Source organism: Lathyrus oleraceus, chromosome 6 (genome assembly GCF_024323335.1).
Source record: "Lathyrus oleraceus cultivar Zhongwan6 chromosome 6, CAAS_Psat_ZW6_1.0, whole genome shotgun sequence".
Lineage (NCBI taxonomy): Eukaryota > Viridiplantae > Streptophyta > Magnoliopsida > Fabales > Fabaceae > Lathyrus > Lathyrus oleraceus.
The window spans coordinates 278,312,603-278,384,691 of record NC_066584.1 but is presented as its reverse complement, the minus strand read 5'-3'; the positions used below and the strand labels follow the sequence as shown (position 1 = coordinate 278,384,691).

General features: G+C 37.3%; 1 protein-coding gene and 1 pseudogene across 3 annotated transcripts; both read left to right on the top strand.

Moving 5' to 3' along the window:
- Positions 1–39,593: 39,593 nt before the first annotated feature.
- Positions 39,594–39,693, top strand: LOC127099144 (uncharacterized; annotated as a pseudogene).
- A 21,887-nt stretch (positions 39,694–61,580) lies between these two features.
- Positions 61,581–67,165, top strand: LOC127091869 (uncharacterized). Of its 3 annotated transcripts, none has more exons than XM_051030587.1 (14): positions 61,581–61,778; positions 62,235–62,568; positions 62,810–62,984; positions 63,183–63,266; positions 63,343–63,584; positions 63,873–64,092; positions 65,004–65,083; positions 65,181–65,265; positions 65,443–65,574; positions 65,671–65,784; positions 65,879–65,926; positions 66,293–66,377; positions 66,474–66,527; positions 66,792–67,165. In XM_051030587.1, the coding sequence occupies exons 2-14, from the start codon at positions 62,369–62,371 to the stop codon at positions 66,887–66,889; spliced, it is 1,617 nt and encodes a 538-aa protein (XP_050886544.1). In that variant the 5' UTR covers positions 61,581–61,778; positions 62,235–62,368; the 3' UTR covers positions 66,890–67,165. The 3 variants fall into 3 exon arrangements, with proteins under 3 accessions (XP_050886544.1, XP_050886546.1, XP_050886545.1); XM_051030589.1 differs by lacking the exon at positions 61,581–61,778 and adding an exon at positions 61,942–62,090; XM_051030588.1 differs by lacking the exon at positions 61,581–61,778 and adding an exon at positions 61,967–62,118.
- The last annotated feature ends 4,924 nt before the right edge of the window (positions 67,166–72,089 follow it).

Here is a 72,089-nt window from a genome sequence, read left to right as displayed (position 1 = left end):
GATACTCAGAACGCTCTAAAGGCTATAGAGTATACAACACAGAAACCAAAATTGTGGAGGAATCAATTCATGTTAGATTTGATGATAAGCTTGACCCTGAAAAGTCAAAGCTAGTTGAAAAGTTTGCAGATTTAGAGATCACTCTGGTAGAATCTGAGAAAACTCCAGAAGCAACTGTCACTCCAGACTCTGAAGAAATTAAATCTCCAGAAATTCCAAGGAAAGTTAAAAGTCGTATTAACGTATCTGAAGATTTGATTTTGGGAAACAAAGATGAACCTGTTAGAACCAGATCTACCTTCAGAACTTCTGAAGATATTCCTCTGGGACTAGTGTCTCTGATTGAGCCTATGTCCTGTGATGAAGCTCTTCAAGATAACGATTGGGTGGCAGCTATGCAAGAAGAGTTAGATCAATTCTCCAAGAATGATGTCTGGGATCTCGTTCCTAAACCCAGAGGCACTCATGTCATTGGAACCAGATGGGTTTTCAGAAACAAGCTGAACGAGAAAGGAGAAGTTGTCAGAAACAAAGCTCGACTGGTAGCTCAAGGTTATAGTCAACAAGAAGGTATTGATTATAATGAAACTTTTGCTCCAGTCGCGAGGTTAGAATCTATTCGTCTTCTTGTATCTTTTGCTATTAATCATTCTATCAAATTATACCAAATGGATGTCAAGAGTGCATTTCTTAATGGTTATATTTCAGAAGAAGTGTATGTCAATCAACCTCCAGGTTTTGAAAATTCAAACTTTCCAGAACATGTTTTCAAACTTAAGAAATCCTTATATGGACTTAAACAAGCTCCCAGAGCTTGGTATGAACGCTTAAGCAATTTTCTTCTGGAACAAAATTTTATCAGAGGGAAAGTTGATTCTACACTCTTCTGTAAAAACCTTAATAATGATCTCATGATATGCCAAATTTATGTTGATGATATTATTTTTGGTTCTGCTAATATCTCTGTTTGCCAAGAATTTTCTAAGTTAATGCAGGCAGAATTTGAAATGAGTCTAATGCAAGAACTAAAGTTCTTTCTGGGAATTCAAATCAATCAAACTCCAGAAGTCACGTACATTCATCAAAGCAAGTACATTAAAGACGTTCTGAAGAAGTTTGACATGACTGAATGCAACTCTGCAAAGACTCCCATGCATCCAACTTACATTCTGGAAAAGGAAGAGGTAAGCAACAAGGTTTGTCAGAAGCTCTATCGAGGTATGATAGGCTCTCTTCTCTATCTGACTGCTACTCGTCCTGATATTCTCTTTAGTGTCTGTCTTTGTGCCAGATTTCAATCAGATCCTAGAGAATCTCATTTAACAGCTGTTAAGAGAATTCTTAAGTATCTGAAAGGAACTCCTAACCTGGGCCTGATGTATGAGAAAACATCAGAGTATAGGCTTTCTGGTTATTGTGATGCAGATTATGCAGGAGATAGAATAGAACGAAAAAGTACTTCTGGAAATTGCCAGCTTCTGGGAAACAATCTAATCTCCTGGGCTAGCAAAAGACAGTCAACTATCGCTCTATCAACTGCAGAAGCAGAATATATCTCAGCATCACTGTGCACAACTCAGATGCTCTGGATGAAGCATCAGCTAGAAGATCTTCAGATATTTGAGAGTAACATTCCTATCTTTTGTGATAATACTGCTGCTATTTGTTTGAGTAAGAATCCTATTTTACATTCCAGAGCCAAACACATAGAAATTAAACATCATTTTATTAGAGACTATGTTCAGAAAGGGATAGTAACGCTGAAGTTCATTGATACAGAACATCAATGGGCAGATATCTTTACTAAGCCTCTAGCTGAAGATAGATTTCTTTTCATCTTAGAAAATCTGAACATTAAAAATTGTCCTGAATGAAGTATGGCTCTGAAAAGTATAAAATAAGATTCTGATAAAAACAAATACACTTCTGCCTCTGACTCTGATACTTCTACAAGTTAAGAAGATATCTGAGTTAGAAATCTTCAGAAACCAATCTCTTGGTATTCCTGAAGATCAGATACATTAAACACGTGGAGCTCTGAGCGTCAAACCTTAGAACTTCTAGACAGCTGTCAAGAAATTCAAAAAGGCAGACGTTTGAGTTTTCCTCGAGCAGTGTGCAAACTGTGGGATTAGACATTCATTTATTAGCTGTAATCATTTTTCCCCCAAACGTGCTATTTTGGTTTTTGTGCTACGCTGGTATGTGTGTCGTTTTGCATGCGTTTTTACTTAGGTATATAAACACTTTTCTCACATTTCACACACTTATCACTCTCACTCACTCTAAAACCCTAAACCCTTCTCTGCAAGTTCTCTGCAAGTTCTTCACCTTCTTCTTCAATCTTCTTCATGGATGCTCAACAGCAAGAAGTTTTTAACTTCTCCCAACAGATGGAATCCGCTTCTAATCCCCAAACCTCAAACACTCAAACTCCTACTGTTACAGGCGTCACCATAACCCCTGTTTATCAAGAACCCCACATTCTTGACCGAGAAAGCCACATAAACCTTTCAACTCCCTTTGAAGGTTTGGATGTTTTGTGTGAATCCTTGGTTGATTTTGACAACCTAAGAAGAAATGGCGTTGATCTCACTAGGGAACTTCGTCAACAAGGATGGGAAACCTACTTCGACAGGCTTTATGGTCCAATCTACCCTCTTCTGGTCAAGGAATTCTGGAGACATGCTGATGCAGATGACCAATTCATTGTCTCTTTTGTTCTAGGGGTAAAAATTGTCATCACTGAAGCATCAATTGCCTCCTTGCTGAATATGGAGGAAAGTGGAGGAAAAAGGATTTACAACATTCCTCCAAGGTCAAAGCGCATCACTGAAGTCATCAACCCAACAATCTTCAAACCTAATGTTGAAGGAAACCCCTCTAAGAACAAGGAGCTTCACCAGAACCTCCGAGTTTGGCTGAAGATAATTCTGGGAACAATCCATCACCGTCCAGCCTCTAACTCTTCAGATTATATCAATGCAGACCAGAAATGCATTCTGTACTGCATTCAGAAGGGTATCAAGATCAACCTCCCTACTCTCCTGTTCAGATATCTGAGGGATTCAGTCAGAGAAACCAGGAATAACATGAAGCCCAGATCCTACATTCCTCTGGGTAGATTGCTCTCTGACATCTTCATTGAGCATGGACTGGTAGACGCTCTGGAAAAGACCAGATGTATGGATGATCTGGCAATTGATGTAGGGAAGCCTCTGAATGCCAAAAACCTCAAAAGCATGGGAATCATCAAAGACATTAGAGTCAAGCCCACTCTGGATGTATCCTGGGAATCTCTAAAAGATCAGAGGAAGATGCCTCATGGCCTGGCCAGATTCTTCAAGAATGAGCCCAGAGACGCTGTTGCCCTCTACCTTCATCGTCTGCTGGAAGAAGGTGTTGATGTCTCTGATTTCAGCATCGATGACTGTCTAGATTCAGAAGAAGATCTAGTCAGATACAAGAGAGGTGTCTCTGAGAAACAGATAGCTGCTGAGGCAAGGAGAGCAAAGAAAGCCAGACTTGGAGAAACTTCTGGAAGCAAAACTTCAGCACCTCTGAATGTCTCTTCTGGTAAGTCTATTTCTCCTGTCTCCTCTGAATTTAAAATGGCTTCCTCTAACCCTCTCTCTTCACAACCAATATATACCACCTCTGAAATACCACCCTCAATCACCAGAACCTCCCAACCTACACCAGTTCTAAACATAGCTAGAACCTTCATTCCTCCCTCTCAACCTATACAAACCCACCAAAGCACTTCTTCTTCTTCATCCTCTGAATATGAATCACCTCCTTACCTTTCCCCTTCTTCTGACTAAGAGTCCTCTGACCAAGAACACTCTGACCCAAACTCCCCAACCATAGCAACACTCTATGCCCATAGACTTGCTTCACAACGAACACAAACCACAGAACCTGAAATAACTTCACCACTACAACAAACAACCACCATACCCTCTGTAATTCAACCATCTGCTCCTTTCACCTCTAATATCATTCCACCAATCCTTCCCGCTGTCCCAGAACCAGAATCCGAACCTTTAGATTTAAACCACTTTATGCTTCATCCCCCAGTCTTCAACCAGAAGCAGATTCTGAACCCCAACCTGAGTCAGAATCTGAACCTCAAACTCTAAATCTCAGCCCTCAAAACTCTCCACCTCATACCTCTGAATCAGAACCTGAACCTGAGCTTTCTAAACCTACCCTTAAGGAAGCCATCTTTATGATTGCAGAGGCTTCAGCTCAAAAGATAGATTCTCTAGTCACAAACTCTGAAATCAGTGATGATCCTGCATCTGTAAGGACACACTGGAACAGAGTCATTGGCTGGATGACATCTGAGTCTTTTAGGCTGAAGAGTGTCTCTGAACAAGTCAGAAATGGCTACATCAGAGATGCTGAGGAAAGACTCCAGGAGAGATTAGCCAGAGAAGCTGAATCCAGAAGGCTAGAAGAGGAGAGGTTGGCTAAGGAAGCTAAAGAAGAAGCAAAAAGACTAGAGGAAGAAAGACTGGCAAAAGAAGCAGAAATCCTAAGGCAACAAGAAGCTGAAGCTAAGGCTCTGGCAGATGCAGAAGCTCAAGCTGCTGCAGAAGCTGAAGCCCAGCAGGCTCTGACTCAGGGGGAGTCTTCAACTGCTGTTCCCATGATTCTTCAGACTTTGAAGGATCTTAAGGAAGATCAGAATATCCTCCGAGACAGAATGGACAAGCAAGATACGGTCAATGAGAATATCCAGAAGATGCTTGCCATGATCTTGCAGAAATTGCCTCAGAACCCTTAGGCACTTAGGATTTTATGTTTTGTTTGCCTTTTGTTGTTTTTGCTTCTGTCTTCTTTTTGGATCTAATGTTTTGCTCTTGATTTTAATGAATCTGATGTTTCTCTTTTAATGAAGTGTTTTTCTCTTTAAGTTATTTTTTTTACTATGTCTTTTTGATTCTGACAAAAAGGGGGAGAAATCATTAAATAGCTCTGATGAAAATTGTCTAAAAACCTTAAGCACTCTGCAACAATTGTAGAAATAGCTCTGATAAAAACAGCTCTGATTAAATAGCTCTAACATTAAATTTAAGAAATTGCAGAAAGTTTTCAGAAATCTCATTACTTGGAAAGCTCTGGTAAGAACTTCTGAACTCCCTAGCACTAACTCAGGGGGAGCTTCTGTCTATCTGATCTTATTTTATTCATGTTTCATCTGCTATTTTAAGTTGTTTTGTCATCATCAAAAAGGGGGAGATTGTAAGAACAAAAATTGTTCTACAACAGATTCCTTGATTTTGATGATAACAAAGGATGAAACCAAAAATGGCACCCTAACGAAAAGTTTCTAAGTGTGCAGGGTTCTAAAGATAGAAGAAATAAATCTGATGATGTCATCAGATGCACAACAAGATCAGATACAAATTATCAAGCATCAGAAGCATCTAAAGTGGAATCTCGTTTCAAGAAGCTCTGACTCTGGACAAAACTGCAAAGTATCAGAAGCATCTGAACATGAAGTAAAGTCTAGAAGCTCTGATTCTGGAGAAACGTTATCAGCGCCATCTGAACTCTCAAGAGATCAACATCAGAAGCAAGATTCCAAGATTCTCCAGAAACACAAATACTCTGATTATGGATTTGCTAATCATGAAAGAGTAACGTTGAAGACAAGTAAAGATTTTCAAATTGGATTTCCTGATTAAGAAAGAGACGTTAATCTCCGCTTCCAAGAGAAAAGATACTACTTGTGGTAAGTAGTCACTTCAAAGATGAAAAGTTAAACTGCAGAAGCTATTTAAGTGATGGAGTAAACTCAGTTTAATATCCACCAGATTCAACTCTACTCCAACTCATATATAAATAGAGATGCAATCAACATTCAGTAGCAAGAAATCAACTAGCCAAAACTATACTGAATTATTTCACGCTCAAGAAAATCATCTTTGCTCTCAAAGAATTTCACTAAGCTTTTGCTTATTAAGTGAAAAATCTGTTCTTAAGTTTGTAATACTTGCTTTCTTAGAAGCACTCTAGATTACATATCTTGTATCTAATTTTTATTTGATTTCCTCAAGTGACTCTTTGTAGTCAATAGACTTGAGAAGACTAAGAGATTTTCTTCTCTCTTAGGTGTGGTTTGTAATCTTTCAAGATTAGTGGATTAAGTCCTTGTTGAAGGCGAAATCACCTTGGCCGGGTGGACTGGAGTAGCTTTGTGTTATAAGCGAACCAGTATAAAATCATTGTGTGATTTTTATTTTGAAAAGCGCTTATTTTTCAAACAATTCAAACCCCCCCTTTCTTGTTTTTCTCACCTTCACATAACTCCTTCAGATTTTATCCAATTGCCAAGATTCTTTAAGCCAAATATGCCTTTTGGGATTCTCTACAACTTTGATTCAAGGTTCAAACATTAATTCATGCATTACAAACCTCATTTGTGCAAAAGACCAAGTTGCCAAAATGGGCCAAAACCTTGCCATGACCCCCTACTTTTCACCCTTGTCATTTTCAGCTCAAGCACTCTTTTGATCTCATTCCTTTTGCATTTTGTTGAGCTAATGGCAAAGATCATTTGGCCCAACTTGGGATTAAAATGCATGAGGGAATCAAAATTTATGGTGTCATAAACATTTGACCTTAAAATGACCAAACATGCTGCAAAGTGCTTGACCAATTGCCCAACCTAAAAACCAGGCCACGACCCCAACTTCACAAGCATGTAACCTTCACCTCAAAGCTTCTTTTGACTTGATTATTTTTGCATCTTGTTCTACTCCATGAAGTGATCATTTGGTTCAAAGAAAATCAGAAAATGCACGAGTGGATTGGATTTGGCCTAATCTTGAACTTGGTGACCTAAACTTTGTTTTATATTGTGACCTATAATGTGGAATCATGGACAAATCAACTTGGGACCACTTCTCACGCATGCAAACTTGTTTTCCATGACCAAGCGCATTTGAGGATAACATGAAACGACTTGCAAAGCTGCAAAATCACGAGTTTAAAACCAAATTTTCACACGGTTTGAATTTGAAATTTTCTAAGTTGATTCACACGAATTCAGATCCAATTCACACGTATTTGAATCCCATCACATCCCCTATAAATAGAGGAAGGTTTTGCCTTTATTTGAAAGCTTTGGAAGGCAAAGAAACTCTAAAACCATTGAAGTCTGATACCTCAAATAACCAGTCACTGTCTTTTTCGATTCAAGTCTTTTTCCTTGCATTTCTTTGCGCATAATCCTTTATCGACATCATCTGAAGCTGTCTGAAGCATTGTCATGGTCTGAATCCTCTTCTAACCTTGCTTTCGGATCCAACATTGTTGACTTCTGAAGCTCCAAACGAGAAGGTAGATACGAGTTACCATTTCAAGTAAATAAGTTACCACTCTCTTCGCCTTGTTCCACTGATCAAAAACCCTCTCTTAACTAGGATTTATCTGTTGTTTTAGTCATTTAATTTTACTTTGAAGAACTAGGATCCTTCGAATTCTTGAGCAAATTCTCCCTGCTCATAGCAAATCAATTGCTCTAATGTAGGGAGACATGAACGATTAAGTGTTTAATAACTGAATTCATGATTGATTCATGTTAAAAACACAAGTTCATGAAGTTGCAAAATCGGAAATTCGGAGGTTGAAGACAAAGTTCTTTACGCGCTTCAGAGGGAAATTCAAACGTCCCGGTCAATCTTAGCGCGCCACCTTGCTAGCCGTTGGATTCAAATTATTTTCTTTTTTCTTTTTATTTCATTTAATTCCTTTTTCTTCAAAAAAATAATTTTAAATAGCTCCTTTATTATTTTTTTGTCCAATTTTTTCTTCATATTTTCATAAAAATATTCTCCATCACATATAATTTTTCTTTATTTTCTATCTTATAAAAATATTATCTATCTTTTTTTTTTTTTAAATTAAGATTTTGCAATTATATATAAATTAAATATTGTTAATTTTTTAAAATATTTTTAAAATTAAAAGTTTTTATAATTGTCATAAACTGATTTCTTGTTATATACTCAAATAAATAAATAAAAATCTAGTTTTTTGAGTATATTAAAAATCTTATTATTTTATGAACTTTATTCTGGAAATTAAGTATTCACAATTAATTTGTGATTATACATTAACTGTGATTACTTAATTTCTGAAATAAAATTCATAAAATAATAATATTTTTAATATATTCATAAAATTAGATTTTTATTTACTTATTTGAGTATATAACGAGAAATCAGTTTATGACAATTATAAAGACTTTTAATTTTAAAAATATTTGAAAAATTAACAACATTTAATTTATATATAATTGCATATTCTTAATTTTAAAAAAAAAATGGAGTAAATAATATTAGAAAAAATCCCCCCTATATCTTATCATATAATAGTCATAAGAGACTCCAAAATAATAATCAAATTACAACTAATCTTGAAGAATTTGACTTGCATCCTTTTGTAGAGTCTTTGAATCTTTAATAACTTGTAAAATATTGCAATATCATCTCAAAAAACGATTCATGATAAAAGAGTAAATTATTATATCATACTTGTAGACTCTAATTATAAATCACCATAATTCAAAAAAAATACAATTTAATTTTTCTAAAGAATGACTCAAAATAATTAAAATATTTATGAATGAAGGCGTGGAGAATTAAATAATATATAACTTAATAGTATATATTAATTACTTTAAATTTAAAAATATAATATTCAATGTTAAAATCAACTAACTTAAATAAAAAAACTAATACTTAATAACTCATCTTTGTCAATTTATGTTCTCACGGGTTGTAAAATAGTATATTTTATTTTATTTATTTTAATTTAATTGATGACAATTGGAATAGTAATTAGTTATAAGTTATAACTCCAAACCTTTTAAATAGGCTATACAGTAGGATTTATATATCTTGACTTTAGATATAAAATTTACAATAACGAAGAAAATTCAATAAATTTCTAAAATCATTAGAAATATTAATATTAATTCTATTGAAATATTATTCTAAAATTTCTCTTTTAAAAGAACTCACAACAATAAAAGAAAAACGTTGTTAGTCAAAAATAATGTTTGTCAATATAAATATGACGCAAATTTTATACTTCACAATTGACAAATAAAATACGAAATTAAATCATTAAATTTTTTGAGAAACAGCCGATCATTAAGCAACACGGTGATTATTTGGATATTGCTTTTAGTTTTTAAACAACAAGATTATCAATATATAATTGTATATAAATCAGATCAGTAATTATACAAATGCATATAAAAAAATTCAAACCTCTGTTAATATATTTTGTAATAGTTATAATATATATTTAACCCAACTGTGATACCAATTGATAGATTTAAAAATATTGAATAGACATAAATTATACCATATTATTATATCAAAAAATAATCAAATATTATAGGAAGGATGTACCTTGTAGAATTGAAGAAGTTGTCGTTGGGAAGAGTGATTATGAGATAATTACTATCCTTATTGTTGTTTAGGATTTTCAGAGTAGATTAATTGTCTAATAGGACAACACTTAAATAACTAAACGGCTCAGAGGAGAGACCTTTCATTGGACTTAACTGAATGATCCAATCCATCATGGTTCATTCAGACACAAAAATCAATCAAGTAATTCATCAAATAATTAATGTTTTATAAGACTCAACCAAATATAATTTATTAATAATTAATTATGTCAATCCACATTTGATTAATAAAATAATTAATTTAACACTTTATATATACAAAAATGATATTCTTACACCACAAACATACACCTACATTGTATTTCACTGTTCACTAGTATAATGAACAATAAAATATTATAATAGTTTTTTCTAATATAAAAAAATTAGATTAAATAATATTGATATAAAATGATGTGATTAACCGACTTCATAACATCATTAACCGACATTTTACATTTTATTAACCAACTTTGTTTACTGCTAAAAAGTTATTTTTAATATATGGACGTTTATTAAACAAATTCATAACTTTATTAACCAACTTTTTATTTTTCATTAATCAACTTTGTTTTACTACAAAAAAAAATATTTTTAATATCTCAACATTTATTAACTAATTTCATCACGTCATTAACCAAGTTTTTTACCTTTCATTAACCAATTTTATTTCACTATTTATAATCACGGTTCACAAGTACTATTTATGACAATGTTCACGCATTATTCATAAATATATATTTTTTATTTAAAAAATACAATGTTCACTGTATAAATACGATGAACAATGTATACGATGTAAGTATTTGGTGTCAAAAATTGATGTAGGAATAACATTTAATATGTGAGTGTTTATTAACCAACTTCATCACTTAATTAACCAACTTTTTACATTTTATTATCCAACTTTGTTTCACAAGTCATTGTTCATGTACTGTTTGTGACGATTTTTAAAAAAAAACAACCACTATCTTCAAATTAAATACCAAAATAACCACATTTTCAAATTATTTACCAAAATAACTACTTTTCAAGAGGAGTAGCCAGGACAAATGACGCATGTATTTTAGGTTTGCACTAAAGCGCCAATGGTGGCGGCGACTGTATTCACCATATGCCACTGCAAAGGGCGCATGCATACATCCATTAGGAGCATGCGCCACTGCATATGGCTACTCCTTTATTTTTATTATTTCTTTAAGTTATAATTTTAAAAAATTGAAATAAAAAAGAAAATTAAAAATAATTCATAATATTATCTTATAAAATTAAAATACACAATAATCAACAAGAAAATTAATGACCCGCCCGATCGACAACATGTGCCTAAAATGATGTTGTATGGGGTATTTGACAAATTTTATATCATTTCTCCCCAATAGTTGGGGGTTTCCGCCAGCGGCGTTGCCATAATTGAGTTTGATGTCCATGTTATCATAGTTTGGTCCTTGTGGTTGGGTTATAAGTGGACGATATGGTTGGTTGAATTGGGACATTAAATCATTTTGGAAATGAAGCAATGGTTCTTGTGCTGTAAGAATGTCATATTGTGGTTGTGTGCTTTGGTGGTGAGATGTTTGAGTGTTCATTGGTGGGGGCTATGATGGAATGATGTGGAATTATATGAATCATCGGGGCTATAGTAAGATGTGGTGGAGGCATGTGGTTGTTAGTGGTATGTGTCATACTTTTGGTGTTGTGTTTGAGTGTGTGGTATGTATTGGTTGCGAGATTGGGTGTATATGTTTGTGTAAGCCCTAGAGGCCAATACTTTTGGTACTTGTATCAAATTATTTACTAATAATAAAAGGCTTTTTCTTTATTATGTTTGTTTAATAAAGTCCCTAGAATAGCTAGTCCGTTTAATGTATCAAGTGTGACTTAATCATGAGATCATGTTAAACATAAGGACACTATTCTTAAAGTATCCGTAGTCGAGCTTTATTGTGAAATGGGATAATATTAAAGCATACAAACTATTATGTATATAGACCGATGATCACATCTCATGGATCATGGATAAGGAGTTATCAAGTCTTAAACATAGGTATGAATATTAAGAGTAATATTTATACTGGATTGACCCGCTATGAGAATACTATATAGAATGTTATGCAAAGTGTCATAAGTTATTCTCATGGTGATAATGGTGTATATCACCCTTCGACCTGAAACCACTATGGACCCTAGATGTAGAGTCGAGTATCTTGTTGCTGATCAAACATTGTCCGTAACTGGATGACCATAAAGACAGTTGATGGGTACTCCACGAAGCATGCTAAGGGACATGAGTGACCTAGATGGAATTTTCCCATCCTGCGTAATAGGATAAATGTCTATGGGCCTAATATTGAACTGGACAAGGATGACACGGTCTATGCCTTGTGTTCAATATATACATAAGGGTAAAAGGGTAATTATACACATAAGTATTATCACAGAAGGATTTGTCAGATCACATGACATTTTCGTGTCTTGGGTAGCAGTGGTGTGTTGCTAGATAACGCTCACTATTTATTATGTTAAATGCGTGATTTAATATAATTGTCAATGTCGCAAAAACCTACAGGGTCACACACAAAATGACGGATTGATGAGAGATAGAGTAACTAAGGAACACCGTAAGGTACGGTGCACTTAAGTGAATTGTAGAACATCGTAAGGCACAATGTACTTAAGTAGAATGCGAAATATGGTAAGGTACCACGCGCTTAAGTGATTTTGGCATATTATAAGATATGGGTCACATACACTCAAGTGTGTAAAGGCAAAAGTGTCATAAAACATACAATCACAGGTTTTGATGATGACAAATGACCACCATGGATGAATCGGCATTGTCGATTCCTCTTCTACAAAACAAATGCAACATATCCTTTTCTATACTCATCTAATACTGCCATACTTCGTACAACATATGTGGAAAAGATGTGATCATGACAAAATGCATTAAAATCACAAAAATATGAAATTGTGCAGATGTGCAGGTTTTGAGTCGACCATACGGGTCAGCACATGAACCACGGGTCGGCGCATAACACAGACCAGTTGGTGACTGGTCAGTGTAACACCCCAAAATTTGTCATCCTCATGCATGCATTCATTTAGCATTTCATATTGCATTTCATCATGTCAATCAGAATTAGATCCAAGAAACTTTAAAAAAAATAAAAAAAATAATAATAATAATTTTTTACAAAAAAATAAATAAATAAATAAATAAAAATAATAATAAATAATAAATAAAATATAATAGAAAAAACTTGGACTTGGACCTCTCTCATTTGAGCCCACAAAGCCATGAAAATCAGGTTATAAAAGAGGGAGATCAGACAGAAAAAGGAAGAGAAGCAAAAATACTCGGAGGTTTCCTTGAAACAAAACCCTTGACAAAACCTGGAGAGAAACCTGACAGAGAACTCAGAGCAACCCCCAGGCAGCTCTGAAAAATTCAATCTGACTCACACACTTTCATCTCACGCAAACCCTAACATTGCCTTGCAAACCCAGCCGTGCCATTTGATTTCAACCGATCTCTCCAATCAGGTTTGCCCTTATTCCCATTACCTTTATGCTCTTAATTTGGATCATATGAATGTATGAGGTATGATGGATGAATTTCATTAGGTTTTTCGCCCATGGGTTTAATATGTATATGAATGTATAAACAATGCCTTGAATGTTTAACCGTTTAATTTTTGAGTGTATGCCACAGGGTTTGAGGTTTCTGAAACCATACTATTATCCATGAAAAAAATGCTTATCGTGTTTCACTAACCCTTTTGTTGAGTTTTTGTGAGGGCTCACAGACTCTTGCAGAGATGGTTTGCGTGGTTTTCCCACTTTATTTGTGGGATACCCCCTGGAGGTTCATTCCGATTACCTGTACTGACTCACCTTTCTTTGATGGCATTAGCTTGGGAGATCCCTGGGTTTCTTACTCCTTTAATTGTTGTTACTTCGGATCTTTATCCGTGTGGTACTTTTACCTCTTTTCCGCATTTTATCGCTTTCTTAGCTGGAAGACCTCGATAGGAGGCATTTGTTTTCTTTTGTTTATTTACTTTTGAGTCCCTTGTTGGCACATTTACTTTATACATGTTTGTTTTGTATGTGTTCGTATCCCTGCAGGTAGCGCGGTTCCTTCGTCAAGGACTGCCTTTTTTCCCTTGAGCATCCCAAACCCTAAAACCCAAAGCAACACGTTAACTCCTTCTACTACAGGCGGGTAAGTCTCCAAAGGTCGAGCATCCGATAGATTGCGTAGTGACGTCGTTCGTCCAAAACCCAATCCATAACCCCATAGTTAGCCGAACTACGTTTTGCTCTGATTCTCAGGCCAGATGAGATATGTAGGCATAAGACGCGATATCTTAGCGAGCACAATTACCCTTAACCCCTAGGTAGCCGAGCTACGAAGACTCTAATTCTCATATTCAGATGAGATACGTATGCAGTGGATGCGACATCCACGCGAGTCATTTTCATTTAACCCCCTTTTTTTAGTAAATAACACATTAGATAAACCCACACCCTTTAGACAAGAACTACAAAAGTGGATCCCGTAGAGTACTACGGATGCGTAGGGGTGCTAATACCTTCCCTTCGCATAACCGACTCCCGAACCCGAGATTTGGTTGCGAGACCCCGTCTTGTCCTTTCCTTTTTCAGGTTTACTTCGAGCGTTTCCTTTCCGTCCTTTGGGATGAATAACGCACGGTGGCGACTCTTCTGTCATTTTCTTTCGCCGATTGTTTTTTCGCGCACTGTATTTTTCAGGTTGCGACAGTCAGCTCATGATTGCTTGAGTCGACCACAGGTCGGCGCATGGCACAGTTCAGTTGGCCACGGGTCAGCTCATGGAATGCCTGAGTCGACCATAGGGGTCGGCGCATTTCCCACGGGTCAGCGCACGCCGACCTATGGTCGACCGCTCGTGCGTGAACACAGTTTTCTGAGTATTTTTCCACTGTTTGAAAAGCTGTTATTTTGGTTGGAAAGCTAGTTACTATAAATAGAAGTCAAATCACTTTTATCAACCAACATTTGTCAAATTGATTTCAAGTGTTCAAGGAAACAAGAAAGAGTGAAATAGGTGTCCAAGATTCATCATCTTCATCTTCAACATCTCACAACACATCAACTACACACAACCATTTTTTATGTGCTTCGTGTTCGGTTAAAGGTGATAAGGTTCGAAGCTGAGATTGGAGAATCCGGTTCGGGTTGAAGCTTGTGGCAGGTTCTTTCTTGAATAAAACCGTTAGGGTTTTGTCCTCCAAGACCGGTTTGTGTTTGGGGGTTTTTTGGACGAATTGCTTCATCAATATTCAGCTGAGTGAAGGTGATTGAGAAGAGGAAGTCTTCATCAGTCTAGTAGCGGATTTGGTGATATTGAAAGGAAGGATTCAGGTTCGATTCGTTGTGGTTGAGATCAGCCGGGCCGAGGGTTTGAAGAACGGAAGGTTCTTCAACAAAGAGGCTGGAATCGGAGGTCTATCAACAACAATCGAAGGTCTTGATTCATCTTGAATCAAGGAACAAGGATAGGAAGTAGCATTCAACACCTTGAGAGTTCTGTTGTTTACTTGCTTTGCAATCCTTGTATAAACCGTTAAATTCTACAGGTGATATCTAATTAAATCATCTCAATTCTAATTTTAGAATTGAGGGCAGACGTACCCCGAAGCGAGGACGGCGGGGGAACTGCCTCATCAAATCTCTGTCTTCTTTAATTTTCTGCATAATTGTTTTTCAGCTTAAAAATTAAGTGATTTTAGTTTAAGCAATTTTACCAAACATTGATATAAATTGAGTAAGAGATTAAAACTTTGTTTTTTGAATCCAAAGTACAATAGTATATTGTACTAGATCAATTTGAATTACTTACTCAACACAAATATCACTTGGAGTGTTTGTGCACACCAAGTGTTTGATAATTTGCCTAAACCAAAGTTGTCTTAAGTTTGTATCTAGTTTGATTTGGTATTTGGATCATTGGAACTAGGAATCCTAGTAAGTGAAACATATCATTGATTGTGCAATTAGTGTAGTGATTTGTATTTCACTTTATCTCTAATCCATTAGCTTAACGCATATCCGGTTTTCCAATAACGGTTCGTTTTAGACTAAAATTTTCCTCGGCCGCTTCCGCACTTAACACAATTTTTCAAAAACCAATTTTAATTGGTAGCGCCGACTTAAGTTTTTAATTGGGATCTATTCAACCCCCCCCTTCTAGATCCGTGCCATAGTCTAACAAGTGGTATCAGAGCCTGGTTCACTCCGTGCTTCAAAATATAACTTTGATAGAAAATGGCTAACGAACCTAAAGGGGCTTATAATAGAGCTCCCGTTTTCAATGGTGAAAATTATAGTTATTGGAAAGACTGTATGCGGGTGCACATAAATTCCATAGATAGAAAAATATGGAATGTTATTCTCAATGGTCCAATTGAAATAACCATGACCAATGAGAACAATGAATTGGTGCCTAAGCCCGAAGCACAATGGACCGATGATGATGAAAAGAAATACAATTATGATTGGAAAGCCAAAAATATCCTAATCTCCTCATTAGGTGTAGATGAATACTATCGTGTATCCCATTGTCCTACTGCTAAGGCCATGTGGGATTCACTACAAATTGCCCATGAGGGGACGAACGATGTTAAGTTGGCTAGAATCAACACACTAACACAAGAGTTTGATCTCTTTTTCATGGAGCAAGGGGAAACCATTGTTGACATGCAAAAGAGATTTACTCATCTTATCAATCGATTACATTCACTTGGTAGGCCTGTTTCCAATGATATTGCTACTAATAAGATCTTGAGATGTCTTAACAGGGAATGGCAGCCGAAAGTGACCGCCATCAAAGAAGCAAATGATCTTACCATATTGGACTTGACAACATTATTTGGTAAACTACAAGAGCACGAACAAGTTCTCTTGAGCCTGGAACAACACGAAAAGAAAGATAAGAAGGACAAAGCAAAGGTGAGTGAAAAGAAATCCATAGCTCTAAAGACTTCCTCCTCGAAGTTTCAAGCAAAAGAGCAAAGTGATTATTCATCGAGCGACGAAGAAGAAGAGGACAAGAGTGAAGATATGGGGTTGTTCGTTAAACGCTATAATCGTTACGTGAGAAAGAACGGTATCCAACACTCCGAGAAGAACTTGGTAAACTTCCGGAAACAATCTAGGTACTCTAAAAATGATGATTCAAAAGGTAAAATAACTAGAGGGTCGTGCTATACGTGTGGAAAGCCGGGTCATTACAAACCGGACTGTCCGATGAACAAGAAGACAAAAGAAAAAGAATCATACAAATCACACAAGAAACCATCAAAGCCAAGGAGAGCATACATAGCTTGGGAAAGCGATAGCGACTCCTCCGATGATGAAAGTTCTAGTGATGAAGATGAAAATGCAAACCTATGTCTCTCTGCTCATCAAAAGAACAAAAAGAAACAGGTACGACATGCTAAATATGAAAAATCCTCTAGTATGTCTCATCATGAATTGCAAACTGCTTTTGATACTTTACACTGTGAAGCGAAAGAGGCCTTTAAAAGGCTTGCCTCAAATAAGAAATTTTTTTCTCATTTGGAACATAAAATTCAACAATCCGAAAGGAAACTTAAGGCACTTAAAGCTTCTATAGTGGAAAGCACAAAAACAAGTTATGAGGACCTTAGAAGTAGAATGATGAACTTTGGGTGTGATACTTGTTACATTTGGCAAGGTGAAGTAAGAAACCTAAAGGCCAAACTTGACAAGGCTCTTGAGCCCAAGACTACCTTTGCTATCGACAAATCAAACTTTCGAAAAAGTATGGTTAATCCATATCAAAAATATAAATATGTTATAAAGGATGAAGATAGCAAAAGCAATCAAAATGTAAATTTCTCTTGTCTTTATTGTTGCAAGAAAGGTCACTCCATTGCTAAATGTAGGTTTAGGAGATTTTTAGTTCCTAAAGGCATTTATCAATGGATGCCCAAATGCAACCATTTCGTTCCTCACCATTCAGGGCCCAATAAGCCATTGGGTACCTTCTCTTGTTAATTATATTGCCATAGGTACAATGCCTCGAGACTACCGAGAGAAGATGTGTTCTCGACAGTGGATGCTCAAGGCACATGTCAGGAGACATATCACTCTTCTTTGACTTCGTGGCTAAGAAGAAGGGATATGTAACTTATGGTGACAACAACCGTGGAGCAATACTTGGTAAAGGTAGTGTAGGTAACCCCTCTTCTACTACTATTTCTGACGTATAGCTTGTCGAAGGTCTTAAACACAATCGACTTAGCATCAGTCAATTATGTGACAAAGGATACAATGTATCGTTTTCAAAAGACTGTTGCAAAATTGTACATAATGATGATAAGAAGAGTATGTTTAATGGCCTGCGTGTGAACAATGTCTATATGCTTGACTTAAATGAAGTATCGTTAACAAGTGACAAATGCCTTGTAACAATGAGTGAAGATTCATGGTTATGGCATAGGCGTTTAGCACATGTTAACTTTGACTTACTAAACAAAGTAGTCTCAAAAGATCTAGTCCTAGGTCTCCCCAAAATTAAGTTCACCAAGGATCACCTTTGTGATGCTTGTCAAAAGGGGAAGCAAACGAGGATCTCATTTAAATCCAAAAATATCGTTTCAACAACGAGACCTCTCGAGCTTCTTCATATGGATTTATTTGGGCCATCTAGGATTAAAAGTCTAGGAGGAAACTATTACAGTTTCGTAATAGTGGACGACTTTTCTCGATTTTTTTGGACTATTTTTTTAGTAAGCAAGAGCGATACGTTCACCGCTTTTGAAAGATTTGCTAAGCTTTCCCAAAATAAACTAAATACAAACATTGTTGCAATTAGAAGCGATCATGGGGGTGAGTTCGAAAATCACTTATTTGAAGAATATTGCGGTAACCATGGTATTGATCATAACTTTTCCGCTCCACGTACTCCTCAACAAAATGGGGTTGTGGAGCGTAAAAATCGAATTTTGGAAGAATTGGGAAGAACAATGATCAACGAAAGTGGCTTACCGAAATATTTTTGGGCCGACGCCATAAGTACGACTTGTTATGTTCTGAATAGGGTGCTCATTCGCCCCATTCTAAATAAAACACCGTATGAGCTTTTAAAAGGGCGAAAGCCAAATGTTTCTCACCTTCATGTTTTTGGTTGCAAATGTTTCGTATTGAATAATGGAAAGGAAAACTTGGGAGAATTCGATTCCAAGGCCGATGAAGGTATCTTCCTCGGATACTCTCAATCTAGCGAAGCATATAGAATATACAACAAACGATTACTTGCTGTAGAAGAGTCTGTACATGTCACTTTTGATGAATCCAATCCGAGAAACATCAGAAAGGGTAGTTTTTTTCATGGTGCAGGTACATCTACCGAAGACATACTCAAAGGTGGCGAGTCGGGGATTGATCAACCTGACATAGTCAAAATTGAGGAGGACAAAGATGTACATCATGAGGAAACCGAGGTAGTTCATCCGCCTTCAAACGATGATCTCCCTCAAGCCTGGAAGTCTTCCAAAGACCATCCAATCGACAACATTCTCGGAGATATCTCAAAGGGTGTAACAACTCGATCTAAGCTAAGTAATTTCTGTTATCACTTCGCTTTCGTTTCGCAAATGGAACCTAAAAACCCTAAAGAAGCCCTACTCGATGAACACTGGTTTTTGTCAATGCAGGAGGAACTTAATCAGTTCACCAGAAATGAGGTTTGGGACCTTGTCCCTCCTCCGCGAGATCATCGAGTAATCGGCACCCGATGGGTGTTTAGGAACAAGCTGGACGAAAACGGGGTAATAACCCGTAATAAGGCGCGTTTAGTCGCGCAAGGGTATAACCAAGAGGAAGGCATTGACTATGAGGAAACTTATGCGCCGGTTGCCCGACTCGAGGCTATACGCCTTCTCCTTGCCTTCGCTTGTGCGAAAGACTTTAAGCTATTCCAAATGGATGTTAAGAGTGCGTTCCTTAACGGTCACATAAATGAAGAGGTTTACGTCGCACAACCTCTGGGTTTCGAATCCCATGAGTATCCTGATCATGTTTATAAACTGAAAAGGACTTTGTATGGCCTCAAACAAGCTCCTAGAGCTTGGTATGAGAGACTAAGCAAATTCTTACTCGATCAAGGTTACTCAAGTGGAAAGGTTGACACAACCCTCTTCATTAAACGTCAAGGAAAGCACTTGATATTAGTGCAAATTTATGTAGATGATATCATATTTGGGTCTATTAACATGAATCTTGTGAGAGAATTTTCAGACCTTATGCAGGGCGAATTCGAGATGAGTATGATGGGCGGGCTCACATACTTTCTCGGTTTGCAAATTAAACAGCTCAAAGAAGGAACCTTCGTGAGCCAGACAAAGTACTGTTTGGACCTTATCAAGAGATTTGACATGGCAAAAGCTAAGGCCATAGACACCCCCATGCCTACTTGTACAAACATGAACAAAGATGAAGACGGTAAGGAAGTAGATGTAAAATGGTATAGAGGTATGATTGGATCACTCCTTTATCTTACTGCTTCTCGTCCCGATATTATGTTTAGCGTATGTATGTGCGCAAGATATCAATCATGTCCCAAGGAATCCCATCTAAAAGCTGTCAAACGAATACTTCGATACCTATCCGGTACTCTGAAGTATGGACTATGGTATTCCAAAGGTAATGATTGTTCATTGGTAGGTTTCTCCGATTCCGATTTTGCCGGTTGCAAATCGGATAGGAAAAGCACCAGTGGCACTTGTCACTTATTTTCAAACTCTTTGGTCAGTTGGCATAGCAAGAAACAGGTTTCAGTTGCTTTGTCAACCGCCGAAGCGGAATACGTTGCCGCCGGTAGTTGTTGTGCCCAAATCCTATGGATTAAGCAACAACTATTGGATTTTAACCTCAAACTTGAACGTATTCCCATCTTCTATGACAATACAAGTGCCATTAACCTTACCAAGAATCCTGTGCTGCATTCTCGCACCAAACATATCGAAATTCGACACCACTTTCTTCGGGATCATGTAGAGAAAGGTGACATTATATTTGAACATGTTAATACTGAAAATCAACTAGCGGACATCTTCACAAAGCCGCTAGCCACTGAACCTTTCTTTCATATCCGCCGAGAACTTGGTATTCTCGATATTTCGGAACGGGCACTATAATCTGCTGTTTTACCTTATTCCATTTAAGACTATAATCTTGTACTTCTAATAAGTTGATGTTGTTGCAAGCACAAGTTTATTGTTCACCGAGTCACTCCGGCATCGAGGTGATACTGTTCCCTTCTCTCTCTCTATCTATCTGCAAAGTTTCATGGTTAACATAATGGTATTGTATATATATGCATGATGTATCTCTTTGGATGTTTATTGCTGTATGGCATTTTAATTATGCATCAAACTGGTCAACGCATGTGCAGAATAGTAAAAAACTGAAATTTTGTCTGTATGAGTCAACCGTAGCAGGGCTATGGTCGACGCACACTTAACACTTTTTGTGATTTCTCAAAAATCAAACAGTATGCGTCGATGCATACAGAGGTATGGTCGACGCATCGCTCAAAAATTCTGTTTTTCTGCAAAAAAAATTGAACCGTTTCATGCATCTACATTCAAAAACCATCATTAAGTGTGCATTTACATTCCATTACCTTTCAAACTACCCACTACCTTGTAACCTGCATCTACCTAGTGTCTATTGTCCCTTAATCTTTCATCTTCCCAAAACCCTAACCTTTCCTCTACAAATAGGGAAAAACCTCTGTCTAGCAAAATCACTCTCAAAAACCCTCACAAACCTTCACTCTCTACCCACACACACTAAGTTTCAAACCTGCTCAAATGGCTTCCACATCTCGCAGACCTACCGGCAAGAGATCCCGAGAATCATCCGCCGCATCTCTACCCATCTCCGCTGTGTCGTTAGTTCCACCAGCTCGCGTTGAATTCTTCAACAAAGATATCGGCAAAAGAGGAGTTGTTCGACAACATGCGTTCTACAAGCTTACCGCCGAACGCATGCACCTTGTAGAAATCATGGCTCTGCTACAACATCAAGGCATTGTCAAATTCTTGGAATGCAACGCTAAGTACAGCGAAGACTTAGTTCGGGTGTTCTACGCCGGCATTCATGATAAGTTTCGCGGGCACAAGTTTCACTCCAGAATCAACACGACAAAGGTATCATTTAAGTCAAATGTCTGGAACCAGTATTTTGATATGTCATTGGATGATGCTGAAAATCCTCTAGCTAAGGTGACTGACTCTCACCTAATAGAAGGTTACAAGTTTAAGAGTGCATTGAATGATATGCTGAAACGACTATATCCTGATCATAATGTTAACAGTGACTCGTTCCCACGAACTATCACTGCCGGCAAGCTGAAAACCGGAGAACGGATTCTTCAGTGGATTGTCTCATGCATTCTGCGACCAAAGAAGGGTGGTCTCTCCAGAGTTGAACAGGCTGAGGTTCATCTCATTTACATTCTGAAGAATAAGCAGAAAATCAACTGGCCTTACTACATTGCCAGTAGGATGTTCAGTCTACGTGACTCCGGACGAGGAACGACTCTTGCTTACGGATCTTTCATTCAAGAGGTCCTTAATGCAGCCAACGTTAATCATCCGTCTTTCCCGTACACTTCCATCTCATCTGACAAAGAGTTCAGCCCAAAAACTCTGTCTATGATGGGATATTTTTGGTGTGATGAGAGGAGAATGTACAAGTTTGTTCGAAGAGGATTTGTCCCTGCGCCTGTTGCAGCAGATGATGACAGTGATGAAAGTGAAGAAGAAGAAGATGAAGAGGAAAATGAAGAAGAGGAAGTCGGGTACGCTTTTGATCACCATGGTGAAGATAATAGTCCTCCACGTGTTGACACTCACGACTACTCCGACTCCGCTTGGGTTCAGCAGTCACATACAACTGAAGAAGATGTCCCCATCTGGGGTGGCTGGGGTGACTGGCAACATACGGGCTGGTCAACTCAACGTCAATTCTACAAGCCGTATCACCAGGACGATGAAGAATCTCCTCCGTCTCCTCCACAGCACGCAAACTCTTCAGAACTGTTGGATATGATGCGCAATATGCAGCTCGCTCAACAATCCTTCATGCAAACTCAGGATGACCGCTATGCTCATATTAGCAGTCAAATTCAAGCCCAAAATGAGCGTCTCGACACCCTCTCTACAAGCTTGAATGACCGGTATGCAGCCTTTTCGGAATCATTTGAACGCCAGGAACGGTCGGTCGACGGGAGTCTCAAGCATCTGAGCGGAGTTGCCGATTACCTATCAACTCTGGCTGACCCCTACAGAAACCCGGGCATCTGTTACCATCCAGGACACCGAAAATAGGACATAGACCTTCATATGAACTTTGCATTTTGCTTGTTATTTTGAATGTATTCATTTTTTCTGTTTTGCTTGTTTGTGCAACATTAATTTTAATATGTTTCTTCCTTTAATTAATGATTATCGCTCAGAAATGATATTGGTGTGATATTATTATCTGTTTGTGTTATTTCCTGTGGAATCTTTTGTTACGTTGATTAATCATTCCTTTTCTCTTTTTGATGTTGTCAAAGGGGGAAAAGAGGTACAAGCAGCCAAAATATCCACAACAATTAACAGATGGTTTTGCAGATAGCCTTAGAGTACAAAAGAAAGGGGGAGTGTGCATAATATGTGTAAATAGTGCATGTTGTTTTTATCCTTGGCTGTACACAGGTTGTCATTGATCGCTCGACTTTATGAGTCGAGTTGGGGTACAAACTGCAAGTGCACAGTTCTATCGCGTAGTTTTAAAAGATATCGATCCCACAGGGACTTATGAATCGATATAACGTTATCTAGGGTTACTACGTAAAGCTAAGGTGAATAATGGTTGATTGTTTGGGGGGCGAAGCTAAAAACTAAACTAAGATCTAGATTAAATATTAATAAAACGGATATCGGTATGCAGTTCGTCGTAATTAGGGACTCAATTCTTTGTCGGTTTCTTGGTTTTTAAAATAAATCGTTTCAGTTAACTTTATTGATTAAAGGTTTTATCTCAAACTCTCGCTCTGTTGAATAAACCATGATTTTGTGTTAATGTAGCTGTCACTTATAATTAAGTCAAAAACCACTTTTTGAAAGTAATAAAGTTGCAGAAACTCTTTTTAAGAAAACACTGACCGTTTTAAACACCCTTATCTCAAACTCTCGCTCTGTTGACTTAGGTTATACAATTAAACCCGAATGCTTAACTCTCGTCCTCACATTCAATCTTTAAAAACACTTTTTAGAAAAGGTCAGAATTTAATTAACTCTAAAACTTGCTCTCGCCCTGATCTAGAATTAATGCCTAATTTACATTGTCCAGTTAAAACCTCAAACTCTCGCTCTATTGATTTTAACTTCTTTATGTCTTTTACTTTTGTAAAAAATCTTGTTATTAAACCTGTAAATTGAGACCGTAAAAAGATTGATTTTAATTTTAAGTTTAATTAGACCGACTTAGTCTTGATCCCTTATTTCGCTTACTTTACATACCGATATCTAGGCGAATTAGCCAGACATGCTAAACAAACAGAAATACATATCATGCATAAACAGACTCATCACAGGCAGATAATATAAATAAATAATAAAACAAAGCATTAAATAATGATTAAAGAACCTGAATGCGTTAAACAATAGTCTTGAACACTCCACCACAAGCCGGTAGGATTTGTTCTTGGATTCTTCAATTAAACAATAAATTAAACCAAGGAAATAAAACTAGAATCTAACGTAAGGTTAGATCCGATAAAAAGTTACACAATAGTTTCCGGTGTAGAAACTATTATGCGAAAAATATCTAAATGCTAAAAAGGGAAAGGTAAATTGCAAGGGAAAAGGAATGTAGAACTTGCAAAAGAAATAAACAAATAAACAATGTTAAGTTGCTGGAAAAGAAAATTGCAGAAGCGTAAAAAGAAAGAAAATTGGAAAAGCTTCGGCAGCGTGAGCGTGGAAAAACCGAGGAACCCTTTTAGGTTTTTGAAGTAGCTATTTATATTGGTGTTGGTAACTGCTTTTCGTTTCCCCAGGGTCTTCAACGTGGCTAAATGCATGGCGTGGATATAGGACACAAACTCCTCAACGTCTCTTCAAGTCTTCTGAGGGCGTTACTTGCGCCAAAAAGATAGTGGAATGGTGTGACGCTCGTTACACCATGTGTGACGTCCGTCACAAGGCTGTTTTGTGTGACGCTCGTCACGCCCCCTGTGACGTCCGTCACAGGCACAACATTGGTTTCTTGTGCGCTTTGGGCTGGGCTTTGGCCTTTGGTTCTTTTTCTCTCCTTTTTGCACCTCCTCTTCTTCCATTTTTACTTGTGCTTCAAAATAGGCTACCTGAGACAAATAGGAAGAAAATACCACGTAATATCTTATAAAATGCAGTAAACCGAAATAAATAGTCATAGAATTTAATGGAATTAAGTCCTAAAATATGGTATAATTTCGTGTTATCAAAGTCCCCCATACTTAGATCTTTGCTTGTCCTCAAGCAAAATTCAGTATAGAACTCGTTTTTTAAAAAATTTTAGCCAGATGAAGTTTTCAAAACACACATCAATTCGTAATAGGTTGCAAATGGATTTTGTTTAGGAGCAACTTGAGTTTAACCTTGACATCAACAACTACCGTTACAACCTCAGATAACCCTGCCTTGTGCAAATCAGTTCAAGTACCCTATTATAGCTATCCTAGTTCCCTTACTCTTATTTCACCCGTTTTCATTCTAGCGAAATCACATTAAGCCCTTTATCTTTTCGCGCACATAGTGGAGTAACCGGTTAGTGATTATGATCCGCTTTTAGCTAGAAGTTCTGGTACATAAGTCGGATAACTTCGTTATTCAGTCCATTGCAAATTGCGGGGGATCGAACCGTAGTCCGCCCTACCAAGTTCAGTACCAGATACCTCCTGAACCAACTCATAATGGATCTTTCATATTATGCTTTTTGTATGATCTGCAACCTTTAGATTAAATGATCTGGTAAGGATCACCTAATTTAATCAGTGCATTTCCTGATATATTCGTATATTTTATGTTACTTTGGGGATCATTCACTTATATTCATCGGCTCTCCACGTAGTTTGCTATTAAGATGGTGCTGACTTCTCGTATAAACTACTCGGGGTTACTATAAAACTTAAAAGTTCAAGGGATTGGTATAATAGGTACTTATCCTGATCTAACATGTTGAGGTTCTTAGAGCGTTGTTATGGTAATAATTTTTTTGTCTTGATTTCGCTCAAGTTGTATAAAATAAGCGACCTTTATACTTATTGGGTGTGTTAAATTTTTGTTATGGCTCATGAATTTTTTTTTTTTGAGGGAATAGATAATAGAAATTTTCACACTCGGGACTTAACTTAAAATTTATTTTTTTTTTTTTTTTGATTAAAAGGGAAATAACATTAAAAGGAAAAGTACATACTTGAAAAATGGAAGTAGGAAGAACAAGTTTTCCCCCCATACTTAAATTAAACATTGTCCCCAATGTTTTAAGGAAAAGAAATACAATATGGAAAGGAAAAAGAAACTACAACTAAATTTGTCTGCCGCCTCTGGTTCTTGGACCTGGTGATCTCGGACGTAAGTCTAAGTTGTCGAACCTGCTGAACAACTCAGTAAACCGATGGTCGGTTATGGCATTCCTAACATCCTGTTGTTGTTGCATTTGATGCATTATCTGCATCATCTCGACATTCTGTGCCTGCATACCCTCAATAGCATCCATGATGTCGTCGTTGGTTGCAGGCCTTCTTCGTCGACGACGTTGGGAGGATGGGCCAGATGTATTGCCGGAAGGGTTGAGCGGGACTGACTGTTGTGTAGGCGGATGATCACCTTGCTCCATTGCTTCAAACTCGTCTGTGTGCGGGTTTGTTTGTGAAGGCTCGGTGGCTTCGGGAGCGTTTAGATCATAGAGGTGGCGGTCGGGGTTTGTGACATCAGTTAGGGCGATATTTGGTAGAACAACGCTTGGGACTGCCTGGTTGTTCACCATAAGATAATATCCTCCGCCTACTCTGTTCTTAATCAAGCGGCTGGATCGACAGTAGCTGATATCCATAGATAGGGGGGTAGAGATTCTAAAGTTTGGAGTTTATCCCCTAGGTTTAGGCCAAGTGCTATGGTGGTGATTAATCCACCAATTATAAAAGGTTGCCGGCCTCTAGCACATAAGGTGCGGATATGATGAAATAGAAAGGAGGCGGCGTTTACCTGAGTATCCGGTTCGAAGACGCATTGGAGGAAAAATAGTTCCTTTGAGTTTACCTTGCTGTTGTTTGGCCTTCCAAAAACTGTGTTTTGCAGGATGCGGATAAAGTACCGGACGGTGGGGTTATGTATATGGGAGAGAAGGAGCTCTTCCCAGTTGTAGGTATCTATACCGGAAATTTTCTTAAAAAGGCCGAAAACGCCAACTGTGTTCCAGTTTGAGTTTGGAGGGATTCTGGGGTGTAGCAGACCTTCTATGGGAAAATGTAGCATGGTACTCAATTGGTTTTGGGTTAAGGAGTACTCGGCGTTAAACATACGGAAGGTTGCTGTACCGGTTAAAAATTCGTCTTCACCGGCGGGAGTGGTGTAGTCGTATGAACTTAAGAATTCTAAGGTTAGGGATGGGTAGGTGGGTTGATTATGAGTGCAAAGGAAGGTTAAGTTGGCTTGACGGAGCATCCATTCGATACCTTGGAGTAATCCTAATTGTTGTAAACAAGTTAAATCGGGGTATCTGGTGGAAACGACGCCTCGCTGTTGGAAACGCTCGAATTGCTCCCTTTGATAATTTTCATCTTCGGATCGGAAGATGATATTTCCAAAATTCTGATTTCCCGCCATTGTGATGAATGAAGCTTGAAGGGGTGATTTGGAAAGAAAATAAATGTATTTGATAGGAGAGAATGGTTTGTGGTGAATGAAGGGAGGTTTGGTGGGTATTTATAGGAGAAGAATTTGGAAGTTGGAAAGGAGAAGTGGTTGAAAAGTAATTAAGTGTGGTTGAATGGAAATTAATAGGGAAAGTAAAAAGTTAAAAGGTGTAACGTTCGTCTCCAACGGCTCCTTAACGTTCACTAGTCTGAAGGGTGTTACGCTCGTCACAGGAGTGTGACGTTCGTAACAGGCACTTGGTGTGCCGGCCATTATGGATTTGTGTGACGCTCGTCACACATTCCATTTTGGCAAGGCTTCAGTAGCGTGGATTTTATTTTTGTTATTTATTTTGTTTTATTTTGCTTATGATTGGTTTATTCTGCAATTTAATTTATTGTGCACGCTTAATCTGCTTTGTATAATAATAATTCATAGGTAGCAACAGTAGAGCATAATAGCTATTGCATAATAAAATTAAATAAACAACTTCAATAAGATGATCATAATGTATTACAGGAAAGGAAAACAATGAAATGAAAGAGAAATAAATGTGAACATGAATTCAAATAACATTAATGAATAATCTAACTTAAGACTAAATAACTTAGAAAAATAACTAAATTCTATCCCTCTGTACGATCTCTGGCCGGAGGAGCAAAAGAGTTAACATGATGTAGCAACTCGTGGAACTGATTCGTCATACTGCTCATGTATCCTAGAACTTCGTGTCTCATGTTAGTAAATTCTCCTCTGAGGGCGTCTTGTTCTGACATCAAAGCTTTAATGGCGGTGTTATAATCAGTTCCGGGCATATGGTGCCGGAGGTCGGATATGGCTGATTCTTCGGTCTGAACAGGCTGAGGAGGAGGGTCAATATCATAACAACCGGATGGTGTCTCAGGGTCAGATTCAGCATGAGGGATCTGGTCATCATAAGTCTCATAGTCATCACAAATCTCATAGTCCTGGATGGATTCAGTGGATCCAGCAGGAGTGGGAGTTTCGTTCAGGTTATAGAGCCAGTTACTGCGGTTATGAATGCTAGTCCTAGGATCGGGCATGGTGAATAGGCAGAGAACCTGGTTATCAATAATAAGCTCAAACTCGTCAGACCCTAGGTTTGCTATAAACATAGTGTTGAAGAGGAAGGGTATACTCATAGTAGTAATGCCACAAAAAGGGCTAAGGTCAAGCATAGGCTGACGTAATCCAATAGCATTACCTATCATAGTTATCAAACCGCATATTCTAATGGGTGCTCGCTCATCCTGGATAAGGTGGTCCAAATTAGCTAACATAAAAGTGGCACCGTTCACTGGACGGTTCTGGGAAGCACAAAATATGATGAAGAGTTCATCACGTGAAACTGAAGTACTATTTGGCTTCTTCCCAAATAAAGTGTGGGTCAGGATCTTATGGAAATAGCGAAAGGCCGGGTTGTGTATGTTTCCAGAGAGAAACTCATGTTCTTCGGGCTCCTCATTTCCAGACAGCTTACCCCAAAAGTGTTCAAGTTCTCTATGTTCAAAAAGTTCTTCCTGGCTTACTGTGAATGTGTCAAAGGAGGTAGGAAAACCCAAAAGATTGGTAAAGTCTCTAATATTAAATTGGTACTCCATATTGAACATTCTGAACTGGATAAAACCTCTGCTAATTCCTTTTCCATGGCTGGGTAGATAGATTAATGAGCTAAGGAATTCTAGTGTGAGTCTCCGGTAGGTGATGAAATGTCTCAGGATAGGGGATGTCTCCCATCCTATCTGGTTCAGCAAATACAGGACACTCTGTCTAAGTCCAAGGGCAGTCATAGCCCAATCATCAGCATATAAACTAGGTAGCATCTCTCTGGTGGCTAGTTCTTCAAACTTTTGTTTCTGAGCCATTCCTCTGAATTTGATACTCATACGATCAAAATGTCCCATCTGGTTAGTGTTAGCTAGAGAAAAGAAAACATGAGTTTTAGTCAGGATTTGGCCAAATGCCGAAAGAAGAAAAAATTATTATTATATATATATATATATTATTTTTCTCTTTTTTTTTTTGAATTAAAAATAAATCAGGAATTAATACTAAACAGAAATTAAAAGAATAATTTAGGAAAAAGAAAAAAATAGGAAAATGATAATAATAGAATAAGAAAATAATTGTGGGTTGTCTCCCACTAAGCGCTTTGTTTAAATGTCGCAAGCTCGACAAAGAAACTGTTAAGTATAATCTGTAGGTCCTGGGGGCATTTCGTCTAAGTGTAGGATTTGCGAATCTCCATTGGTTTCCGCATAATGATAGTGTTTTAGACGTTGTCCGTTTACGGTAAACGGTTCTGTGGATTTGCCTTTGATTTCTATTGCTCCACTGGGGAAGATGTTAGTGATATGAAAAGGTCCTGACCATCTGGATCGTAGTTTTCCCGGGAATAGCTTTAGTCTAGAGTTAAATAAAAGGACTGCGTCGCCTTGCTTGAAGATTTTCCTTGATATACGCTTGTCATGCCATTGTTTTGTTCTTTCTTTATAGATTCTGGCATTTTCATAGGCGTCTCTTCTGAGTTCTTCTAATTCATTTATGTCAAGGATTCTCTTTTCACTGGCGGCTTTATAGTTTAGATTCATATTTCTAATAGCCCAATAGGCTTTATGTTCTAATTCTACCGGGAGGTGACAGGATTTTCCATAAATGAGCTTAAATGGGGTCGTCCCTATGGGGGTTTTATAAGCAGTTCGGTATGCCCACAAAGCTTCTGGTAATTTCAATGACCAATCTTTCCTTGAAGTGGCGACCGTTTTTTCTAGTATTTGCTTGATTTCTCTGTTAGATACTTCCACTTGTCCACTGGTCTGAGGGTGGTAAGGTGTCGCTATCCTATGTCTCACTCCATATTTAAATAACAATTTTTCGAGTACCTTGGATATAAAGTGCGATCCACCATCACTGATTACTATTCTTGGGATGCCAAATCTCGGAAATATTATATTCTTAAAGAGTCTAGTTACTACTCGGGTGTCGTTTGTTGGGGATGCTACAGCTTCGATCCATTTTGATACGTAGTCAACTGCCACGAGTATGTATTTGTTACCGAAAGAGGATGGAAAAGGTCCCATGAAGTCTATTCCCCACACGTCGAAGATCTCTACTTCCAAAATACCTTTTTGTGGCATCTCGTCACGTCTAGATATGTTTCCCGTGCGTTGACATCTGTCACATTCCTTAATAGCCGCATGTACGTCCTTCCATATAGTTGGCCAATAAAAGCCGGCTTGTAGGATTTTAGAGCAGGTCTTGGATGTACTTGTGTGTCCACCATAAGGAGCGGAGTGGCAGTGTTGGATTATATTTTCTACCTCTTCTTCGGGTATACATCGACGGAAAATACCATCGGGGCCTCTTTTGAAAAGTAAGGGATCATCCCAGTAATAGTGTTTTATGTCGTAGAAGAATCGTTTCTTCTGTTGGTAAGATAGAGTAGGTGGAACTATTCCGGCAGCTAAATAATTGACGAGATCAGCGTACCATGGTGTGGCAGATATAGCTAAAGTGGTTCCTACTTGCATGTCGGAGTTGTTTTCTTCCAAAGTAGCTATAAGTTTGTCATACGAGAAATCATCATTAATTGATGTTCTTTCCGGTTCAAGGTTCTCAAGTCTAGAGAGATGGTTTGCTACTACGTTTTCAGTTCCTTTCTTGTCCTTGATTTCTAAGTCGAATTCTTGTAGCAACAAGATCCATCTTAGGAGTCTAGGTTTAGCATCTTTTTTTGTTAAAAGGTACTTGATAGCAGCGTGATCAGTGTAAACTATTATTTTAGCTCCAACCAAGTAAGAACGAAATTTATCTAGCGCAAATACCACTGCTAGGAGTTCTTTCTCGGTAGTGGCGTAATTCATTTGCGCTTCATCCAGGGTTCTGCTTGCGTAATATATAACGTGAAGCTTTTTATCCTGGCGTTGTCCTAACACAGCACCTACAGCATAATCGCTAGCATCGCACATTATTTCGAATGGTTCATTCCAGTCTGGTGTCTGCATTATGGGTGCGGAGATCAATGCTTGCTTAAGCGTTTGAAATGCTTTTAAACAGTTATCGTCGAATATGAATTCGGCATCTTTCATCAACAGTCCGGTTAAAGGTTTAGTTATCTTAGAGAAGTCTTTGATGAATCGTCGGTAAAAACCGGCGTGTCCTAAAAAACTTCGTACTTCTCTCACGGTTCTTGGGGGTTGAAGATTTTCGATTACCTCTATTTTGGCTTTGTCTACTTCAATTCCTCTGTTCGAGATGATGTGTCCTAAAACAATTCCTTCTTGTACCATAAAGTGGCATTTTTCCCAATTAAGTACTAAGTTTACTTTTACACATCGCTCAAGAACTCTTTCCATGTTTTCAAGGCATTCTTCGAAACTTTGTCCGTATACAGAAAAGTCATCCATAAATACTTCCATGATGTTTTCGAGAAAGTCGGCGAAAATTGCCATCATGCATCTTTGAAAGGTTGCAGGGGCATTACACAGACCAAACGACATTCGTCTATAAGCGAAGGTACCAAAAGGGCACGTGAACGTTGTCTTTTCTTGGTCATCAGGGTGAATTGGTATTTGAAAGAAGCCTGAATAACCGTCTAGATAACAGAAATGTGAATGTTTTGCTAATCGTTCTAACATTTGGTCAATGAATGGTAAAGGGAAATGATCTTTTCGGGTTGCTTTGTTTAGTTTCCTATAATCAATGCACATTCTCCATCCTGATTCGATTCGTTTAGTTATAGTTTCCCCTTTTTCGTTTTCAATAACGGTTATGCCTCCTTTCTTAGGTACAACGTGCACAGGACTAACCCATTTGCTATCAGATATAGGATATATAATACCTGCTTCCAATAACTTGGTTATTTCCTTTTTTACTACCTCACTTAGGATCGGATTTAGTCTTCTCTGGTGTTCCCTAGAGGTTTTACAGTCTTCTTCTAACATGATGCAGTGCATACAAATAGAAGGACTTATTCCTTTAAGATCGGTGATGTGGTACCCTAGTGCGGTTGGATACTTCCTTAAGATATGTAAGAGTTTTTCTGTTTCGAGTCTCCCTAGATCTGCATTAACTATCACAGGTCGTTCGAGTTCTAAGTCTAGGAATTCATATCTCAGATTTTTGGGAAGTGTTTTCAGGTCAGGGGTTGGTTTGTTAAGACATTGCGTAGGATCCGGTGTTATTGCTAAACATTGGTATGATTTGTCTTCTACAAGGCAGTCAGGTGATTTGTCTTCTCCTGACTCTGCTTCTTTTATGCATTCATCGATGATATCCATGAAGTAACATGTATCTTCTATTGTAGGTGCTTTCAAGAATTTGGAAAGAATGAACTCAATTTTCTCTTCACCTACTTCGAAGGTGAGTCGTCCTCGTTTTACGTCTATGATTGCACCGGCAGTTGCTAAGAATGGTCTTCCCAGTATAATGGGCGTAATATCATCTTCTCTAATGTCCATAATTGTAAAATCAGTGGGAATGTAGAATTGACCTATGCGTACGGGAACGTTTTCAAGGATTCCTACAGGATATTTGATGGAACGATCTGCTAGTTGCACAGACATTCTGGTTGGTCTTAATTCTCCCATTTCCAGTTTCTTACATATGGATAAAGGCATAACGCTAATTCCGGCTCCTAAATCGCATAAGGCTTTGTCGATGACAAATTTTCCTATGTGACAGGGTATAGAGAAACTACCTGGATCCTTGAGTTTAGGGGGCATGTTTTGGATTATAGCGCTACATTCGGCAGGGAGTGTAACGGTTTCGCTATCCTCAAGTTTCCTCTTATTAGAAAGGATTTCTTTTAAGAATTTAGCATATGAGGGCATCTGCGTAATAGCTTCGGTGAACGGAATTGTAACGTTTAATTGTTTAAGGAGATCAACAAATTTTCTAAATTGGCCCGCATCTTTGGTTTTAACAAGCCTTTGAGGGTAAGGTATAGGTGGTTTGTAAGGTGGTGGAGGTACATAAGGTTCCTTCTTTTCTAGGGTTCCCTTATTACTCTCTTCCTTTTCCTTAGGTTCACTTTCCTCAGTTGATTTCTTAGGGTTTTGGTTTTCTATCCTTGGATCAGACGGTCCTTCCACTTTCGTTCCACTTCTTAATATAATTGCATGAGCTTGGCTTCTCGGATTTGGTTGGGGCTGTCCAGGGAATGTACCAGTTGGGGCAGCAGTAGGTGCTTGTTGTTGGGCTACTTGTGATATTTGTGTTTCCAGCATTTTGTTATGGGTAGCCAAGGCATCTACTTTGCTTGCTAGTTGTTTAAGTTGTTCGCCAGTGTGTACATTCTGGTTTAAGAAATCTTTATTGGTTTGTTGTTGGGAAGCTATAAAGTTTTCCATCATGATTTCCAAGTTGGATTTCCTAGGGGCGTTATTGTTAGGCATGGATGGGTTCGGTTTCTGATATCCCGGAGGTATAGCTGGGGCTTGATTTGGAGACTGTCCAGGTGCGTACAAAGCGTTATTACTCTTATATGAAAAGTTTGGATGGTTCTTCCAATTTGAGTTATAGCTGTCGCATTACGCGAAAAACCGGCGGGAAAACAAGAACAACAGAGTCGCCACCGTGCGTTATTTATCCCAAAAGAGGGAAAGGAAACGCTCGAAGTAAACCTAGGAAAGAACATGGTCTCGCGACCAAAGAGAATGGGTTCGGGAGTCGGTTATGCGAAGGGAAGGTATTAGCACCCCTACGCATCCGTCGTACTCGACGGGATCCACGCACAATAGAAAGGAAAATGGTTGCTAAAACACTGCTCAAACACACACACACACTGGCTGAAAGAGACGCAAGAAAACAGACTGAAACTGACTCGGCAGGATATCGTATCCTGGGCCTACTTAGTCTATCAGGCATAGACATCAGAGTCGAAGTAGTTCGGACTGGGGAAACGACACATGCTCGCTAGGATGTCGCATCCTATGCATACGTATCTCCTTGGACGAAGGAGAATCAGAGCATTCGTAGCTCGGCTGACACGCACACAAACAAACACAGGCAAAGGCAAACATGGAGCCTGAATGCCAATCACTGGACTTATATCAGCATTCGAACCAAACAAAACCACACTGGAACCCAAATGCCACTCGATGGACTTACATCAGCTTCCAAGCACACAACAACACAACAGGTTAATAGGGAGTCGGGGACTCGAGCCTATAACTGTCAAGCAACACACACAAAAAGAAAAAAGGCGCCCGGAGAGATCAGCTCAATCTCCTGCCTACATACTTCATCTGGTATGAAGATCAGGGCGATGTAGTTCCCCTACGCAGGGAAAAAGGACTAGCCTAACCAGATAACAGAGGGAGACACAACACTAAGGAGACTACGACTCGAGCCTAGATGTTGTCATGCAAAGTCGTCCCTAAGTTAAGGTTTCTAGCTAACTTGCACAGGAAGCAAGCCTATCCTAAACACGACTTGCACAGGAAGCAAGCCACACCAAACCTAACTTGCACAGGAAGCAAGGGTCTCGATTGCAACTAGGGCAAGAGAAAGGGGAGGTCTCAATCGCAACGAGGGCGAGAGAAAAGAATTAGTGTTAGTTGTTAGTCAAACTCGACAAGACATCGCATCTCGTGCCTACGTATCTCATCTGAACATGAGAATCAGAGTTGCCGTAGTTCGGCTAAACTATTACTGTTGGTTTGTGTTTTTTAAGTGGACAACGTCACTGCACAATCTACCTGATGCTCGACCTTTGGAGACTTACTCACCTGTAGTAGAAGGAGCTAACGTATCCTTAAGAGGGGATGATGTTTGTTTGTGTTTTAAGAAAGCACAAGCAAGAAAGGAAGTCCTATACGAAGGAACCGTGCTACCTTAATTGACATGCAAACGAGACTACGCGGAGTCTAACAAACCTAGGGGATACAATCACACCACACAAGCACACACAAGCACATACAGCATAAAATAAACACACCAACAAGGGGCTCAAACATCAAGGTTAGGTTTTAGTCGAGGGGTCATATCAACCTCAACAAACAAACCTCTGGAACGGGGTGAATGGTGCTCTTAACCTTGCCATTGAGGGGCTAAGGTGAAGCAGATGAAAAGAGATGAGGGGTGTGCCTCATTGCTCTTATCCCTGGTCAGGGAGAGCTCAAGACAAGAATGTGTGGGTTCAGAAAGTGGGAACCCTTCTACACATTTGATACTGACTCAACTGTACAATTGTACAAGATCTTGGGTTTGTATCTGCAATGCATCAACACAGTGGTGTGAGCAAAGCAGATGACACACAGAATAGCAGGGGATAGGTTGCATATCCCTTGGGTTCTGCCAATTGCCTCTTCACTTAGGAGGTCTTTGACTATGTACAAGGACAAATTAAACATACACAAACATTGCCTCTTAAGGAGGACTTCAGACAGTTGCCTGGCCAAGTAACAGGCCAGGTCTTCCAGACTACATGAAGATTAAGGGATATACCTCAAAGCAAGTTGCTATTAAAGCAAAGCAAAGCAAGTTCAAAGAACTAAGCAACTAATGGTACCTGAAATAGTCAAACAGATCAGTACACAATTCACAAGTTAAAGCAAAGGAAATAGGAATCAACAGTCAAATCAGACAATCAAATATGCAAAGCACAAGACTCAAATCATATGAGTCAAGCCACCTACAAAACCAAGAGGTTAGCTCAATGATATTCAAGTAAGCTCAATCAAAAGAAATGGTCTCATTGGAGCATTTGTTGGTCAACCTGAAAACACAAACTCAAAAGTGAGTAATAGAACCACTAGGACAAGCCTAGGGTCAAAAGAGAATGAAAAAGTCAAAACAGCAAGCAATGCCCAATCAAAATCAAGTTCAAACATTTAAGAAGCAAACCCAAATTGGTTTCATGTTCATATCATGCATCATCAACATTTCATAAGCAAAAGAAGTCAAAGCATGGCAAATGAGAGCTCATAGAAGTCAACAGAAAGACTTGCATCAAAAGTCAACTCAAACATTTCCAAAAATCACCAAATAATTCATGATCAATCATAATCCATAACATGACATGCATATAAAATTTCAGCTCATTTGGATCATGGGAAGATAGTCAATGAAAATCAGGAAGTCAAAGCAAGTTTAAGCATGCTCAAAGAAGTCAACCAAACATGTATCAACTTCAAAAATTCATAAGTCAGTGATAACAAATGAGAAATGAATGGGATCAACACCATGGCAAAGCTTAAGATGTCTACTAATCACATGTAAAATTTCATGTTCATCCAATAAAGTATGAGAATTTCAAAAATGAAATGGCAACATGTATCACACAAGTCAACATTTTGGTCAAACAGGGGAGAAAATCCCAAACAATTAGGAAATGCCACAAATAATTCCAATAAAATTCACATGTGAACTAGACATACAAGAGTAGGTTCATGCAAAAATTCACATCAATTGGAGGTCAGGAAGCATGTTATCAAAAATCATGAAATTGCACATCATTGGTGTGACACAAATTGTCACACCCTAATTCAAAAATTCATAACTCAATGACCAGATAAGATAAATTCACAAACTCTACATCAAAATAACCATGGGTGAGTCTAGTTTATGCACAAAAAATTTCAGGGTCATTAGATATATCATCATCATTTCACAATTGAATTGGCAAAAGGTACAAAAATTTGTCACATGCTACAAACCCTAATGCCATTAAAAATCCAACCATCCAAAAAATCAGCAAAAATCATGATAAAAAAGTAGAGATCCAACAGAACATGATGCAAAATTTTTCATGAATTTTGGAATTGAAATGAAGATGTTATGATTTTTACAAAATGATGCATCAATTTGGAATAAATATCACAAACAAACATGGTTTAATGAGTCAAAGTGGTTGACCGGTGGCATAATGGTAAATCTGTGAATCATTTATCAAAACGCAGCATAGGGTCACAAAATGTTTTGATTGGTTGTCATCAATGGAACAGTAACAGCAAACATGCAAACACGTGAAAATCAAATTTCTGGAAATAAATTAGGGTTTTAACAGCAACAGTGAAGCTTCATCACTTTCATTCAATCGAAAAAATCAAAATGCCCAGAAATAGCAATTAAGCATGGCAATCGAAACAGCAAACCAAGCACATTCATAATATAGCATCTACATTCATCAAATCAAGCTAACAAAAGAGAAAGAAGCAAGAACAAGTTTGGTCATGAAGTTTAAAATCCAGATTTCTCTTAACACAAGCAACCACAATGCACGATTCTAAGCTTAATGCAACCAGCAAACAAAGATCTACAAGAGGCATGGCATAATTTAATGAAATATGAGATTCGAAAATTTACTTGGTTATGAAGAAACTTGAGAAACAGTTGTTATTTTGGAGATGTAGGCTCAAACAGATGAAGCTTGTGGTTGGTATTGATGGATACTTGAAGAAGTTTAGCTCAACAAATCCAAATCCAACTTAAATCAAAACTTGCCATGGCTGTGTGCTTGGTGAAAACAGACTCGAGATGAACTTCCAGTTGGTGATTGATGCTTGGAAATGGCTCACAATGATGGTCAGGTGATGAAACCACAAAGGGTTGCTCGAGTCTTTTGGAGTTTTTGGTCAGAAAATGCAAAGTGAGAAAAATGGTGATTTTGAGAGAATGAGTTTTCTGTGCGATTGATGGCTGCTGCTAGGGTTTTTGGACAGAAAATATGTTATATATCTTCTGTTTAGTATTGCATAAGTGAGTGTTAACCATGATTTGCTCAAAATGAACCAATTTGCTAATTGTCCAATTTTGGTTTGAGTGGTGGGGTGTATGGTACTATGCACGAATTTGGGCCTTCCAACATGTCACAAACCACATTTCTGAACTATTTCAATTGGCCAATCTGATGGAAATTGCTTAATTCAAAAATTCAAATTTGTACCACACTTGAAAATAAACATGTAAGTTCAAAAAGGGCCATTTTGATTGGCAATGTTTTGGCACATGAAAGTTACTTTTTTGGAAAGAGGAGGTTAAATGTGGTTTGTTGGAAAAAACCTCACCAATTTTGGCCAAATGGTTTGAGAGATATGGCCTTTTGAAGTTCAAGAAAATTTGAAAATGAATTGATCATATCTTGCCAACCATACATGGGAATTGAGAGTTCTTGGACTTTTTGGAAATGGGAGAACAAGATCTTAAACTTTCATGTTGGGCAAAAATTCATTTGAAGCTTTTATCATGATGTAAGCTTGGGATCAAGAAGTTTCCATTTTTGGCAGTTAAAATTACAGGTACAGTTTCTATTTTTGGAAATTTTCTGTTTGGCTTCAAATTCTTCAATGATATTGTTTGCCATGATATATGAGGCCTATTGGGACATGAATAAACTCTCTCAAACCAAATCCAACCATCAAAACCATCAAATCAACCACAGTTGACCAAGTTTGACTTTCTAGGGTTTCTGACTGATTGTGCCTTGACTGATGACCTCTGAGCCTCCAATCTTTGACCTAAACACTTCAAATGGACCCCCAAGTCATGTGAACATGTTGGACCAACCCTAGGGCCTTGGCTCCTTGAGAAACACACTTGCTTGCTTGATTGACTGATCTCCTGATCAGTTTGACCTAATTTCTTGATTGGCTTGCACTTGTGGCAAAGGGACAATGCAATGCTATGCAGTGGACCATGTTTAATGTTATGACCTAATATGAGAATGTATGTACAATGATAGGTGCAAATTTGAGGTGCTACAATAGGTATTCGAGTAGGGGCTTCCTTGAGCATAGTTTACTTGCTCTGCTTGGATTCCTGTCAAGAGTTGACAGTCCGTAGGAGTGTGGCCTTGGATTCCACAGACCTTGCAATTCTGAGTTATAGCAACCACGGCGGCTGGAGGTGATACGTTTAAACTTTCAATTTTCTGGACCAAAGCATCCACTTTTGCGTTAACGTGATCAAAGTTACTTATCTCGTACATGCCAGTTTTCGTTTGAGGTTTTTCCACCGTTGTTCGTTCGGTTCCCCACTGATAGTGGTTTTGGACCATGCTCTCGATAAGCTGGTAAGCATCAGCATAAGGTTTGTTCATCAATGCACCACCTGCAGCGGCGTCTATTGTTAACCTTGTGTTGTATAAGAGACCATTATAAAATGTGTGAATTACTAACCAGTCTTCCAAACCATGGTGTGGGCAAAGTCTCATCATGTCTTTGTATCTTTCCCATGCTTCGAAAAGAGACTCGTTGTCTTTCTGTTTAAATCTGTTTATCTGGGCTCTTAACATAGCTGTTTTGCTTGGCGGAAAGTATCGGGCAAGAAAAACTTTCTTCAACTCGTTCCATGTGGTGACTGAGTTGGAAGGGAGAGATTGAAGCCATCTTCTAGCGCTATCTCTTAATGAGAAAGGAAAAAGACGAAGTCGAATTGCCTCTGAAGTGACACCATTAGCTTTAACAGTATCAGCGTATTGAACAAATACGGATAAATGAAGGTTTGGATCCTCGGTAGGATTTCCAGAGAATTGGTTTTGTTGCACCGCCTGCAACAGCGAAGGTTTAAGTTCGAAGTTGTTTGCTTCGATTGCGGGTGGAGCAATACTTGAATGCGGCTCATCTTGCGATGGAGCGGCGTAATCTCTAAGAGCACGAGCTGGTTCTGCCATCTCGGTTATCGAAGGAAAAAGGTTTTTGAAATCAGGAAGTTCTATAGGAGGGAGATTGTTTGCAGCACGATATTCCCGAATTCGTCGTAAGACTCGGAGATATAGCTCGATATCGTTGATTCGTAGATAGAGCGGTTCGCCTTGTGAGCGAGTGCGTGGCATACAAATCAACGAAAGAAAGAATAGAAGAAAAAGAAACCTTAGTCTCTACAGCGTAACGGAAGAGTTACGATATCGATTAAATAAAAGTCCCCGGCAACGGCGCCAAAAACTTGATCGCTCGACTTTATGAGTCGAGTTGGGGTACAAACTGCAAGTGCACAGTTCTATCGCGTAGTTTTAAAAGATATCGATCCCACAGGGACTTATGAATCGATATACCGTTATTTAGGGTTACTACGTAAAGCTAAGGTGAATAATGGTTGATTGTTTGGGGGGCGAAGCTAAAAACTAAACTAAGATCTAGATTAAATATTAATAAAACGGATATCGGTATGCAGTTCGTCGTAATTAGGGACTCAATTCTTTGTCGGTTTCTTGGTTTTTAAAATAAATCGTTTCAGTTAACTTTATTGATTAAAGGTTTTATCTCAAACTCTCGCTCTGTTGAATAAACCATGATTTTGTGTTAATGTAGCTGTCACTTATAATTAAGTCAAAAACCACTTTTTGAAAGTAATAAAGTTGCAGAAACTCTTTTTAAGAAAACACTGACCGTTTTAAACACCCTTATCTCAAACTCTCGCTCTGTTGACTTAGGTTATACAATTAAACCCGAATGCTTAACTCTCGTCCTCACATTCAATCTTTAAAAATACTTTTTGGAAAATGTCAGAATTTAATTAACTCTAAAACTTGCTCTCGCCCTGATCTAGAATTAATGCCTAATTTACACTGTCCAGTTAAAACCTCAAACTCTCGCTCTATTGATTTTAACTTCTTTATGTCTTTTACTTTTGTAAAAAATCTTGTTATTAAACCTGTAAATTGAGACCGTAAAAAGATTGATTTTAATTTTAAGTTTAATTAGACCGACTTAGTCTTGATCCCTTATTTCGCTTACTTTACATACCGATATCTAGGCGAATTAGCCAGACATGCTAAACAAACAGAAATACATATCATGCATAAACAGACTCATCACAGGCAGATAATATAAATAAATAATAAAACAAAGCATTAAATAATGATTAAAGAACCTGAATGCGTTAAACAATAGTCTTGAACACTCCACCACAAGCCGGTAGGATTTGTTCTTGGATTCTTCAATTAAACAATAAATTAAACCAAGGAAATAAAACTAGAATCTAACGTAAGGTTAGATCCGATAAAAAGTTACACAATAGTTTCCGGTGTAGAAACTATTATGCGAAAAATATCTAAATGCTAAAAAGGGAAAGGTAAATTGCAAGGGAAAAGGAATGTAGAACTTGCAAAAGAAATAAACAAATAAACAATGTTAAGTTGCTGGAAAAGAAAATTGCAGAAGCGTAAAAAGAAAGAAAATTGGAAAAGCTTCGGCAGCGTGAGCGTGGAAAAACCGAGGAACCCTTTTAGGTTTTTGAAGTAGCTATTTATATTGGTGTTGGTAACTACTTTTCGTTTCCCCAGGGTCTTCAACGTGGCTAAATGCATGGCGTGGATATAGGACACAAACTCCTCAACGTCTCTTCAAGTCTTCTGAGGGCGTTACTTGCGCCAAAAAGATAGTGGAATGGTGTGACGCTCGTTACACCATGTGTGACGTCCGTCATAAGGCTGTTTTGTGTGACGCTCGTCACGCCCCCTGTGACGTCCGTCACAGGCACAACATTGGTTTCTTGTGCGCTTTGGGCTGGGCTTTGGCCTTTGGTTCTTTTTCTCTCCTTTTTGCACCTCCTTTTCTTCCATTTTTACTTGTGCTTCAAAATAGGCTACCTGAGACAAATAGGAAGAAAATACCACGTAATATCTTATAAAATGCAGTAAACCAAAATAAATAGTCATAGAATTTAATGGAATTAAGTCCTAAAATATGGTATAATTTCGTGTTATCAGTCATCATCAAAAAGGGGGAGTATGTAAAGGCAAAAGTGTCATAAAACATACAATCACAGGTTTCGATGATGACAAATGACCACCATGGATGAATCGGCATTGTCGATTCCTCTTCTATAAAACAAATGCAACATATCCTTTTTTATACTTATCTAATACTACCATACTTCGTACAACGTATGTGGAAAAGATGTGATCATGACAAAATGCATTAAAATCACAAAAATATGAAATTGTGCAGATGTGCAGGTTTTGAGTCGACCATACGGGTCAGCACATGAATTTCACGGGTCGGCGCATAACACTGACCAGTTGGTGACTGGTCAGCTCATGATTGCTTGAGTCGACCACAGGTCGGCGCATGGCATAGTTCAGTTGGCCACGGGTCAGCTCATGGAATGCCTGAGTCGACCATAGGGGTCGGCGCATTTCCCACGGGTCAGCGCACGCCGACCTATGGTCGACCGCTCGTGCGTGAACACAGTTTTCTGAGTATTTTTCCACTGTTTGAAAAGCTGATATTTTGGTTGGAAAGCTAGTTACTATAAATAGAAGTCAAATCACTTTTATCAACCAACATTTGTCAAATTGATTTCAAGTGTTCAAGGAAACAAGAAAAAGTGAAATAGGTGTCCAAGATTCATCATCTTCATCTTCAACATCTCACAACACATCAACTACACACAACCATTTTTGATGTGCTTCGTGTTCGGTTAAAAGTGATAAGGTTCGAAGCTGAGATTGGAGAATCCGGTTCAGGTTGAAGCTTATGGCAGGTTCTTTCTTGAATAAAACCGTTAGGGTTTTGTCCTCCAAGACCGGTTTGTGTTTAGGGGGTTTTTGGACGAATTGCTTCATCAATGTTCAACTGAGCGAAGGTGATTGAGAAGAGGAAGTCTTCATCAGTCTAGTAGCGGATTCGGTGATATTGAAAGGAAGGATTCGAGTTCGATTCGTTGTGGTTGAGATCAGCCGGGCCGAGGGTTTGAAGAACGGAAGGTTCTTCAACAAAAGGGCTGGAATCGGAGGTCTATCAACAACAATCGAAGGTCTTGATTCATCTTGAATCAAGGAACAAGGATAGGAAGCAACATTCAACACCTTGAGAGTTCTGTTGTTTACTTGCTTTGCAATCCTTGTATAAACGGTTAAATTCTACAGGTGATATCTAATTAAATCATCTCAATTCTAATTTTAGAATTGAGGGCAGACGTACCCCGAAGCGAGGACGGCGGGGGAATTGCCTCATCAAATCTCGGTCTTCTTTAATTTTCTGCATAATTGTTTTTCAGCTTAAAAATTAAGTGATTTTAATTTAAGCAATTTTACCAAACATTGATATAAATTGAGTAAGAGATTAAAACTTTGTTTTTTGAATCCAAAGTACAATAGTATATTGTACTAGATCAATTTGAATTACTTACTCAACATAAATATCACTTGGAGTGTTTATGCACACCAAGTGTTTGATAATTTGCCTAAACCAAAGTTGTCTTAAGTTTGTATCTAGTTTGATTTGGTATTTGGATCATTGGAACTAGGAATCCTAGTAAGTGAAACATATCATTGATTGTGCAATTAGTGTAGTGATTTGTATTTCACTTTATCTATAATCCATTAGCTTAACGCATATCCGGTTTTCCAATAACGGTTCGTTTTAGACTAAACTTTTCCTCGGCCGCTTCCGCACTTAACACAATTTTTCAAAAACCAATTTTAATTGGTAGCGCCGACTCAAGTTTTTAATTGGGATCTATTCAACCCCCCCTTCTAGATTCGTGCCATAGTCTAACAAAGTGGGCTTTTTAGCTTATAGCCCACATAAGTGGTTCTATAAATAGAACCCTTGTGCAGAAGCATTTTATGCAATTGCAATTTCGTTTCTCTCTCTCTCTCTCTCTCTCTCTCTCTCTCTCTCTCTCTCTCTCTCTCACTCAAAGCCTTCATTCGTAGCAGCTAGCACTAAGATTGAAGGAATCCGTTCATGTGGAGAGGCGTTGTCGTCGTTCAACGTTCGTGATCGCTTCGTAGATCTGCATCAAAGGTTTCAATCGTCACAAGAGGTAACGATTCTATCACTGATCATGCCCATTCGTAAGGATCACTAAAGGAGAAATTTTTAAATTCCGCTGCGTTTTGGATCGCCCTTCTCCTTTAGTGGTATCAGAGCCACTTACGAAATCATGCATCTGATAGCTGTTTATTTTCTGTATTAATATGATTAAAAGACAGAGTGAATCAAAGAATAAACGAGTAATTAAATTTGGCATCATGTGTGTACGATTTGGATGATTGATGTTGACTATGCTTCGGAATCCGACATTAGTATGGTGAAGCACCGATACATCGATCGTCCATAGGTTACACAATTAAGATCGATCAAGTTATATATATGATATAAGTAATCCTAATGCAAAATACGGTATATATGATATACTGTTTCTGTTTCGTTCATTCAAACACTTAATGGTTGTTTTCCTTTGAGCGATCAATGGTCGTTTGCTTCGGAATCCGACATTAGTATGGTGAAGCAATGACCTGTTGATCAATCATACTGAATCAACAATCGAGGTGTGTTTGACGGTCTGAAATTGGTGCATTAGGGTTAGTGACGGCACAAGGGTTGTGTTGTCAAAGAGTTGTGATTTGAGGGCTTGTTGGATCATGTCTGTTGACTATTTCAAACGCTGATTCTGGCCGCGTGACGTTCGTCTTGGGCCTGTGACGGTCGTAACAAGCTGGACGTGACGGTCGTAACATGCTTTGTGACGGTCGTCACATTCACAGAGTCTGTATTCTCGGCGTTTCTGTTTTGTGACCGGGCAGCGGACCCCGACTAACTCTGAATAGTGTGATCGATCGCCGAAATTTAATTTGGTTTTAATTAATTAAAAGAATTAAAATTAATAATAATAATTTGTTTATTATTATTATCTTGTGGTGGTCGGTTATGGCCTTAGTTTTCCTTTATTTTGTTTTGGAATTTTAAAATACGACCTGCGTGTCGTGCTTCTCTCTTAATCTCTTAATGTAACTTCTTTTCTCATCTCAACCCCTCGTATCTAAAACAAGTTTCTTTTATGTAATGTAATGTTATGAAGAAAGAGAAGAGTTCAATATCAAATGAGGACAACCTTGGAGATCTTGCTTGGAGAAGCTTAGATCGTTATTAGGTTAGCTTAGGTTCTCTCATTGGCTTGGGAAAACAATTGCGCTAGGGGCCATAACTGTTTCATTATGAATGTATGTTGATGCATGTGAATGTATGTTGATGCATGTGAGAGACGATTTATATGATAAATAAGCCGGTGATATCAGAACAATTGCAATTCCCTCAAATTATATATTAAGTTTATGCTTTCCAAGTTTTAGCACTCATCAAGACTAGTATCAGATAATGTAGGTTTCGCCTACGTGAGGTGCATGTTCTATATTAGTAAGGTGAGATGGGATAATTGTAATATCCAATTGTTAAAACAATGGGTCAAACTTAACTAAACAAATTATAATAAGATTATATGTGTTTAGAAGCAAGAGTTGGAAATGATCCATGTGATGGATTGGAATAAGGAGTTATTCACCCAACTAAAATATTCGAGAGTTGTATTAGATACAATTGGAAGGAGTTCCTACCTAAATAACCTAGTTTTTTGTAATCCGCCTACGTGGACTTAAAACAAAGTGAAATGTGGATCTCGACCCACTAGAAAATCTTCCAACGGGATTTTCCGAATCAAATGATGATGGTCATTTGTTTTGAGTAAAATAGTGGGAGCATGTTTAATTAAAGGCCTAATTAAATATGTTATTGATACTTATATTTTCATTAATTTCATGTAGATTACCATGACAACAAACACATCTAACAACATTTTACGATCAATCCTTGACAAGGAAAAATTGTCTAGGACAAATTTTCTGGATTGGCACCGAAATCTGAGGATTATCCTCAAACATGATAGAAAGTTGTATGTCTTGGAGAAACCTGTTCCTGAAGAGGAACCTCCTAGTTCTGCACCTAAGGCAGAAAGAGATGCTTATAAGAAGCATGTCGATAATGCCAATGAAACTGCTTGTCTCATGCTAGCTACCATGAACTCGGAGTTACAAAAGCAACATGAGAACATGGCAGCGTTCGATATGATCGAACACCTGAAGATGCTCTATCAAGAGCAAGCAAGGCATGAAAGGTTTGAAGTTTCAAAAGCCCCTTTTCAAGGCAAGTTAGCTGAGGGAGCCCCTGTAGGTCCCCATGTGCTCAAGATGATTGGGTACGTGGAAAACCTTGAAAGATTGAGTTTTCCCCTCGGAAAGGAACTTGCGACTGATTTGATCTTGCAATCGTTGCTAGATAGATTCAGTCAATTTGTCCTAAATTTCAATATGAATGATATGGATAAATCTATTCCTGAACTTCTAGCCATGTTAAGAACTGCTTAGCAGAATCTGAAGTCAAAAGGGAAGTCCATTCTGATGATCGGAAATGGAAAGAGACAGAACAAAAGACCCACCAAGCAGGGTGATAAAGGGAAAGCCAAGGAAGTTGCCAAACCCATACCCACTGCTGCTGCTTTGAATCCTAGTGGAGGCATAACAAAGGCAGGCACCTGCTTCCATTACGGTAAGACCGGACACTGGAAGAGAAACTGCCCAAAGTACCTGGAAGATATGAAGAATGGAGTAGAGACTTCAACTTCAGGTATTTTTGTTATTAAAATTAATTTATCTACTTTTGCATCATGGGTATTAGATACTGGATGCGGTTCTCACATTTGTACAAATGTGTAGGGGCTAAAAAGGAGTAGAGATTTGGCAAAAGGTGAAGTTGACCTACGAGTTGGCAATGGAGCAAAGGTTGCTGCTTTAGCCGTGGGAACTTATGTATTGACTTTACCTAGTGGTTTAATAATTCAGTTAGAGAACTGTTATTATGTGCCCGCAATTAGCAGGAATATTATTTTCATTTCTTGTTTGGACAAGTTTGGTTTTTCATTTATAATAAAGAACAATTGTTGCTCAATTTATTGGAATGATATATTCTATGTTACTGCACAAATGAACAATGGACTATATGTCCTTGTTCTTGAAATGCCTATTTATAACATTAATACTAAAAGAATGAAACCTAATGAGTTAAATCCAACTTACCTTTGGCATTGTCAATTAGGCCACATAAGTGAGAAACGCATTTCCAAACTCCATAAAGATGGACTCTTGGACTCTTTTGATTATGAATCATATGAGACATGCAGATCTTGTTTAATTGGAAAGATGACAAAGTCTCCATTCACAGGAAAAGGTGAAATAGCTAATGATCTTTTGGCCCTTATACATACTGATGTATGTGGACCACTGAACATACCAGCCAGAGGAGGTTTTCAGTACTTCATCACATTTACCGATGATTTCAGTAGATATGGTTTTGTGTATTTAATGAAACATAGATCAGAGTCCTTTGAAAAGTTCAAGGAATTCAAGAATGAAGTATAAAACCAACTAGGTAAGAATATTAAAACTCTTCGATCAGATCGAGGTGGTGAGTATTTAAGCCTAGAGTTTGATGACCATCTGAAAGAGTGTGGGATTCTATCCCAACTTACTCCTCCTGGAACACCCCAATGGAATGGTGTATCTGAGAGAAGAAATCGAACCCTGTTAGACATGGTCTAATCCATGATGAGTCACGCCGATCTTCCAAACTCCTTTTGGGGACATGCACTATTGACATCAGCTTACGCACTTAACCGTGTTCCATCCAAAAAGGTTGAGAAGACACCATATGAGATATGGAGTGGTAAGAAAACACATATGTCTTACATGAAGATTTGGGGTTGCGAAGTTTATGTGAAATGACAAATTTCAACTAAGCTTGAGCCCAAATCTGACAAATGCTTATTTGTGGGGTATCCTAAAGAAATAAGAGGGTATCACTTCTACAATCCTTCTGAGGGCAATGTGTTTGTCGCTCGAACTGGAGTTTTCCTAGAAAAAGATTTTATTTCCAAAGGAATCAATGGGAGGAAAGTAGAGCTTGAAGAAGTTCAAGAATCACAAAGCATTGATACACCTATGGAGGAATTAGAGCAGGAAACACAAGTAGTTGTGGAAGATCAACTTGCTCAAGTAGAACAAGACCAGCGTAGGTCAGGCAGGACACGTCACATACCTGAGAGATATGGATATCTCATAACTGATCAAGGTGATGTATTACTCATGGATCAAGATGAGCATGTGACCTACCAAGAGGCCATAACTAGTCTCGAGTCTGAGAAGTGGCTAGAAGCCATGAAATCTGAAATGGATTCCATGTACACAAACCAGGTTTGGACCTTCGTAGAGCCTCCTGTAGGAGTTAACCCTATATGATGCAAGTGGATCTTCAAAAATAAGACTGACATGGATGGTAAAGTACATACCTATAAGGCAAGACTAGTTGCAAAAGGATATAAACAAATTCATGGGGTTGACTATGATGAAACCTTTTCACCAGTTGCAATGCTTAAATCTGTTTGGATTTTACATGCTATCGCTGCATATGATGATTATGAAATATGGCAGATGGATGTCAAAACTACTTTCCTTAATGGGAATCTTCTTGAGGATGTGTACATGACACAACTTGAAGGATTTGACATATCTGAAGAAGCCCTAAAGATATGTAAGTTACAAAGATCAATCTATGGATTGAAGCGAGCTTCTAGAAGCTGGAATCTTCGTTTTGATGAAACAGTAAAATAATATGGATTCATCAAGAACGAAGATGAGCCTTGTGTCTACAAGAAGGTTAGTGGGAGCACGATCGTTTTCCTGGTATTATATGTAGATGACATATTACTCATTGGAAACGATGTCCCTACCCTACAACAAGTAAAGTCTTGGTTGGGGAAATGCTTTTCTATGAAGGACCTAGGTGAAACAACCTATATATTAGGAATCAGAATCTATAGAGATAGATCACAAAAACTGTTTGGCCTAAGTTAGAGTACATACATAGACAAAGTGCTGAGACGCTTTAATATGCATGATTCCAAGAAAGGATTCATACCTATGCAACATGGCCTATGTCTATCAAAAACACAATCCCCTCAACTAAGGAAGAGAGGGATCGCATGAATAAGATTCCATATGCATCTGCAATAGGATCTATCATGTATGCCATGTTATGTACTCGACCAGATGTCTCGTATGCTTTGAGTGCAACGAGTAGGTACCAATCTGATTCTGGTGATGCTCATTGGGAAGCTGTCAAGAATATCCTTAAGTATTTGAGAAGGACTAAGGACTCATTCTTGATATATGGAGGTCAGGAAGAGCTGGTTGTAATTGGATGCACCAATGCTAGCTTCCAGACAGATAAAGATGACTTTAGATCGCAATCTAGTTATGTGTTTTGCTTAAACGGTGGCGCTGTGAGCTGGAAAAGTTTAAAGCAAGATACAGCTGCTGATTCTACAACCGAGGCCGAGTATATTGCTGCCTCAAGTGCAACAAAGGAAGTTGTTTGGATCAAAAAGTTCATTAGTGAACTTAGCATGGTTCATAGCATTGTGGATCCCATTGGTCTCTATTGTGATAACAATGGTACTATCGCACAAGCTAAGGAACCTAGATCTCACCAACGATCCAAACACATACTTAGGCGTTATCACCTTATTCGAGAGATAATAGATAGAGGAGATGTGAAAATATGCAGAGTACCTACACTTGACAATATTGTTGACCCACTGACAAAGCCTCTTGTGCAACAGAAGCATGATGGCCATATTAGATCTATGGGCATTAGGGGCATGCCTGATTGGCTCTAGTGTTAGTGGGAGATTGTTGGTGTAAGCCCTAGAGGCCAATACTTTTGGTACTTGTATCGAATTATTTACTAATAATAAAAGGCTTTTTCTTTATTATGTTTGTTTAATAAAGTCCCTAGAATAGCTAGTCCGTTTAATGTATCAAGTGTGACTTAATCATGAGATCACATTAAACATAAGGACATTATTCTTAAAGTATCCGTAGTCGAGCTTTATTGTGAAATGGGATAACATTAAATCATAAAGACTATTATGTATATAGACTGATGATCACATCTCATGGATCATAGATAAGAAGTTATCAAGTCTTAAACATAGGTATGAATATTAAGAGTAATATTTATACTGGATTGACCTGCTATGAGAATACTATATAGAATGTTATGAAAAGTGTCATAAGTTATTCTCATGGTGATAATGGTGTATACCATCCTTCGACCTGAAACCACTATGGATCCTAGATGTAGAGTCGAGTGTCTTGTTGCTAATCAAACATTGTCCGTAACTGGATGACCATAAAGACAGTTGATGGGTACTCCACGAAGCATGCTAAGGGACATGAGTGAACTAGATGGAATTTGCCCATCCTGCGTAACAGGATAAATGTCTATGGGCCCAATATTGAACTGGACAAGGATGACACGGTCTATGCCTTGTGTCCAATATAGACATAAGGGTAAAAGGGTAATTATACACATAAGTGAAGGAGAATTGCGGTCCAAAACGCAGCGGAAATAAAAATTTTCTCCTTTAGAGATCCTTACGAATGGTCATGATCAGTGATAGAATATTTACCTCTTGTGACGATTGAAACCTTTGATGCAGATCTCTTGTGATGATCAAAACCTTTGATGCAGATCCACGGAGCGATCACGAACGTTGAACGATGACAACGTCTCTACTCAGTCCACACGAACGGATTCCTTCAATCTCAGTGTTAGCTGGTACGAATGAAGGCTTTGAGTGAGAGAGAGAGAAAACGAAAATAATGCAACCGCTATGAATGCTTCTGCACAAGGGTTCTATTTATAGAACCACTTGTGTGGGCTTCAAGCTAAAAAGCCCACTTAAGTGTATTTTGGCCCATATCTTATAATATGCCCAAAATCACTTAAGCCCATGGTACCTTGCCATATTTCGCATTCTACTCAAGTACACCGCACCTTACGATGTTCTATAATTCACTTAAGAGCACCGTACCTTACGGTATTCCTTAGTTACTCTATCTCTCATCAATCCGTCCTTTGTGTGTGACCCTGTAGGTTTTCGCGGCATTGGCAATTATATTAAATCATGTATTTAACATAATAAACAGTGAGCGGTATCTAGCAACACATCACTGCTACCCAAGACACGAAAATGTCAAGTGATCTGACAATTCCTTCTGTGATAATACTTATGTGTATAATTACCCTTTTGCCCTTATGTCTATATTGAACACAAGACATAGACCGTGTCATCCTTGTCCAGTTCAATATTGGGCCCATAGACATTTATCCTGTTACGCAGGATGGGCAAATTCCATCTAGGTCACTCATGTCCCTTAGCATGCTTCGTGGAGTATCCATCAACTGTCTTTATGGTTATCCAGTTACGGACAACGTTGGATCAGCAATAAAGCACTCGACTCTACATCTAGGCTCCATAGTGGTTTCAGGTCGAAGAGTGGTATACACCATTATCACCATGAGAATAACTTATGACACTTTGCATAACTTTCTATATAGTATTCTCATAGCGGGTCAATCCGGTATAAATATTACTCCTAATATTCATACCTATGTTTAAGACTTGATAACTCTTTATCCATGATCCATGAGATGTGATCATCAGTCTATATACATAGTAGTCTTAATGCTTTAATGTCATCCCACTTCACAATAAAGCTCGACTACGGATACTTTAAGAATAGTGTCCTTATGTTTAATGTGATCTCATGATTAAGTCATACTTGATACATTTAAACAAATTAGCTATTCTAGGGACTTTATTAAACAAACGTAATAAAGAAAAAGCCTTTTATTATTAATAAATAATTCGATACAAGTACCAAAAGTATTGGCCTCTAGGGCTTACACCAACAATCTCCCACTAGCACTAGAGCCAATCAGGCATACCTTTAATACCCATAGATCTAGTATGGCCATCATGCTTCTGCTGCGCAAGAGGCTTTGTTAGTGGGTCAGCAATATTGTCAAGTGTAGGTACTGTGCATATTTTCACATCTCCTCTATCTATTATCTCTCGAATGAGATGATAACGCCTAAGTATGTGTTTGGATTATTTGTGAGATCTAGGCTCCTTGGCTTGTGCGATAGCACCATTGTTATCACAGTAGAGACCAATGGGATCCACAATGCTACGAACTATGCCAAGTTCACTAATGAACTTTTTGATCCAAACAACTTCCTTTGCTGCACTTGAGGCAGCAATATACTCGGCCTCGGTTGTAGAATCAACAACTGTATCTTGCTTTGAACTTTTCCAGCTCATAGCGCCATCGTTTAAGCAAAACACATAACCAGATTACGATCTAAAGTCATCCTTATCTGTCTGGAAGCTAGCATCAGTGTATCCAATTACAGCCAACTCTTCCTGACCTCCATATATCAAGAATGAGTCCTTAGTCCTTCTTAAATACTTAAGGATATTCTTGACAGCTACCTAGTGAGCATCACCAGGATCAGATTGGTACCTACTCGTTGCACTTAAAGCATACGAGACATCTGGTCGAGTACATAACATGGCATACATGATAGATCCTATTGCAGATGCATATGGAATCTTATTCATGCGATCCCTTTCTTCCTTAGTTAAAGGGGATTGTGTTTTTGATAGACACATGCCATGTTGCATAGGTATGAATCCTTTCTTGGAATCATGCATATTAAAGCGTCTCAACACTTTGTCTATGTATGTACTCTGACTTAGGCCAAGCAGTTTTTGTGATTTATCTCTATAGATTCTGATTCCTAATATATAGGCTGCTTCACCTAGGTCCTTCATAGAAAAGCATTTCCCCAACCAAGACTTTACTTGTTGTAGGGTAGGGATATCGTTTCCAATGAGTAATATGTCATCTACATATAATACCAGGAAAACGATCATGCTCCCACTAACCTTCTTGTAGACACAAGGCTCATCTTCGTTCTTGATGAATCCATATTGTTTTACTGTTTCATCAAAACGAAGATTCCAGCTTCTGGAAGCTTGCTTCAATCCATAGATTGATCTTTGTAACTTACATATCTTTTGGGCTTCCTCTGGTATTTCAAATCCTTCAGGTTGTGTCATGTACACATCCTCAAGAAGATTTCCATTAAGGAAAGCAGTTTTGACATCCATCTGCCATATTTCATAATCATGATATGCAGCGATAGCAAGTAAAATCCGAACAGATTTAAGCATTGCAACTGGTGAAAAGGTTTCATCATAGTCAATCCCATGAATTTGTTTATATCCTTTTGCAACCAGTCTTGCCTTATAGGTATGTACCTTACCATCCATGTCAGTCTTCTTTTTGAAGACCCACTTGCATCCTATAGGGTTAACTCCTACAGGAGGCTCTACCAAGGTCCAAACTTGGTTTGTATACATGGAATCCATTTCAGATTTCATGGCTTCTAGCCACTTCTCAGACTCGGGACCAATTATGGCCTCTTGGTAGGTCACAGGCTCATCTTGATCCATGAGTAATACATCACCTTGATCAGTTATGAGATATCCATATCTCTCAGGAAGTTGACGTATCCTGCTTGACCTACGCTGGTCTTGTTCTACTTGAGCAGGTTGCTCTTCCACAATATCTTGTGTTTCCTGCTCTAATTCCTCCATAGGTGTATCTATGCTTTGTGATTCTTGAATTTCTTCAAGCTCTACTTTCCTCCCACTGGTTCCTTTGGAAATAAAATCCTTTTCTAGGAAAACTCCAGTTCGAGCGACAAACACTTTGCCCTCAGAAGGATTGTAGAAGTAATACCCTCTTGTTTCTTTAGGATACCCCATAAATAAGCATTTGTCAGATTTGGGCTCAAGCTTAGTTGAAATTTGTCGTTTCACATAAACCTCGCAACCCTAAATCTTTATGTAAGACATATGTGGTTTCTTACCACTCCATATCTCATATGGTGTCTTCTCAACCTTTTTGGATGGAACACGATTAAGTGTGTAAGCTGCTGTCAATAGTGCATGTCCCCAAAAGGAGTTTGGAAGATCGGCGTGACTCATCATGGATCGGACCATGTCTAACAGGGTTCGATTTCTTCTCTCAGATACACCATTCCATTGGGGTGTTCCAGGAGGAGTGAGTTGGGATAGGATCCCACACTCTTTCAGATGGTCATCAAACTCTAGGCTTAAATACTCACCACCTCGATCTGATCGAAGAGTTTTAATATTCTTACCTAGTTGGTTTTGTACTTCATTCTTGAATTCCTTGAACTTTTCAAAGGACTCTGATTTGTGTTTCATTAAATACACATAACCATATCTACTGAAATCATCAGTGAATGTGATGAAGTACTGAAAACCTCCTCTGGCTGGTATGTTCAGTGGTCCACATACATCAGTATGTATGAGGGCCAAAAGATCATTAGCTCTTTCACCTTTTCCTGTGAATGGAGACTTTGTCATCTTTCCAATTAAACAAGATCTGCATGTCTCATATGATTCATAATCAAAAGAGTCCAAGAGTCCATCTTTATGGAGTTTGGAAATGCGTTTCTCATTTATGTGGCCTAATCGACAATGCCAAAGGTAAGTTGGATTTAACTCGTTAGGTTTCATCCTTTTAGTATTAATGTTATATATAGGCATTTCGAGATCAAGGACATACAGTCCATTACTCATTTGTGCAGTAGCATATAATATATCATTCAAATAAATTGAGCAACAATTGTTCTTTATTATAAATGAAAAACCAAACTTGTCCAAACAAGAAATGGAAATAATATTCCTGCTAATTGCAGGTACATAATAACAGTTCTCTAACTGAATTATTAAACCACTAGGTAAAGTTAATACATAAGTTCCTACGGCTAAAGCAGCAACCTTTGCTCCATTGCCAACTCGTAGGTCAACTTCACCTTTTGCCAAATCTCTACTTCTTTTTAGCCCCTGCACATTTGTACAAATGTGAGAACCGCATCCAGTATCTAATACCCATGATGCAGAAGTAGATAAATTAATTTCAATAACAAAAATACCTGAAGTTGAAGTCTCTACTCCATTCTTCGTATCTTCCAGGTACTTTGGGCAATTTCTCTTCCAGTGTCCGGTCTTACCGCAATGGAAGCATGTGTCTGCCTTTGCTATGCCTCCACTAGGCTTCAAAGCAGCAACAGTGGGTCTGGGTTTGGCAACTTCCTTGCCTTTCCATTTATGACCCTGCTTGGTGGGCCTTTTGTTCTGTCTCTTTCCATTTCCGATCATCAGAATGGACTTCCCTTTTGTCTTCAGATTCTGCTCAGCTGTTCTTAACATGCCTAGCAGTTCAGGAAGAGATTTATCCATATCATTCATATTGAAATTTAGAACAAATTGACTAAATCTATCTGGCAATGATTGCAAGATCAAATCAGTCGCAAGTTCCTTTCCGAGGGGAAAACCCAACCTTTCAAGGTTTTCCACATACCCAATCATCTTGAGCACATGAGGACTTACAGGGGCTCCCTCAGCTAACTTGCTTTGAAAAAGGGCTTTTGAAACTTCAAACCTCTCATGCCTTGCTTGCTCTTGATAGAGCATCTTCAAGTGTTCGATCATATCGAACGCTGCCATGTTCTTATGTTGCTTTTGCAATTCTGAGTTCATGGTAGCTAGCATGAGACAAGCAGTTTCATTGGCATCATCGACATGCTTCTTATAAGCATCTCTTTCTGCCTTAGGTGCAGAACTAGGAGGTTCCTCTTCAGGAACAGGAGTCTCCAAGACATACAGCTTTTTATCATGTTTGAGGATAATCCTCAGGTTTCGGTGCCAATCCAGGAAATTTGTCCCAGACAGTTTTTCCTTGTCAAGGATTGATCGCAAGATGTTGTTAGAGGTGTTTGTTGTCATGGTAATCTACATAAGAATTAATGAAAATATAAGTATCAATAACATATTTAATTAGGCCTTTAATTAAATATGCTCCCACTATTTTACTCAAAACAAATGACCCTCATCATTTGATTCGGAAAATCCCGTTGGAAGATTTTCTAGTGGGTCGAGATCCATATTTCACTTTGTTCTAAGTCTGTGTATGCGGATTACATAAAACTAGGTTATTTAGGTAGGAACTCCTTCCAATTGTATCTCATACAACTCTCGAAAATTTCAGTTGGGTGAATAACTCCTTATTCCAATCCATCATATGGATCATTCCCAACTCTTGCTTCTAAACATATATAATCTTATTATAATTTATTTAGTTAAGTTTGACCCATTGTTTTAGCAATTGGATATTACAATTATCCCATCGCACCTTACTAATATAGAACATACACCTCGCGTAGGCGAAACCTACATTATCCGATACTAGTCTTGATGAGTGCTAAAACTTGGAAAGCATAAACTTAATATTTAGTTTGAGGGAATTGTCATTGTTCTGATCTCACCGGCTTATTTATCATATAAATCGTCTCTCACATGCATCAACATACATACACATGCATCAACATACATACACATTGAAACAGTTATGGCCCCTAGCGCAATTGTTCTCTCAAGCCAATGAGAGAACCTAAGCTAACCTAATAACGACCTAAGCTTCTCCAAGCAAGATCTTCAAGGTTGTCCTCCTTTAATATTGAATTCTTCTCTAAGCTTCTCCAAGCAAGATCTTCAAGGTTGTCCTCCTTTGATCTTCAAGGTTGTCCTCCTTTGATATTGAAATCTTCTCTTTCTTCATAACATTGTCTTCTTCTCTTTCTTCATAACATTACATTCCAGAAGAAACTCGTTTTACATAAGAGGGTTTGAGATGAGAAAAGAAGTTACATTAAGAGATCAAAAGGAGAGGCACGACACGCAGGTCGTATTTAAAAACCCAAAACAAAATGAAGGAAGACTAAGGCCATAACTGATCACAACAAGGCAATAATAACAAACACATTATTATTATTAATTTTTAATTCCTTTAATTAATTAAAACCAAATTAAATTTCGGCGACCGATCACACTACGCAGAGTTAGCCGGGGGTTCCGCTGCCCGGTCAGCAGACGGTGGTTCCCCAAAATTTTGACTCTGTGAGTGTGACGACCGTCACAGGCGTGTGACGACCGTCACAGACAATTTTGGATCCGTGAGTGTGACGACCGTCACAAAGCATGTGACGACCGTCACAGGCTTGTTACGACCGTCACGCATTCAGCTTGTTACGCTCGTCACGAGCTTCACGCGGCCAAAATTACAGAACTTTGAAACAGTCTACAGACCTCTTCCAAAAGCCCTAAATTCACAAAATTTTGACGGCACAACCCTTGCGCCGTCACCAACCCTAATGCGCCAATTTCTGACCGTCAAACACACCTCGATTGTTGATTCAGTATGATTGATCAACAGGTCATTGCTTCACCATACTAATGTCGGATTCCGAAGCAAATAACCATTGATCGCTCAAAGGAAAACAACCATTTAGTGTTTGAATGAACGAAACAGAAACAGTATATCACACATACCGTACTTTGCATTAGGATTACTTATATCATATATAAGTTGATCGGTCTCAATTGCGTAACCTATGCACGATCGATGTATCGCTGCTTCACCATACTAATGTCGGTACCGAAGCATAGTCAACATCAATCATCCAACTCGTACACTCATGACGCCAAATTTAATTACCCGTTTAATTAATTGATTCATTCTGTCTTTTAATCATATTAATACAGAAATTAAACAGCTATCCGATTCATGGTTTCGTAAGTGGCTCTGATACCACTGAAGGAGAATTGCGGTCCAAAACGCAGCGGAAATAAAAAATTTCTCCTTTAGAGATCCTTACGAATGGTCATGATCAGTGATAGAATATTTACCTCTTGTGACGATTGAAACCTTTGGTGCAGATCTCTTGTGATGATCAAAACCTTTGATGCAGATCCACGGAGCGATCATGAACGTTGAACGATAACAACGTCTCTACTCAGTCCACATGAACGGATTCCTTCAATCTCAGTGCTAGCTGGTACGAATGAAGGCTTTGAGTGAGAGAGAGAGAAAACGAAAATAATGCAACCGCTATGAATGCTTCTGCACAAGGGTTCTATTTATAGAACCACTTGTGTGGGCTTCAAGCTAAAAAGCCCACTTAAGTGTATTTTGGCCCATATCTTATAATATGCCCAAAATCACTTAAGCCCATGGTACCTTACCATATTTCGCATTCTACTCAAGTACACCGCACCTTACGATGTTCTATAATTCACTTAAGGGCACAGTACCTTACGGTATTCCTTAGTTACTCTATCTCTCATCAATCCGTCCTTTGTGTGTGACCCTGTAGGTTTTCGCGGCATTGGAAATTATATTAAATCATGTATTTAACACAATAAACAGTGAGCGGTATCTAGCAACACATCACTGCTACCCAAGACACGAAAATGTCAAGTGATCTGACAATTCCTTCTGTGATAATACTTATGTGTATAATTACCCTTTTACCCTTATGTCTATATTGAACACAAGGCATAGACCGTGTCATCCTTGTCCAGTTCAATATTGGGCCCATAGACATTTATCCTGTTACGCAGGATGGGCAAATTCCATCTAGGTCACTCATGTCCCTTAGCATGCTTCGTGGAGTACCCATCAACTGTCTTTATGGTTATCCAGTTACGGACAACGTTGGATCAGCAATAAAGCACTCGACTCTACATCTAGGGTCCATAGTGGTTTCAGGTCGAAGAGTGGTATACACCATTATCACCATGAGAATATCTTATGACACTTTGCATAACTTTCTATATAGTATTCTCATAGCGGGTCAATCCGGTATAAATATTACTCATAATATTCATACCTATGTTTAAGACTTAATAACTCTTTATCCATGATCCATGAGATGTGATCATCAGTCTATATACATAGTAGTCTTAATGCTTTAATGTCATCCCACTTCACAATAAAGCTCGACTACGGATACTTAATAGTGTCCTTATGTTTAATGTGATCTCATGATTAAGTCATACTTGATACATTTGAACAGACTAGCTATTCTAGGGACTTTATTAAACAAACGTAATAAAGAAAAAGCCTTTTATTATTAATAAATAATTCGATACAAGTACCAAAAGTATTGGCCTCTAGGGCTTACACCAACAATAAGTATTATCACAAAAGGATTTGTTATATCACATGACATTTTCGTATCTTGGGTAGTAGTGATGTGTTGCTAGATACCACTCACTGCTTATTATGTTAAATGCGTGATTTAATATAATTGCCAATGCCGCGAAAACCTACAGGGTCACACACAAAAGGACGGATTGATGAGAGATAGAGTAACTAAGGAACACCGTAAGGTACAGTGCACTTAAGTGAATTGTAGAACATCGTAAGGCACAACGTACTTAAGTAGAATACGAAATATGGTAAGGTACCACGCGCTTAAGTGATTTTGGCATATTATAAGATATGGGTCACGTACACTTAAGTGAGCTTTTTAGCTTATAGTCCACACAAGTGGTTTTATAAATAGAACCCTTGTGCAGAAGCATTTTGTGCAGTTGCAATTTCGTTTCTCTCTCTCTCACTCAAAGCCTTCATTCGTAGCAGCTAGCACTGAGATTGAAGGAATTCGTTCGTGTGGGCCGAGTAGAGGCGTTGTCGTCGTTCAACGTTCGTGATCGCTCTGTAGATCTGCATCAAAGATTTCAATCATCACAAGAGGTAACAATTCTATCACTGATCATGTCCATTCGTAAGGATCACTAAAGGAGAAATTTTTAAATTCCGTTGCGTTTTGGATCGCCTTCTCCTTCAGTATATAGTATGGTGACATTGTGGGGTTGGTCGTTGGGTTTGGGTGAGTTGACATTATTCTTGGGTTTCGTAATGGTGTGTGGTTGGTTGTTGGGCGGGGGTTTGTTATTGAGCGTATGTTGAAGATATTATATTCTTATGTTACTAATAAAATTTATGACTATTTGTGATATGCATCCTCAATAAAGTTAAAATTAAGTCTCATATTTTTCCGCTATGTATAACTTAATGTTTATCAAATGTGTAAAATTATAACTATAACATTTGAGCTTTGAGTGAGTTATTAAGATATTGTATATAATCCTATATTTACATGATCATCATACTCTTTCATGTGAAATCATCTAAATAGTGATATATTATATTTACTTGCAAAATATGTGGTTGAGTTTGTAGAACTCTAATGATAATATATTATACAATCACTTTTATCTAAATAATGATGATTATATTTACTTCTTTTTTTCATTGATTAGTGTTTTGACCATTATTAATATTTTTAATAATTAATATCGTCATCCAAATGAGAGATTGTTAAATTAATTATTTAGTTAATTAAATATGGATTGTCATAATTAATTATTAATAAATTATATTATGTCCGATTCTTATAAAACACTAATTATTGATGAATTATTTGATTGAGTTTTGTGTCTGAATGAATCATGATGGGTTGAACCATTCAGTTAAGCCCAATGAATGGTCTTTGTCCTCCTCTATCTAACTATTTAAGTGTCGCCTTCGTTAGACAATTAACCTATTATAAAAACCTTAAACAACAATGAAGATAATAATCCTCTCATAATCACTCTTCTTAACAACTTCTTTAATCTTACAAAATACATCTTTAATCTTACAAAATACACAATCCTCTCATAATCACTCTTCTTAACAACTTCTTTAATCTTACAAAACACATCTTTAATCTTACAAAATACACCATTCTTATAATATTTAATTATTCTTTAATATAATAATATACTATAATTTATGTCTATTATAGTTTTTAAATCTATCATTAAGAATATATTAACTTTTATATAAAAAAATATTTTTGATTTAAGTCTATCCTCTTCTGCTTTTATAACATATTAAAACTATTTTATCTCTCCCTAATTTTTTTTTATCTATATTTAAATAAAAAGAACAAAATAATTAAAATAACAAAATACATTAAAAAAAAAGTTAATACTCTTCTAGAGGCTTAATTTAAGAAAAAAATGCACACCCACAGACTTAGACTATACTCTAACAACTAAAAAGCCAACATTTAGAATTGTTTATTGCTGATAAAATTTAGACATTTTAAATCATATATTTTATAATATATTCTATTTTTATACATGTTAAATTTAAAATACTTAATTGGAATACACAATCAATATTAAAATCTTTTAGACGTTTAGGTCTATCTTTGTAATGATGTGGCAGTTGATAACATGATGTAATTAAGATTGTAAATCGAATTCGCTGCATTTTACGTTATCAGGCATTCATGCATCTAAAACATTGGTGACCATTTGATCGTGATCTAACGGTTCAAAAAAAAACATTTATGTATAAAAAATGGTATATTTAAAATATTAAATATTCCCCGTAAATTGGGTAAGGTTGAAATTGAAACCATTGATTCCGCGTAAGAACGCGTTTTTATTTTAATTTTAATTTATATTAATTAATATATTTTGTAGAGTGCTTTCAACTTTTATTTCAAAACAAAAACAAAAACAAAAACCAAAAAGCAAAACATTTGTTCATAAAAATCTTCATATTTCTTTGTCATAATCACTGCAACAACTTCATCTCTTTCATTAGACTTTACTCTTCAACAAAAACAACATCACACACACTCTTTCAGTTTCAGCATAACCTTCAGATTCATCAATCTTAATTCAAGGTTTATATAACATAATACCCTTTTGTTTATTTTATTCAAATTTCTAATTTTTTTTAGTTTTGTTACTGTTTCTGGATTAGTCTTGACTTGGATTTGTATGTTTTTTGAATGGGTCTTATTACTATTATTGGATTAGGTGAAAACATGTGGGGTTACAAAAAGATGTGTTTTTTTTCTTTTTATGTGATTAGACATTTTGGGTGTTGAAAAGATTGTATTTTGATTATTTTCCTTGAAGCCCAGAAGTGTTACTTTGATATATACACTGTCAGTTGTTGAATCCCAGTGTGGTGTGTTGGTTGGTGTTTCAAGGTTTTCGTTAAATTGTTCTGGTGTTTGTGTATGTGTGTGATTTGAGAGAAACCTAGAAGTTTTGAATTTCACTTTTTAAATTGTTTTGTACTGCATAGTGAGTGGTTCATCAGTTTTCAATTTTTCGTCGGTTTTTTTTACCAGGTTTTATACCGCGATTGTGATACTAGAGACATCAAAACCACTTATGTTGCAGCCTAGATAGCTGAGACCTATAATCTTTAGTGTTTAGCGAAGTGGAGGATACGACGCAGCGGCTTAAGAGGTGAACGTATAAAATGGAAGCTACGAGGCGTTGGTTTGGTAAGTTCAGGTCGAAAAATAAGGAAGCTACAAGCAAGGCGAAAGAAGGGTCAAAACCACCGATTAATGAAGATCCGCCTTCGAATGCAACCCAACAGAGGGTTGAAGCTGCAAAGCATTACATAGAAAATCATTATAAGAAGCAGATGCAGAGCCTGCAGGAGAGGAAGGAAAGGTAACTTATATTTTGGGTCGTAATTACGATCTAATCTTATGTTATTGAAGAGCAATTTACCGTATAAAATAGTTATTTTTGTGTACCCGGTGTCATGTTTAAGCTGATTAAAATAAATGATTTCCTTATTGTCTGATACTAGATTTCGGAATATAGTTATGTATGAAATTCTTGACACAAATGTCTGCAAATGGAAAATGTGCTAGGTCTAATAAAATTCTAAATTTATTACTCTTTGCAGACGTAATATGCTAGAAAAGAAATTGGCTGATGCTGAAGTTACCGAGGAAGAGCAGAACAATTTGCTTAAGTATTTGGAAAAAAAGGAGACAGAGATCATGCGCCTTCAGAGACATAAGATGGGTGCTGATGACTTTGAGCCCATGACTATGATTGGGAAGGGTGCGTTTGGAGAGGTATATACACACGCGTCCAAGTGAAATCGTTTTATTTGCATTAATCTCTTTTGCCGAGTATTTTTTTTATTGTTCTCTTTTCTTGTTGCATAAATGGCTCGCATTTCTGTAACAGTGTAACTTGAATATTTTAATGTTGCTCATACATATGTTTTATCAGATGACCCGTTACGATTTTGCAATTTCATCTTTTTGTAGGTTAGAGTCTGCCGGGAGAAGGCAACTGGGCATGTATATGCTATGAAGAAGCTTAAGAAATCAGAGATGCTTCGTAGAGGACAGGTATTCGAATTATCACATTGTTAGATAGCGTAAATATAAATTTCATTTACTTATTGGACGCTTTTATGTATTTTAGGTTGAACATGTCAAAGCAGAGAGGAACCTTCTTGCAGAAGTTGACAGCAATTGCATTGTAAAACTTTATTGTTCCTTTCAAGACGACGAGTATTTATATCTCATAATGGAGTATCTACCTGGTGGAGATATGATGACGTTGCTAATGCGGAAAGATATACTGACTGAAGATGAAGCTAGGTTCTATATCGGGGAGACTGTGCTAGCCATAGAGTCTATTCATAAACATAACTATATTCATAGGTAAACTTAAGCTGAAAGCTATAACACCAAATGGTAGTATACCAGTGATGTCAAATGGCAACTATAGTGGCACTACAGCGTAGTGGAAGTTGAACAAATCTCTATTGTTCTGCAATGTGCTTAGTACAAAGTGTTGTCTATAGCATTGTAGCGTAGCGGAATTTGAACAAACCTCTATTTTCTGCCATCTGCATTTGACAATAATGCATTATACTTAATTTTATCTTATGGAGGTATTCTTGTTGATCAGGAAAAGTTTGGTTTTCTGTTTTTCAATTGCATTTGCAGAGATATCAAGCCTGACAACTTGCTGCTGGATAGAAGCGGTCACATGAAATTGTCAGATTTTGGATTATGTAAGCCGCTTGACTGCACTAACCTTCAAGAAAAAGACTTATCTGTTGGAATTAGCAGAAGTGGAGCACTTCAAAGTGACGGACGTCCTTCGGCTCCTAAACGATCACAACAGGAGCAACTACAGCATTGGCAGAAAAATCGCAGAATGCTGGTAAGCCTCTCAATAAGCGTATTCATAAATAAGTATGGTTTCTTTATTCCTTATGAACCTTTGTATTAGCACCCTTTTTTCAGTTATAATAAATAGTCAGTCCTTATTCTTTCTCTTGTTTGGACTTTGGTCCCTATACGGTATACCATGTTACTTGTGTTGTTTTGCTCCCAAATGATAAGTATCGATATTTATGTTATCTTATTTTTAGGGATCATATCTTCTTTTCAACCATATTTAATAAGTTATTTGTTCCCTTATTTGGTTAGTAACTTAGATTCTAGAATTAACCTAATTCCAAGTAGGACTAAAGTTCGTGCCTTTCCTTATATAACACGTCATTTACACCAGATATCAATCTACTATTTTTTTCATTTGGAATCTCTATTCTCTCTTACCCCTCTCCTCTCTACCTTAGACCAACATAGTATCACTATCAAATGAATGACACCATCATTGACATGTATCACTATCGAGTTCCTTAATAATCTATAGATGAGTCACATGAATTATGAATTCTCCGCAACTGTGATATGCACCAGTTTTAGTTTCTATTTCGAAGTTACATTTTTCAACATTTTAATCTTCAAAATGTTTCGGGGGAAACTTGGTCATAGCTATACATGATTGTTTTCCTAGAAATTTTTTGTTGGAACTTGGACCCAAATAATGATTGCAAGTTATTTGTTCATTTATTCATTAGAACTAGATTAGGCTTAGAAGTCTTGCAATTAACCTCAGTCTTAATATAAATAGGGGTTATTGTTTTATCTTTTGTAATGCATCATTTACATCATATATCAATCTGCTATTTTTTCATTCAGAGCCTATTCTCTTGTGATTGTATGGTTGCTTGACATAGATTGATCATTGATGGCATGTTAAGCTTTTCTATCTTTGCAATATTACAGGCCTATTCTACGGTTGGAACGCCTGATTATATTGCTCCAGAAGTTCTGCTGAAGAGAGGATATGGTGTTGAATGTGATTGGTATAATATATTCTGCTCGACATAGTATATGTTCTTTACTGCTTGTTTTTTGTATTTATTCCTTCGATATATTCTGATTTCGGGTCAATGCCTCCAGGTGGTCTCTAGGAGCCATAATGTATGAAATGCTTGTGGGGTATCCGCCATTTTATTCGGATGAACCAATGGCAACTTGTAGAAAGGTAATGTCCGGACTCTAGAGCACCTCTTGATGGATTGTAACGCTTAGTTTATTCGAATGATTGGTGTTTAGCACATAAAGTATTCACAATGTTGGTTTCCTGCACGGATTCCTTTTATCATATCATTTTTGGTCTAGATTGGTAATGGTAATATTCCATCTCACCTTCAATATGCAGATTGTAAATTGGAGAACAACTTTAAAATTTCCAGAAGAAGCTAAACTATCACCAGATGCAAAGGATCTTATTTGCAGACTCCTATGTAATGTGGAGCAGAGGCTGGGAATCAAAGGAGCTGATGAAATAAAGGTGTTGTGCTGTGTTTTTTTTTCCTTCTAAATTCTGTTATGTACTTGGGATACTGTTGCATTTTAACCAATAACTTATTGATCGTTACAATTCCAGGCTCACGCATGGTTCAAAGGTGTTGAATGGGATAAGTTGTACCAAATGGAAGCTGCTTTTATGCCTGAGGTCAATGACGAACTCGATACTCAAAATTTTGAGAAATTTGAAGAGGTATCTTATCTATTTTCTTACGTTGGTCGATATAGAAAGTTTATTATCTTTTGTCGGAAAATAATATTATGCTCTATTTACTAATGATGTGTAGGCGGACAAGCAAACTGAACCTTCCTCAAAGGCCGGGCCGTGGAGAAAGGTTGGTTTTTGTTATTCAAAACTATAATTCTACAAGAGTTGCTGTAATTATACTAATTGCTAATATCACTGACAGAGATTGGGCTATTAGTTTTGCATTATATTTCGATTATTTAAATTGGCTTCCTGCAAATATATTTTACAAGTGCAAGACAAGCTTTTCTATAATTGATCGACAATGGTTCAGACTCTTCCCTAGACTGTGCCATTGTCGGAAAGCTTTGTAGCATCTGATATTTGACTGTTTATGGATTTTATTCTGTTTTGGATCATCTTATTCCAATTTTGAATGGAAAAACTTATTAGTGTGTTCGTTATGTCGCGGTTTATAAGATGCTGACCAAGTGGCGTTCTTCATTTGTTGCAGATGCTTCCATCTAAAGATATTAACTTTGTTGGTTACACATACAAGAATTTAGAAATTGTGGGTGAAAGTGTAATACCTGGAATTGGTATGTTCATCTCTCTCTCTTTCTTACTGTTATTTTCAGTATATTCATCATTGCAATGTTCTTAAGTAATTCGGATACTTTTGTTTACTTTATCAGCTGAATTGAAGAAGAAGACGAAACCGAAAAGGCCATCTATTAAGTCCTTATTTGGTAAGAATATCATTACTATTTTCATGTCTTTTTTTTGGTCCGTAGACGAAGTTGTAATAACTAATAACCACTAGAAACTCACACACAACCGTGAGTACTAGAGTTCGAACTCTGGTGATAACGTCCAACCTAGCAATACCAGCTCTTCTGTCAGTTGAGCTAGGATTTGCGGACATTCTTATGTCTTTCTTCTATCTAATAAAAAAAATATTGATGATATCATTGATATGGTTAAACTAATTTTGTTGTATGATGATGATACAGAGGATGAATCGGCTAAGGTTTGTTCTAATCAATCTGTTAGAGGGAGCTTCTTAAATCTGCTACCTCCTCAGATGGAAGTTCCAGAGAAAAATGAATGACAATGATCTAAACTAATACTATATATCTTACAGGTTTTATAGTAGAGACCATGACTTCTGATTTGGGTACATTCTTTGTTAGTTTGGTTCTGAAAACTTCTGGTTTTTATGGCTGACTGGGATATTTCTTGTGTAGAGTAATTGTTTAAGGTGTTTATTCTTTAATACACCTTTTTGTTAAGCTACAATATACTATTAAATATAGTTAATTTATTCTTATTGTAATTTTTATTAGTTAAATGATGGTCAAAATATGCATTTGCATATTCTTTCTTATTTGGCATCTTGCTCATTTTTGAACTTCATTAATGATTTTAAACGGTTTTAATCATGTGAACTTTTTTTTTTGTTAGAATGAAATTATTTTTGAACTGGTTTTTTTAGCAAATTGTTTTGAGGCTGGTTTTATTGATTTTCTTTAAAAAATGATTTTCAAATGATTTTTGTATTTTCTTAGGATTTTCAGGGATAGCAATACCATGCTTCCAAGCCACATCAGATCTCTTTCCAGATGCACTTTTGGATAATGTTTTTTGTCCTGCTGCAGAGGTAGCAGTGGTAGAATCATTAATTGATGTTTCAATAGAAGAACCTGAAACCATGCAAAAGGAGATACGAAATGAGAAATTGGAAGGGAATTTCGTATCCCATTTTACGGGTGGAAAAATACCATATGAAAATTTTAAAATCACTTTGTCCAAAAGTCAAACGTTAACTGATTCGAAAACGTATTTTCGTAATATTTTAAAACATACATCATTCATCCACTTTGAAGGCATTTTACATGTTTATTGTTTCGGAGATGCATCTCTGTTACATATCAAAACAGTGTATGTTATTATTTTTTTTAATGATTATTTAGATGAAGATTTAAAAATGTTATGTACCATGTTATGTGACAAGATTTAAACCATACAATCGATATGTGAAATATGACATATATAAACTCAAATGGTCCCAAAAATGACGTATATAAATAAAGTCGAAACATACGATAAAATAGCATGAAGTGAAAATAAAATACAACTCATAATGAATTCAAAGTACAACTACTATATACTACTGCACTATTGCGTATGTCAGACTACATCTCATCTACCTTCTCTGCCTCCTCTTGTTGGGTTTGAGCTCCCTTTCTATGTAGAGAAAAATCCAAATATGAATAGCCCATTTGTATCACTTATTTAAGTGAAGATGATCAATTTAGGATTGAGAGAGATAGAGATGAAATAAGGATTCAAAAGAGAGAAAATATGAGAGAAATTTATTCCAGTTTTTCTGCAATCAATCTCACTAAATTGACGATCCCCGATTCGTTAACCTTTAGATCGAGCTCAAATTTGGAGGATATGTTCGGAACACATGTATTTAAATTTTGAAAGTTCAGAATTTCAAAACAACGTCTGAGGTGAGAGTTATCTGCTTTGCACTGAAGCTGCAAATTTGAGAAATTTTCAGCTTTTTGATTCTTATTTGTAAGCTAGTTTGCTTTGTAATTTGCAGTTGTTAGCACTAGTTTGTGAATCACTTTAAAACTTTCTTGTACCCTTAATTGATTATAGTATTTCTTTGGTCTGAACGACTCGTGGTTTTTATTCTCATATTGAGAAATTTTCCACGTTAAAAATATCGGTGTTCTTTTGTGCCTTTATTTGTCGATTTGACGTCTTATATTTATTGTTGATCCTCAAGGTTCCTACAAGTCTGAAGAATTTTATATCCCCTGCATATTGATCTGTTATTGTATCTTAATTTCTCATCAGAGTGGTATCAAAGCTCTTGGTTAAGGGCTATGTTACTTGTTTGAATGATGGAGTCAAATACAAAGATGAAGATGATATTGTTGAACGATTCTAATTACCATTTATGGAAGGTCAAAATGAAAGACTTACTATTTGTGAAAAAAATGCATTTACCGGTTTTTAGTTCTACAAAGCCAAATTCTGTGTCTGATGAAGAATGAGAGTTTGAACATCAACAAGTATGTGGTTTTATTTGACAATATGTAGAAGATAATGTTTATAATCATATTGCTAATGAGGCACATGCAAAAACATTGTGGGAGAAGACAGAGTCCCTGAATGCCTCTAAATCAGGCAATAATAAATTGTTCTTGTTGAATAGCATCATAAGTTTGAAGTATAAGGCAATACACGGCAGTGCGTGTTCTTAATTTCACTCATATTGTTGCTTTGAACAGGTTCTAGAAAAAAATTGGTTTGGAAAGAATGTCAAGTATGATCATTTGAGAGTCTTTGGTTGTAAGGCTTTTGCAAATATTCCAAAGGATGAAAGATCCAAATTGGATGAAAAGTCAAAACAATGTATCTTCATCGACTATATGCAAAATGAATTTGGTTACATGTTGTATGATCCTGTAGGGAATAAGCTTATTCGAAGACGCGATGTGGTGTTTATGGAAGACCAAACTATTGAAGACATTGATAAGGTAGAGAAGGATACACCCAAGAAAGATATCAATTTGTCTAATGTTGATCCAGTTCAGTTACCTAGTAATAATATGGATGCTATTGGTGGTGATGATCACAATGGTGAGCCATATGATTATGTTGATGATTAACAACTTGGATATGAGGTAAATATTTCAACTAATGATGGTGAAAGAAAGAGCGATATATCACAAGATGAGAATCTTGGTGAAGCTCCAGAATCATCTCAATTTCAACTTAGGAGGTCTAACAGGAAAAAATAATCTTATACAAGGTATAATTCTAATGAGTATGTGACCTTGACTAATGAGGGTGAACCCGAGTGTTTTTAAGAGACCATGGAAAGTGATGAAAATCAAAAGTGGATGGATGTAATGCATGATGAGATGAAATCATTGCATGATAATCACACTTATGATTTAATGAAGTTGCCTAAAGGAAAAAAGGGCATTGGAAAACAAATGGACTTATAGAGTTAAACATGAGAGCAACTCTAAGTCTCCAAGATATAGAGTCAAATTAGTGGTGAAAGATTTCGTTCAAAGAAATGATGTTGATTTTAATAATATTTTTTCACCTGTTGTAAATGTCAATTAGAACCGTGTTGAGTTTGGTTGATACTCTTGATTTAGAGGTTGAGAAAATGGATGTGGAAACGACTTTCCTTCATGGTCATTTGGAGGAAGAGATCTACATGAAACAACCTAATGGTTTTCAAGTTAAAGGTAAATCAAATCATATTTTTAGATTGAGGAAAGGTTTATATGGCTTGAAGCAAGCTCCAAGGAAGTTGTAAAAGAAGTTTGAGTCTATTATGTGTGGTCAAGGATACCAGAAGACTACTTCAGATCATTGCGTCTTTGTTAGAAAATTTTCGAACGATGACTTCATTATCCTGTTGTTATATGTTGATGATATGCTTATTGTATGTAAAAGTATATCTAACATTAATAGGTTAAAGAAGCAATTTGGAGACTCATTTGCCATGAAATACATAAGAGCAACTAAACAGATTCTTGGCATTAGAATCATGCGTGACAGAAAAGAGAAGAAACTTTGGATGTCACAAGAACATTATATGGAAACAGTGATGCAAAGATTCAAAATGGAAAGTTATAAGGCGGTAAGCACTCCTTTCACTACTCATTTCAAGTTGAGTTCTAATCAAAGTCCTTCAAGTGAAGATGAAGCGTTTGAATGAAACATGTTCCTTATGTGTATGTTGTGGGTAGTTTGATGTATGCAATGATGTGTACAAGACCAAATATAACACATGTTATTGGTACAGTCAATAGATTTTTGTCAAATCCAAGTAGACAATATTGGAATGTTGTAAAATGGATTTTAAGGTAACTTCGTGGTACTATTTCTGCAAGGCTTTGTTTTGGAGGAGATAAGCCTACTCTAGTGGGGTACTCTGACTATAATATGACTGGAGACATTGATTCCCGAAAGTCCACTTCGACCCACATGATTAAATTTGTAGGAGAGTTATGGTTTGACAGTCCAGATTACAAAAGTGTGTAACACTGTCTACTACAAAGGCTGAGTTCATTGCAATTACCAAAGCATGCGAATAGTTAGTATGGTCGAATAAATTTTTGTTGGAGCTTGGTTTTGTTCAAGACAAATATGTGTTATTTGTTGATAGTCAAAGCATTACTCATCTTGGTAAGAATCCGACTTTTCATAATAGGTCGAAACACATTGATGTGAGATATTATTGGATACATAATGTTTTTTATGCTAAGTTGTTGGAGTTAGCTAAAGTTCATACAAATTATAATGATTCTGATATGATGACTAAATCATTACCAAGAGGAAAAGTTGAAGCTTGTTGTGATATCACAAGTTTGGAGATTTCTTCCACAAAGTTGTGAGGGAGAGATTTGTTGGGTTTGTGCTCCCTTCCTATGTGGAGAAATGCCCAAATATGATTAGCCAATTTGTCTCACTTATTTAAGTGGAGAGGATCAATTTAGAGTTGGGAGAGATAGAGATAAAATAAGGATTCAAAAGAGAGAAAAGATGAGAGAAACCTATTCCTGTTTTTTGCAACTAGTCTCATTAAACCGACGATTCATAATTCGTTAACAGTCAGATCAAGCTCAAATTTAGAGAACTGGTTCGTAACACATGTATATAACGTTTAATCATTCATAATTTTAAAACAAAATCAGAGGTGAGACTTATCTTCTTCACACTGAAGCTGCATATTCTGGAAAATGTTTAACATTTTTATTCTTATTTATAAGTTAGTTTGCTTTGTGATTTGCGGTTGTTAGCACTAGTTTGTGAATCAATTTAAGACTCTTTTGTACCCTTAATTTGTTATAGTGGATTTATTTCTTTGTTCTGGACGACTCGTGGTCTTTACTCTCATATTAAGGGGTTTTCTATGTTAAAAATATCAGTGTTCTTTTGTGCCTTTATTTGTTCAATTCGTCATCTTATATTTATTGTTGATCCTCTTGGTTCATACAAGTCTGGGTAAATTTATATCCGATGCATATTGTAAGACCCTAATTTTGACCCTAAGATCCCTCATGGCATCATATCATTGCTCATTTGCATTTTGCCTCAAGGATCATAGCATCTTGGCTCCTTTACCCTAGGGTTGGGACTTGTGTGAGTTGGTTTGAGACCACCAAGCGTGCTTGAATTGTATATTATTGATGTTCTTATTTTGTTTACTAACCAAAAGCACAAAAATATGTCACTAACTTGTTTTGTTTTGAAGCTTGAGCAAT

What these genes read in the sequence shown, in the direction of transcription:
- LOC127091869 (XM_051030587.1), top strand. Translation starts at nt 62,369, where the DNA reads ATGGAAGCTACGAGGCGTTGGTTTGGTAAGTTCAGGTCGAAAAATAAG. An exon ending in AAGGAGCTGATGAAATAAAG is followed by an intron (nt 65,575 to 65,670) that starts GTGTTGTGCTGT and finishes TTACAATTCCAG; the next exon opens with GCTCACGCATGGTTCAAAGG. An exon ending in ATCTATTAAGTCCTTATTTG is followed by an intron (nt 66,528 to 66,791) that starts GTAAGAATATCA and finishes ATGATGATACAG; the next exon opens with AGGATGAATCGGCTAAGGTT.